Source organism: Acanthopagrus latus, chromosome 16, assembly GCF_904848185.1.
Source record: "Acanthopagrus latus isolate v.2019 chromosome 16, fAcaLat1.1, whole genome shotgun sequence".
Lineage (NCBI taxonomy): Eukaryota > Metazoa > Chordata > Actinopteri > Spariformes > Sparidae > Acanthopagrus > Acanthopagrus latus.
This window is the reverse complement of record NC_051054.1, coordinates 23,718,616-23,790,704: the sequence shown is the minus strand read 5'-3', so window position 1 is coordinate 23,790,704 and position 72,089 is coordinate 23,718,616. Positions and strand designations below refer to the sequence as shown.

General features: G+C 39.8%; 3 protein-coding genes and 1 long non-coding RNA gene across 18 annotated transcripts in view; 2 read left to right on the top strand and 2 right to left on the bottom strand.

Annotated features, from left to right (window-relative positions):
• Positions 1–20,544, top strand: part of ccdc88c (coiled-coil domain containing 88C) — a 69,417-nt gene extending 48,873 nt beyond the window's left edge. For 2 of the 7 annotated variants that reach the window (XM_037125194.1, XM_037125198.1), the window contains 14 exons: positions 551–678; positions 794–935; positions 2,171–2,302; positions 2,503–2,664; positions 2,787–3,064; positions 6,006–6,149; positions 7,073–7,259; positions 7,401–7,546; positions 7,784–7,873; positions 9,333–9,637; positions 13,011–13,136; positions 13,823–13,906; positions 15,218–15,456; positions 16,308–20,544. In XM_037125194.1, coding sequence (XP_036981089.1) covers positions 551–678; positions 794–935; positions 2,171–2,302; positions 2,503–2,664; positions 2,787–3,064; positions 6,006–6,149; positions 7,073–7,259; positions 7,401–7,546; positions 7,784–7,873; positions 9,333–9,637; positions 13,011–13,136; positions 13,823–13,906; positions 15,218–15,456; positions 16,308–17,072 — 2,928 coding nt within the window. In that variant the 3' untranslated portion in view covers positions 17,073–20,544. Of the gene's footprint in view, positions 1–550; positions 679–793; positions 936–2,170; positions 2,303–2,502; positions 2,665–2,786; positions 3,065–6,005; positions 6,150–7,072; positions 7,260–7,400; positions 7,547–7,783; positions 7,874–9,332; positions 9,638–12,973; positions 13,359–13,822; positions 13,907–15,217; positions 15,457–16,307 lie in introns of those variants that run through there. The other 5 variants (XM_037125196.1, XR_005079535.1, XM_037125197.1 and 2 more) reach the window with 5 other exon arrangements.
• A 7,038-nt stretch (positions 20,545–27,582) lies between these two features.
• LOC119034324 (ovarian cancer G-protein coupled receptor 1) lies at positions 27,583–53,948 on the top strand. Of its 8 annotated transcripts, none has more exons than XM_037125202.1 (8): positions 37,995–38,228; positions 40,198–40,422; positions 44,962–45,231; positions 45,954–46,103; positions 46,706–46,839; positions 46,955–47,177; positions 51,249–51,429; positions 51,518–53,948. In XM_037125202.1, the coding sequence occupies exons 3-8, from the start codon at positions 45,133–45,135 to the stop codon at positions 51,919–51,921; spliced, it is 1,191 nt and encodes a 396-aa protein (XP_036981097.1). In that variant the 5' UTR covers positions 37,995–38,228; positions 40,198–40,422; positions 44,962–45,132; the 3' UTR covers positions 51,922–53,948. The 8 variants fall into 8 exon arrangements, with proteins under 8 accessions (XP_036981101.1, XP_036981100.1, XP_036981102.1 ...); XM_037125201.1 differs by lacking the exons at positions 37,995–38,228; positions 40,198–40,422 and adding exons at positions 41,963–42,014; positions 42,488–42,690; XM_037125206.1 differs by lacking the exons at positions 37,995–38,228; positions 40,198–40,422 and adding an exon at positions 27,583–27,607.
• LOC119034323 lies at positions 35,424–37,971 on the bottom strand. The gene is made up of 2 exons (XM_037125200.1): positions 37,384–37,971; positions 35,424–36,954 (listed from the first exon to the last, which is right to left on the bottom strand). Exons 1-2 carry the CDS (start codon positions 37,718–37,720, stop codon positions 35,720–35,722), a joined length of 1,572 nt encoding a protein of 523 aa, XP_036981095.1. The 5' UTR covers positions 37,721–37,971; the 3' UTR covers positions 35,424–35,719.
• LOC119034325 lies at positions 48,660–51,655 on the bottom strand. Of its 2 annotated transcripts, none has more exons than XR_005079536.1 (2): positions 51,538–51,655; positions 48,660–51,401 (listed from the first exon to the last, which is right to left on the bottom strand). It is a non-coding gene; the product is annotated as an uncharacterized LOC119034325 (long non-coding RNA). The 2 variants fall into 2 exon arrangements; XR_005079537.1 differs by having other exon boundaries at positions 48,660–51,398.
• Positions 53,949–72,089: the final 18,141 nt, after the last annotated feature.

Below are 72,089 nucleotides of genomic sequence, written 5' to 3'. Positions count from 1 at the left end.
ATACTCATAAAACGTGAAAAAGTATTGTTTTTAAAGGCTGGGTACCGTGGTTCCTTTCTAGTATCGGTTTACCGTACAACACGACATTCCCGCGACCCTCATGGATAAGCAGTTGATAATGAGATGAGATGTTAATGGACCTCTCCATGTTAGATTAAATGTTAGGTTTAAAAAAATATTAGCACTGCAATGATTGATTAATTGATTAGTCATTTGAAATTTCAAAATGAAATGCCATTTATTTGATCATCAATTGACTGTTTAAGTCATTTTTAAGGAAAAAAGTTAAACAGTTGGTAGTTCCATCTTCATAAATGTAAGGATCTGCAGCGGATCTGAAGAGTCTTTGGGTGTTGCTTTGGGCTTTGGAAAATGTGATGAGCATATAAATATATTGTATGTATGAGTAAACAATAATTCATTTGATAATCACACAGGCTGATCAACAGTACACATGGTTCTAGTTCTGATATTCACTTAATTATCTGTATTGAAATCTCGATTTGTATGTAGAGTTTCATCATTGTGTGTCATGTATCTGTGTGTGCAGGAGCTGGTGTCAGAGAAGCTGAGTGTTCAGCAGCAGAGTGTTGAGTTGGAGAGGGTCAGTGAAGAACTGGAGAAGATTGGACTGAACAGAGAAAAACTCCTGCAGCAAGAATACACACTGGAGGACAAGTAATTTTCTTTAATGTGCTGCTATTGTGGCCCTATTCTCCAACTAATTATCAGATGCAGTATTTCATGTAGAAGTGAATCCCAGTGTAATTGATTACTTCTGTGTGCATGTCAGTAGGTATAGGCTGCTGGAGTCTCGGCTGGAGGAGACTGTCCAACAGATAATGAAGATTAAGGAGGAGAAAATCTCCTGTCTAGAGAAGAAAGTAGAAGACAGCAACGTGCTCACCGCTACTCTACATGCTGAATTAGCTACCGTAAGGAATTGCACAAATTCTTCACAAAATTCATTCCAAAATTCTAAACAAACTCAGTTTCTGTCCTATTGAAGATATATAACAATAAATCTAAGTGGAATTTAGGCTTAAAGTAATATTTGCCTCAGGAATAAAAAGTCATCATCATTTTCTTTTCCTTTAATTAATCAATCAGTTTCAATGCTTTGTTCACCAAGGACTGATGGTCAGCTCCATGAATGGAATGTGGGAAATGGTAACAACAGCTCATAAAGCACTATCCTCGTGTTCAGTAGGCAAGAGATACAAAGTATCCTTGAAGTTATTCTCAGTGATCCCAGGAGGGGATCACTTTGCCTTAACCTAGAGACTATATGTTGACAAAATAAAAAACGTAGGTGAATAAATTATATATGCACAGCTTTATTAGGCGCCGTCGTATCTTTGTACAGTTTTTGTCAAAGGGATAAAACACAATAATGCCCAAGAGCATATTGCAACTACAGTTCTTTGCTTACGTTCAAGTTAGAGTTTAACAGTTCATGTTTCAGTATTAGCAGCAACTACAGAAACATGCAGACTCAACACCTTATGTATCACAATACATTTCATTTTCTTATAAAAGCTAAAAGCTAAATTTCAGTGATGAAATGGACACAGTCCCTCGCTTCTGTACAAAGTTTTAGGTTGACATTTGCAATATTGATTTCTAGTAGTGTAGCAGTACATAAAAGTCACTGTTTGGTTCAGTACCAGTAAATTCCAAGCACATAAAATTAAGTTTCATTTCAATTATTTTCAGCAGACAGTAGTGCAAGCTTGGTGATGTCTTTGGCCCTGCTGTTTGAGAAAATGTTGAATTTGGGTTTTTTGCTGTTGTTGTTTTTGCATCCTCTGTTTGTTGACACAAGTGATTCCGTCAAATTTGGGTTTCTATATTCAATTTGTTTCCACTCACCGGCTGAACAACCCCGAAACACCATCCTGTTCCGAGACATCAATCTCTCTTGCTCGCCTTTGGATCCTCTAGCTCCAGTGGCTCATTTGAACTCTCCATAGTCAGTCACGGTGTCTTTTCTTAGTCTGCTTTTTTGTTTGCAATACTTCCAATAACTGGATTAGAGTGTGGATCAGAACAGATCAGATCACTTATAAACTTGCCCATTGACATTTGCTGACTGTATGCACTGAACAGTGACATCTTTACCCTGATAGTTAGGGACAAATACATTAATAATGTATTTAATCTGTTGTAGGCTTGTCAGAGTGTGTCTACCCTGCGCCAGCAGCAGGAGGAGGGAGGAAACCACAACTCAGGGGGCAATCGTGGCCAAGCCACTGCTGAACTGCTACGAATCAAAGATCATCTCATTAATGTAGAAAAGAATGTAAGATTTTTAATTTCCTGAATTAAAACCTTGTTTTAGTCTCACCATGTTTCTATTTTTAATCATTCAGTAGCCTGTCTATTCATAGTTATGACTTGTTATGTATTTTTTCAGTGTTATACTTATTTTTTGTTGTTTCTTTTATGTGTTTATTTCCTTTTGATTCATTCATTCATATGAATCGTCACTATTCTCCCCAGAATGCCTCTCTGCAGACAGAGAGCAATCTATTGAAGGAGCAGCTTAAACAGCTGGAGAACCAGAACACATCTCTAAACAACCAGATGGTGGCACAGCAGCGACACACCACCACCCTGCAAGAACAGAATTCAGCCTTGCATACACAGACAGCAAAACTACAGGTAAACAATTAATAGGAGTGTTTTTGTAAAACTGGGCTAACACGTGGTGGTGATATAACGTGTACTACACTACTCCAGACCATGTCTTTTTCTTCAGTTCTAATGCATCTCCTTTTTCTTAGGTGGAGAACTCAATGCTCTCCTCCCAGAGTGCATCTCTCATGGCCCAGAACACTGTGCTGCAGGGCCAGGTCACTGCCTTGGAGGCAGAGATAGAGTCCTGGCAGCGGCAGCGTGAGGAGGCATGGAGGGGCAGAGAAAGCATCCTCAGTGACCATGAACGCCTGCTGAGTGTTCATGAGAGGCAAGCGCACGAATATGAGCAGCTCATCAGTCAGCACACTACACTGAAAAGCAAACAGAGGGCATTGGAGAGTGAGCACCGTGCGCTGCAGAGCAAGTAAGTGAATATCATACAAACCTTACTAAAGGTATGGAGATAGAAAGTCTCTCACCATCCTGAGAGTTCTGCATGTAACCCTGTGTGGTCAACACTTGGCCAGAAAATCATCAGTGAGGAAAACATACCAGATAAAGTAAGCCCCTTGGTTCTAAAGGTTATTTGCAGGCGGTGTTACTTAGGTTTAGCTATGAAACAAGTTGTGTGTTGAGCCTGATCACAAGTGTATATTAGTATGAGGGCTAGGTTTAATTATGAAAGGGATTTTAATCTAATCCCATTGTGTTGTGAAAAACTTAAGTGTGTTTTAGCAAATACTCTTGGCCAGAACTGTGGAAAAATGTGGAGCTGTATGACTGCCCACATTCAGCCATAGCTACCTCACTTATGTTGTTAGAAGGAGGGCCATCACCTCTTGTTATGTTATAAAGGGCAGTTTTATATGATGGATGGATAGCTAATCACCCCAAATCATACACTGCCTGGCCAAACAAAGTGACCACCTGGATTTAAGTAGGCAAACAGGTGAGAGCCTCCCATTGGATAATTACTGCATTGACTTATATGTTTTAGCTGGCAACAAGATATTTAACACTAACTGATGTAGTGAGTAGCTTCCAATTTCTTAAACACCCTAGTTGGAAGACATATCTTGTGGTCTTGGAAAAGATATCACTCTGTTTCAGAAGGGTCAAATTACTGGCCTGCATCAAGCAAAGAAAATTAATAAGGAGATTGCTGAAACTACTGAAATTGGGTTAAGGACCAGCCATTATTGAAACGTAGAGGAATAGTGGTAAACCATCATCTTCAAGGAAGAAATGCGGTCAGAAACAAATCTAGATGGATTGTGAGCTGAGATGCCTTACTCATTTGGTGAAGTCAAATCAAGAGTAGAATTTACGGTTATGTTTAATAGTGAAAGAGCGTTTCCTCACACACAAAGACAGCTCAAGGGATTGGGACTAAACAGCTGTGTAGCCTTAAGAAAATCTCTGAGGCTTATTGGGAAAAAAAGGTTTCAGTTTAATGGGGAGCATCAAGATTGGACTCTGGAGCAATGGAACAAGGTCATGCAGTGTGATAAATCAGGATTTACCCTGTTCCAGGGTGATGGGCACATCAAAGATAGAAGAGAAGCGGATGCAGTTATGCACCCTTCATATCCAAGATATTTTTACATTTTTCGGGAAGATATATCAACATATTTAGTATGTTCCAGAGATAAATTAACAATTAACACAAGGATGCAGAATTAAAACCTGGAGAATGTGTTTTCCAGTTAACTTTAAATGTCAATACACAATATTCAGCCTCACTAGATATCAGGAAACCATTATTTGCTATGTAAGGACATAGTGGAGTGTAAAGATATAGTGGAATGACATAATGATATGCCTTGCTGTTGGCGTTCTGAAAGTGAAAAGCTGCTGGATGAATATTTTTTTCTCTAATCTATACTAATGAGAAAGAGAGAGGAGACGTAATGGATTTGCCATTGAACTATATATATACTGAAGTGTGCATTTAAGTATTATATAAACTACCAGTCAAAAGTTTGGAAACACCTTGTCATTCAGTGTTTTTTCTTTATTTTTATTATTTTCTACATTGTAGATCAATAATTAAGACATGAAAACTCTAAAGAATCACATACGGAATAATGTAATGAACAAAAAAGTGTTAAACAAACCAGAATGTGATTATATTTTATATTCTTCAAAGTAGCCACCTTTTGCTTTTATGACAGCTTTGCACACTTCTGGCATTCTCTCAGTCCTCTTCATGAGGTAGTAGTATAGTTTATAGTTTTGATATCGTCAGTATTGATCTACAATGTAGAAAATAATAAAAAATGAAGAAAAACCATTGAATGAAAAGGTGTGTCCATACTTTTGACAGGTAGTGTAAGTGAATTTCACTGTAGCAATCAAATGCTTTAACACATTCACACAATTTTCACTTGCATATGCGGGCAATTACTGGCAGATACACGCCTACATGTAGAGATTTGCTGAGGAGAGAGGCCTTGCAACACTAGCAGGCTGAGGTGGACAAAAGATAGTATATCGAAATTTGAAGTATCGAAATTTGACCTGCTATTTTAGTAATCTACTAACCATATACCCAGATCTCTCCCCTGATGCCGATCCTTAGGATCAGCTCTCTGTAGTGTGAAACAAGTAAGTGTTGTGATTGAGATTGAGATTTTAAATTACATTTTAACTTTATGACCGTCAGTAAACAGCGGACCCTGTCTGACTCGCACTGAGTCACACTCATGCTGTTTTCTGGGGGAAAGTTCAATGAAGTCTAGGTCGAGATGGCTCACAGTCGCAGTTATTTATTTTCAATACAAGTTGCCAGAGACAGTAACTACAACAACACATTAGTGGAAGGTGACAAACAGATGGTGAGGTAAAGTGTTTTGCTCTAAATCACATCATATATTCACCACCATGCAGCTGTGGGAGCTGCCTGGCTCTGCTGGCTTAGACGCAGTTTTTTGGGCAAAGAGTCTGTAGGACAGACAGGATAACAGACACTTTTCATTTGGATGCAGTATTTTTTCCTCACATAAGTTGCCAAAGACACTACCAGTTACCACAAGACTGTTGTTTGGACCTGTAACATTGATTTTTGGGTTAAAGTGTGGGATATCTGTCTTTTATTTGATGAGTGAAGGATCTGTTTAATTACTAGACTGTGATCGCCATCAGACCGACACACCCTGATCCGCACTTCCAGCTTTTCTGCCTCTGCTGCTGCTCTGATACTACATCCATAGGATAATTAAATATATTTATTCCTATCTCATAATATATCAGACTGTAATCCTTTTCCTGCTTGCCCGTCCCTGTGTCCAGGGCCATTCTTTAATTTGAAAAGATACATTTGAGAAATTAGAAATAACCCCTCTCCTCTGCATGTCTGTGTACAGGTACTGTATTTTGGTGCAGCAGAGGGAGACGTGGGAGGAGCAGGAGGTGCGTGGTCAGAAAGAGAAGGAGGAACTGAACCAGCAGATCAGTAATCATCGGCTACTACAGCAAGAGAATCTGCAGCTAAAAACAGAAGTGGAAAGGTACTGTATCTTTATACACATTCCCACTGTCATTGAAAATTGTAAGTTTTAAAAAGACGGATTGTTTTTCATTGCAAACTAACTGATCAAGTCATAGCGAGAGTCTATGATTGTTTGATTACCTCTGTGAAATGTGACATCCATGATATCTTGAAAATGCAGGTGTTACTGTGTGTTAAAGCTTGAAAGGCAAAGAATATTGGTATCAGTATCAGTTTTCCTATTCGAGTTAGGTTTTGTTTTCTTGAGGTATAAACTTTGGAATGATTAGGTTCTACAGCCCAACTGATATATCAGTTGGCTGATATTATTGGCCAATATTGGCTTATCACAGATATATCGATATTGTTCTCGATGTTGCCAGATATGTGCTGATATCTATATGTAATCATTTTAGACTGAAGAGGTAATTGTTAAGCTTTAAAATATCCTGCCTCCGTTACATAACTTTGTCACCAATGGTTGATGTAACACAAGTATGTATCAAGTCTGTTTTTCCATAATAAAAGAGTCTTGGTGCTGTATTAATTCAGTGAAGTGTCAAGACACTCAATCCATGGAAGAATGAACAAAGCATGTATTTATAAACTGTGCCTTTAAATGAGCCATCAGGACTTCGTAAGATTGTCATGTCACAGCTATATAGTCACTGATCTCAGCCACTAGCATGACTGTGGCTGGCAAAACAACAGCAGAGGTAAGGCGGAAACACAGAGGGGGGTGCCTTCAGTGGCCTGTGAGAGCTCAGGAAGGACAGGCACTAAAATGGAGCGTTTAGACAGAGGGTGAATAGCAGTGCTGCAGCAATAAACAGTATAGGAAAATTAATGTGTTTTTTAGGACATTAAGGTTCACGATCACTTGACCCTCCTCTTATTGTTATCCCTTCCCCTGTGTCTGACTTACTCTCTTTTCTCCTGCAGATTGACAGAGAACCAATCACAGCAGTCAGAGCAGAGTGAGGGGCTCAAGCAGCGAATGAATGAACTCAAGAAGTCATTAAGTTCCACCCAGCTGGAAGTGAGTCGATGGATGGCACGGTATGATACGCTAATGGAGCAACACCAAGGCCTGGATCTAACCATGACCAAACTAGACAACCACTGTGAGGTAAATGGGGTATTTCATTTATCTATGGGACAGTAGGGAAAACAAGTCACAAAAATGTCTTGTAGACAAGTATCTCTTTAGCTTACTCTTTGGAGAACTAGTCGAGATCACAGCTCTTTCTGTGTGTGTGTGTGTGTGTAGCTGTTGAGTCGACTGAAAGGGAACCTAGAAGAGGAGAACCACCACCTGCTGAGTCAGATCAACCTGCTGAGTCAGCAGAACCACGCTCTGCTGGAGAGGAGCATGGAAAGCAAAGAGATGTATCACCAGGAACAGAAGCTATACATGTAACTGTATACAACACATCTGCAATACAAACTACACATGTAGCTGCACAATAAACCACCTGTACATATGTAGTACATACCACTGCTAACACATACTATACACAGAGCAGACAGCCACATTAATATGTAATTATCCAGAACTGCTTTACTCACATGATGATACATTGATGATGCAGAGAATTTCCAGTAAGATCAAGGAACAAATTAAAATTATTTTCTGTGTCTTTCTTCATTCAGTGATAAACTGAACGCTCTTCGTCGTCAGAAAGAGAAACTAGAGGAGAAGATCATGGACCAGTACAAGTTCTACGACCCCACACCAAAAAAGTAATGCTTTAATTTAAACACCTTTAAATTCCCTTATTATAGCATATATGGAGTTAGTGTTGCACGGTAAACCGATACTAGAAAGGCACCGCGGTACGCAGCCGTTAAAAACAATACTTTTTCACGTTTTATTAGTATCAGTACTTGATGAACTTTGTGCGACAGCGGGGCAGCGTGTCTGTGTGTGCAGCTTCTCTCTGCCTCCTCACTGCCTGCAGCCAGAGTGGGCGTGGTTTCACAGTGACAGACAGTCACAGAGCAGAGCGAGACAGACGTGTTGGCTCCCTTGGTCATTTCGGATTTAAAGCATCGTTTACAGACGGGCATTGTGGTGTCCGTGGGCTTGCCCTTACTGTCGGCAACATAAGTGAAATATTTCCATATTTCGCTCCGTGCTTCTGCTTTTTCAACATGCCTCGGATGGTCGGCAGGAGCACTCATGTCACATTCAGCTGACAGACATGCGGTCTTGTTGAAAGAGTTCAAAGAGCTGCAGGTTAGTGATAGATAACTTAACGTTAAATATCACCCAGATGAGAGTCAAGTGAACTTTTTTCACCATCAGAGTTGCACGAGGCAGTCAGGGGTAAAGCCAACAGTTTAACAGTCTGATGTGGTTCCACACATCTGTATGCAAACGCAACGTTCACACTGCAGTAACATGAACTTTACCATAACATGTGCTGGTGTTCACAAGTATGCTGATCAACAACACCATTTATAAATTATCTACTTTAAGTTAATCAGTACGAGTAATATCATCATAGCATGTACATTTTTGTCAATAATTTATAATATACATTGTAACTGAAAATGGTCTGATTAGAGCACAGACTTCCACCAGGTCATTTGTGTTGTACTTTAGTGCACTAATGTAGTTTGCCTGCTAATAATCCAGGGTTTGAACTTTATCAATATGAAATGCAAATTGCAAATTTCCCCTTTGTGGGACGAATAAAGCATCGTCTTATTTTATGAATTGCCAGACTTACAGTTAATGTCATTTATGTTCATTATTTTAATGCTAAATGAAATTGTAGTTAATGTGCTTTTAATTTTTTTTCTACTATAAGCACTGAGCTTTTGATGAAAAATCTGGTTATTTAATAATCTCTGAGAGCAAATGTCTTCTTGGATACAGAAGCTATAAAGCTCAGCAGCTTTTACAAAAATATGTATTTTTATTTTGACTTTTGAAGTGTTGAACCCTAACGCTTAATAAAAGAAATAAACCATTTCCATTACTTTTCCATTACTTTTGATGATGTTCTAGTTTTCTGCCGTGGTATCGTTTCAGTATCGGTATCGAGATATTTTAGGCAGGTATCGTACCAAAGTCATAATTTTGGTATTGTGACAACACTATATGGAGTAGCTGTGTATATTTTTGCAGTAATCTGCTCAATGTCTTTCAGATATTGATGTTTGGTAAATTATATAAATGTTGTGTGTTTTCCAGGAAGAGTCAGTGGTCTGGAGCAAAAGCTTTCGTTAAACTGATCAAACCCCGAAAGGAAAGCAGCAGGGAGAGAGGGGGCGAACGAGACAAGGAGGGAGGAAACGATAGAGAACGAGCCAAGAGCGCCCCAGACATCCCACTACCTGCTCCTCCTCCCCTCCTCCACCCTGAAACTCCACCCCCACTTCCAGAGCGGATGGCAAGTGACATGCAGGACAATGACCACACCCATGGTACCCAAAACAGCCACACCAGCAGTCTCAGCTTAGGACCCCAGAGTCCACCCCTCACGCCCATTTGCCGAGGTAAATATGCTCACATCCAAAAATTTCAAAGCCTTATATAGCATTTGTTACCGGGAGATGTTGTTAGATGGGTGGGTTCATGTTCTACTATGAAATGTACATACAGTAACTATTAAATGCATCCAATTTAAACCATAAAGCTGATGGAACATGGTGACTTGGATAAGGTGCACCTCATCTATCTGCTCCTCTAGAGAGTGCAGGTGACCACCACTTAACTGACTGACTAACTGCTTTTCTCACAGTTGTTCTACACCTCTGTATCCCACACTCGATAAACACCCACTGAATCTGTTTCCTGGTGGGATGTCAATGCTAACAAGGCCCTGCTTCTGCAGTAGAAATAGTAAATGTTGATATTTTCTGGTTTCTTTCCCCTTCTATGACAAACAGCTACTCTATTAATCAATAAAATGATCCACAGAGTAAGTGAACATGAAAATAACTAGTAGTTGCAGGCAAAATACAAACAACACAAAAAAAAAAAAATTCAAAAGATAATTACAAATTTCTATCTATCAATTATGTTTACAGAATCTTTTTTTGCGACACAATCAGGACCTGTGTGCCTTTGCAATACTCTTGTGACTAGATGGAAGTGCTATTAAAAGTGACTGTGATAATATGTTGTAATACACAGAAAAATGCTGACACTTATACTCCCTCCTACTAGACATCCAAAAAAAAAAAAAAAAACGGCTTTTCTTGGCTTGTCAGGAATTACTCTACAATCTGAAATTGCAACAGGAATTCCCTTGTTGCTTTGCAGTAACAGAAAATTATTCCTGTGTCAACATATTGAAAACCCAATGAATACATACAAACATTGGGTTTAGATGAACAGTTCGATAATCCAAATACTTTGTGCTAGCTGAAGCTGATCCTTTTGAAGAATGTAAAGTGAGTGAACCTGAGGCAGTTTGTTTCCTGATTGCCAGTCAGATAAATTGCACCCTGTCTTGCCTGAGATTATAACTCAACAACAGAAGCTAACTACTTATCTTATGATAACACGATAAAACCATAAGGCTTAATAACTAGGATCATCCTCACTTGTCCAGTTGGGGCTTCCCTGCCTGGGTTTGACTGGCTGAAGGTTTACACAGTGATAATGTTACTGTGTTGGTGATGTTTCAACTGTTATCATCTTTCACAATAGTATAAAATAAATTGGTACTCAACCATATCTTTAATTGCTTTTTATTTAGGGTCACATATAAAAATGGGTTTGGAAACCACTATACAGTACTGGACACTTACTTTTCATTACTCTGTCATCATAGTAGAACTTTAGTAGAATTTTAATGCATGGCCTACTCTGAGTTTATGTTTTCATTTCCATGGGTTGTCTTTTTTTAATGCTCTACACTGAAATGGGATTCTTCTCTTGGCTGAGCTCAGTTCACTCTTAGTTCTCCTGGCATGTGGAATTTATGCAGCTTATTTAAAGCTGTACTCTGCAATTATTTTTTGTTATATTTGCTAAAATTGTCATTATGATCTGACAGTGGATTTTTTACACAGCTGACCTGTATCTTTTTCTACTGTCTGTGGGTCCACCACTCCCAGATCAACACAACCAATCAGAGCCAAAGGGAGTGTCTGAGAAGTGTCAATCATTCTTGTGCATACACTGCTGGCAGTCCCCCCTCCCTCACACAGCCTGTACTGTGCAGTGCCCTTCCCCCTCGCAGGTGCGATGCCTGCTCTTACCTGGTCAGATACATTCAAACCCAAACTGTATATAATGGCGGAAAAGCAACAGAGCTGAAAATGCCCCACCATTGCCCACGTCAAAGAGAAGAAATAAGAAGACAGACGAAGAAAAGCAGTGTAAATACACAAAATTGGATGGAGCCAGAAAGAAAACTAAGATAAAAATTGAAGCGTTATTTTTAGAAGTGGAGGGAGCTGCAGGATTTGGTGTTTAGCTTTGTCTTAATGGCTAGTGGTTAGCAAAGTGTTGTGGAAATTCTCCTTTGTGAGGTAGAGATTTGCTAAGTCTCCGAAGAAGTTCAGACTTCAGTGTATGAATCAGATCTCTTTTAATAAAACACGTAGCGTGGAGGTAATCCTTCGGTCAGGAACACTTCGTCTTGTTGTTTTTACAGCACATACTGCGGCACTGCAAAACCAGATTGAAGCAGTAACCCTCCGGACATGTATCTGGTGGAATCTCTGAGTTATTTTCTCCCACGATAAGCCTAGAAATGTGCCAAATGAGTCAAATCCTAACTCAGAGGATGAGTCCAAGTCTGAAGACAGAAGTGTGGCGAAAAAAGGCCAGAAAATAATGTTTTTTAATGAAGAATGAGTGCGCAAATTTTGCTGGTTAAGGTCTCAGAGAGACGAAATGCATGAACTCCAGATTTTGCAGTCGATACCCACAGCATGTGGGGAACACAAAATCTGCAGGTCATGCTGGCACTGCATTTAAAACATAACACACTGGTCAAACACAGTGCTAGTCTAAGGGATAAAATATGCCGTGACCTGTACACCAATGAAAATGCAACTCCACTGTTAGTTGCATTTAGAAGGCAAGAGGCTGTTAAACAGTGCACAGAGGAGGAATTAATATCGTGTTTGTTTTAAAAGATATTGTGAAGGTATTAAAAAAGGTATTAAAAGGTGTTAAATTCAGTTTAAGAATTTCTGTATATACTCTGTACAGTGACTCGGCATGAGGCACTCCCCATTGCAATTTAGTTGTATTGGTCAGAAATAGAACAATCTGGGTTTATTTTATTTGTTGTTATTTTAAACGGGCCGTCTTGGTTATCTGGGGTCCTCTGTTACCATGGTTACAAGTCTACGTGTTCACAACAGGCTGCTATTTGGGGAGGGCAGGGCTGCAGTCCAGCAGAGAGGAAGAAGGAGGGACCTGGGAGCTGTGCTCATTCAAATTTTCTGGCTGAGTCCACTTTTTTCTCAAAATTTCAGACTGCAGCTTTAAGGAGACAATATTAAACAAACAAGAAGTCACTCTGCTGAGCCAGATGTGTCAGGACAAACAACTCCAACACAGACCAGAGTTATCCCTTAAGTTTGTCTGTTCATGTACACTGTACTTTATACCAGTTGTCATACTTTGACTGGATTCAGAGTGAGTTGAGCTCAGTCTTGATCAATCTAATGCATGGATTTATACTGAGTTATTTTGTTTTACTCAAATTGATTTTCTTGCATGATATCTTGTTATTTTGCATGCTGTCAGTCACATACTTAATAACTTCCTAACCCACTTTATTCTTTGATTAACTTACTGTCATTGTTTCATTTTCCTTACATTTCTGTGTCCCACCTGTCTCTCTCCATTCTCTCCATTCATCTCAGCGCCTCCCACCCCAAAACGCTTCTGTTTCCTCCGCAGTAAAAGTCAAGAGAAGCTCCTCTCCCCACCTTCCTCCTCCTCCCGTCCCTCCCTGTCTCTCAGCAGAAGACTACGATTCTGGTCATCAGCAGACATCTCAGCTGACGGCATCAGTAGCCAGCCAATGTCAGCCAATGGACTGTTTTAAAATCCCTCTCCTCATCATCATCATCCTTTTAACCATACACATCATCATCCCCATCAGACTCATCTTTGTACCTTCACACAAGACTGCACACATCATATATACTGTACATGCACTTAAAAACTAATGCACTTTGCACATTCCATATGCAAAACACACACAAATGGGTGCGTGTTTTGGTTGTCAGCCAGCCAGTATTACTAGTAAGTGTGTGTATGTGTATGTGTATGTGTATGTGTATGTGTATGTGTGTGTGTGTGTTCCAAGGTTTTGTCTCTACAGCCTGACTTTCATGAATTGTAGGTAATAGTGGATAATATTAACAAGTGTTAGCATATATAGCAGTGTACTTTACTCTACTGTTACACTGTGTTATAAACAAAAATATAAATATTTCAAGTTTTAATTACAAAAGTAAAACAATGAGTAACCACATGGCTACATCCTTTGCGTAAAGTCCAGCCATGAAATTGTTATGAAATTTACAGCCATTTTGTCTGATTATAACAATAATTCATTAGCTTCCAGTGTACCTGAATTGATGAATGCACTCATAATGTCTTGCTTGACGTTTTTGCTACTTTATGTTCTTCACACCACATCGGATGGTCCTGCTGTGGCATACAGCTCCAGAATGTTTCCCTACAGTGTTCTGTTTGGTCTGCAGGTTTGACTGACAGGAACCGGGGTGTTTATTGCACCAGTACTCCAGGGAGCAGCAGTGAGCGTATGAATGGAGAAGATGGACAAGGTAATTCATATATTAATTACTGATGGTAACATTACTTGAAAATTGAGAATCTAGCAGGAAGACTTTTAGGAAGAGATTAAGGTGTAAGCATTTTCACATACCTGCATTTTGAGATGGTGTTTTATAATCTAACAATATTGGCATCCTGTACAGTGCTTATTTTGTAAACCACCTGTGAAAATCAGCATCTGGAATAATTTAATATAGTGCATAACTTTCAACCAGTCTTGAGTGTAGCTATTTGGTCTTTTTCTGTCTTGTGTGGAAATCTGAATTGGAGGAAGGAAAGGAAAGATAAATAATCCATGAGTACCTTGTAAAAGGAAGCAATAGAGACAAAAGGAACCTGGTCTTTGACAAATACTTGTGGTTTTGAGTAATGCTTAAAAATGGCAGATGAAAGGAGACATTACAATTGCATTCCAACAGCAGCCAATGAAGTAGGTCAACATATCAGCACAGATGGGTTGTATTAACACAGGTGAAAGACAACCTGCTTTTCAGTGTATTATGAATTATTACTAGAGAGAGAGAGAGAGAGAGAGAGAGAGAGAGAGAGATAGATATATATAGATATATAGATATAGATATAGATATATATATAGATAGATATAGATATATATAGATATATAGAGATATATAGATATATAGATATATAGATATAGATATAGAGATATAGATATAGAGATATATATAGAGATATAGATATAGAGATAGATATAGAGATATATATAGAGATATAGATATAGAGATATAGATATAGATATAGATATAGATATAGATAGATATAGATAGATATATAGATATATATAGATATATATAGATATAGAGATATAGATATAGATATATAGAGATATAGAGATATAGATATAGATATATAGAGATATAGATATATATAGAGATAGATATAGATATATAGAGATATAGAGATAGATATATATAGAGATAGATATAGAGATATAGATATAGATATATATAGAGAGATAGATATAGAGATATAGATAGATATAGATATATAGATATGGATATAGAGATATATATAGATATAGATAGATATAGATAGATATAGATCTATAGAGATATATAGAGATATATCTATATAGAGAGAGATACAGAGAGAGACAGACGGACAGAGAGAAGAACAACCTACCCAAAGTAAAATGGTTACACACCTTTGCTTTCAGCAGATTATTTTCAAGAGTAATTTAAATGCATTACTTAATAACAGACCCAAGTGACTATCTATTATTAGTGTTATCAGGTGGTTCTCCAGTTTCTGTCAGTAATAACACTAATTTTGGTCCATCTTAGACACATCAGATCGTCAAGGTCGCCCAGCCAGTCTCTCTAGTGATGATGTCATGGGTCTCAGCCAATCACACCAGACTCTGTCACGTAGTTCCACCCTCCCATATGACCACATACCACAAAGGGCCCAACCACAGCGTGGAGTCCGGGTTAGATCTATGACACGGCCATCTTCTCCTGGAAGTGAGATGGTAACGCTGGAAGAGTTTCTACAAGAGAGCAATATAAACTCACCACCTATGGTAATATATGCATATGTTGGAAGTAAGAATTACAAGTTTGTGTGTGTGTGTGTGTTTGTGTTTTCAACTTGTCTTAAAATTTTGATCAGGTGTGTGTGTGTGTGTGTATATATATATATATGTGTGTATGTATGTATATATATATATATATATAATGTTGTATGTTATATATATTTGTATATATATATTGTATTATATATATATATATATATATATATATATATATATATATATATATATATATATATATATATAGTATATAAATAATCATATATATAAAAAACACAATGTCAACAAACAAAACAAACCACCCACCATCACACCCCCTCCTCCGTGCTTCATAGTGGGAACCATGCATGTAGAGACCATCCATTCACCTTTTCTGCTTCGCACAAAGACACGGTGCAGCCAACTTGTTTGGCACAGATGGATAACTGCTTTTGAGTGGTGTGTCCAGCAGCATTAACAGGCAATATGGAAGCATGAGAGAAAGAGTGGTGAAATATTCTGGCTTGATGTTTTGTAGAATTTTGACAATAGGCAGTTTAAATACCATATTCATATGTCCAGGTGTACATTTGCACGTGTAACAACTGATTAAACCAGCACCAACACGAAAGATTACACTTCCACTCACTTGCAATGAATTTACTCAGGACAGTCGTCTTTTCTATTTGCACATGGTACTCACCCAGACTTAGGCCTAGGGAGTTGGCTGGGAAAAGTCTACGGGCAAGAAACTCATTATAAATCCAGAGATGCAGGGCATGAGTGCAAGGGGCTAGTGTTAGCTAAAGCCTTAAAAAAGGCTCCAATGTATCATTTATATTCTTTTGTTTTTCCTTTCACAGGTATCTACAGGAAGCAGAGAGGACTTGATGACAGACTACTTCACAAGAAGTCCAGCCCCCTCAGCTCCACCTGGTAGAGACCAAGTTACTCCTACCAGCTATGTCATACCCACTGTACAGTCATCCAACCAGAGGCCAGGTCAGAGCGTGAAGCCCTCACCCCGCCAGCCTGTGGGTCAGTCTCCAGCCTCACGCCAGCCCGTCATCCAGAGAACCAGCCAGTCACTTAACAGGGCTTTCAGCCTGGCCTCAGCTGATTTGCTGCACTCCAACAGATCAGACAGTTTCCGTGGAAATGAAGGCCAATCAGAGGTGGTTTTTCGTAGACAAGGGGGAGGGGCTAACGGGAGAGAACGGCCTCTCTCTGCTTGCTTGACCAAGCAGCAGGGAGATAGCAGCCAACTAAACTCGCCTATTCACCATTCGTCCTCCCTCAATCTGCAAACAGAGAGATACTCAGAGAAAGAAAGAGAGAGGGGGAATACTGCTATCTCTTGCAACAGCCTTTCTTCATCCTCCTCCTACCAGCACCATGGAGAGGTTGCCATGGTAACACCTGTCAGGGCTATGCCTGCTACACGGCCTTATGAAGCCTCAGAGCACAGGGAGGTGTTAAGAGAGGGGAGGTCAGATGACTCCTCCCACTTAAAGAAAGAAAGTGAGATAACAAGGTGTGGATCTGTTGAACGGCCGAAAAGCACACCGGCTTCCCCTGACCCAAACAACGACCCCCAAACTGTGTGGTATGAGTATGGCTGTGTCTAAACACTGATGGTTAGACACAGCCAGCTAATGGACGTCAATGGGTGTGCCTAAAGACAGAAACTAAATGCTCAAACTGCAGTCTGCTGAATACAAGAGCTTCATGGGTTGTGTCCAAACCCTAAGACACAAGTAATCCATTCCTGAACTGTGCTCTTTGTATTTTGGATAAACAGTGCAAGCCTGGAGATCTACCTTTACATTGGCACACAGCCTAAATTAGAAATCTGTCTAAATGGAAAACAGAGCCACATTTAAAAACGTGTCTGCGTGAAGAAATTGTTTGTCGAGTTTGTATTTTGTGGCTAAAACTTTTGAAGGTAAAAAGCAAACTTGATTCCAGACACCTGCCGCCTGAAGTCTCATTTCACTTCACTAGCACCTCAGCCACTGGATGTATGGAGTCGGATTCTTGTCACCAGAGCATTATCTCTTTCAAGGTGAGGCAAACAGATTTAAGCTCAAGGACTGAGGATCTTTTTAGCATTTAATTTGAACACCACTACACTATATATGAGAATGCTGGAATTAATTGGCCTCTGCTGTTTCATTATCACCACATTGAGGGTTTTGTATTCAGGCAAAGGAGCCACCAATTTCTTGTTACTTTTGTTTAATTGTGGATGTTGTGACCATATGATGATGATCCAGATTTTCCTAAAGTCTTAAGTCTGAGAATCCATGACACTTAAAGCCGACGGGAACTGAGGACAAATGCTATGTGCCTAGTTGTAGGCCATAATACTAAGAATAAGCTCAGTGTATGAGCTGGAACTCCTTGACTGCTGACTAACACACTGTCTGGCCCTGCTGATGTTTGCTGGGAGGCCACCTATTCTGCAAAAACTGTAAGCCAGGAATTAGCCATCACTGGGCAAGTTGATTGAAAGTGAGGGTGATCAGAAGCACCAGAGCAACTGAATGTATCAAATTTCTCCTGCTTTTCTGTCCTACTGCTCTCCTCCGGTATCTACAACAAATACTGGTAACAGAGAGAGTTGAAGCAAATAAAGGAGAAAAAGGTGTAGAGAGTGAGAATAGATGGAGGGATGCTGGGATTAAAGACAGATGTAGGGACAGATATAGTGACCGGAGGACAGAGAAATAAACAAGGCAGGGTTGGAGGGACTCCTCCCAGTTAAATTACAGTCTTTGACCCTCCATCTTTAGACTCTGTCCCAGCATGCAACACTCTTGACACTTTACTGGAAATGTTGCTTAGCCTGAGCCAACACTAGTTTCTTTCTCACACACACACAAGGACGCACGCACGCAAGCATGCACATGCACACACACGCCTAAATGTAAGAATATACATTGAAACGGAGTCATTGTCCTTCAGGGGGTTGATGGTGGCTTCCCTAACAGTTGAGCTGAACACACGCACACACGCACACACACGCACACACACACACACACACACACACTCACTCTACCACAAGGGAAAACCACTGTGTTTTGGAAGGGTGTATTGCTGCAGGCTACGTCGTCAGACAGTTGTAAGCACTGCACAACCGAGACAGAAAGGGAGAGATTCAGACTGAATCCAGACTCACTGAGATCTGGAGAGTTGAAATTTTGCAAGTAATGAATTAGTTTTGGCAATGATTTCAAGTTTTATGACAGAATGCACCAAGGTTTGGTAGATGGTTTTGTTGCTTAGCAGACCCTTTATGTAATGAGACAAAAATATACAAGTGTCAAATTTAGTGCAACATGCATATATTCTGCTCTAGCATACACTCACTTAGGTAATGTCTCTATTTTAATGCTGTCATTATTAGCAAAAATACCCTGGTCCATGGTATTATCACCTTGGATTTGAGCCAGAGACATTACTAAGTCAGATATAACTTCTAACACAGCTCTCTTAATTGAATGTATGCATTACTTTTAAGACTACAAGAACTGAAGGATAAATAAACACAGATGTCAAACACACAACATTGTCTGGAAAATGAATGGAGAAATAGTTCAATCCATCATCAAATCAAATCTGTCAAATTTAAGACATTGATGCAAAAAGACAATATTGGCATAAATCAATCCTAGTCACTGATATACTACACTGTCTGTCTTCTGTAAAATACAATAAAGGCAATGCTACCAAACTTAGGAAATGAAAAATATTCAGTTTTTCACACTGTCACGTCTACCTAAATTACATGCACACAATTTTATTTACACATTTCAAATTCTTAATATTTTCACTCATCTCCCTTTCTGAAACTAAACTCAATAACAGGAAAATTTTGGTATCAGTGATTATAAACACTTGGTGCATTCTATTCAGCCCATTTGGTCAGAGCAAAGAGCAAAGGAGGATGTTACAAGGGTGTATGTCCTGGAGACAATGAACTTAATGAAAAAAGTCTGAACTGCTGTCTGTATATATGAACCTGTCTCTCCTGCACTGTTAATGACTGACAGCAGAGGTATTTCTAAAAGCACAAGAATGATGATGAGGAGGAGGAGAAAGATGTAACACTGGAGTTGTGGAGATGGAGATTTGACTGGAATCCATCACTAACATTTCCGCTCACCTTTTGAATAGAACATCAGTATGCAACAGGCTAAATTATTTTAACTGAAACATTTGTACGTTATGTTAGATTTTATAAAATGGTCAAAGATCACAAGACTAAGAAGACTTTTGAAAATCAGCTGGAACTTTATGTTCAAATGTTTGTTGGTACCAGAAAACCCACAACCCAAATAAATTCCTTTAAACCAGTAAAAACTGACAAAAAAAAATGTTTATTCCATTGTAAAAATGTAGTATTTGTAGATTCTTTTTAAAATCAACAATATCACGCAAGTGAGATGATGTGAAACACTGTAGTTTGATGCTGCAAGTAGTGCTGCGATCTGTCTCTTTTGCGGTTGGTGTGTTGCCTTTGTTGATCTATGCACTTAAAGGCTCCTCTGCATTGTTAGTTCCAAAAGCCCTTCAGGACCTTTCAGTGAGTGGGTGATAATTTCACTGATGTCAGAGGACAAAAATATTGGATTCACTGGAGCTTTTTTCTTTTTATTGGATCAACGCCATCACACACAGTGCTGCAAATGTGTGTCTACGCTGTTCATTTTTGTGTTTCTGCTTTGCTGACTGTGTGCCCATCTGTTCCCATGTCTTACTCTCCCATAATTCACTTCATCACCAAAATAATCACCAAGACTCTGCTCTCTGTCTATGGGTCGCGGCATCATTGTGCAACCAAAAAATGAATACAAAGGACACCAAATAGCTGCAGTGCTATGCAGCATCACAGGAGAGAAGTGAAAGCAGAGGGTGAAGTGGAGCTAACGTCAGGCATTTCCTGCTTTAACTGGAATAAATGCTACTAGAATTCATATCTGACTGCTATGCTGTGATGTGACAACTGCTTAAAGGCTACTAGTGTGATTCCGTAGAACATGAGGTTGATGTTATTATGCTCCAAAGTTTTTTGGTAATAAAGATTTATAAACTAAATCTGTTGCTCCTGCTTTATTGTGTTTGTCTATTAGGTTCTTCATAGATGCCAACCGACAGCTTTAAAAACAGATCAGAAGCTTCTATAGCAGGCCACTAGGTACATAAATATATTTATGATGGCTTCGTTAATATTCACTTGTTCCACCAAACCAGTATTGCTAAAAGTAGCTAAAAGTCATACTTGAGTTTTAGAGTTTGTGTCACGAAATCCCCAGTGAAAGTGAAAGTCAGCCATAACAAAAGTCTTAAGACTGTAACTATCAAAGTTTTGGGTAAAAGTATGATGCCTGTATTTACATGTACTGTGTTTATATGCTTTATACTATCTTATTAATCAATCCTGAACCTAAACTCGATTCTAACTTGTTGGAAAGCCTTACTCTCTCATCAAACCTTGGAAAATAATACAGCTTTGTTTGTTAGAGTGTACCACAGTCCAGGGGCCCGTTGCGCAAAACTAGGATTAAGACATCCAAGATAAGTAACTGAGCTGAGCTCAATGAATCCAAAACAAGAGCGTCCAAGCTTAATTGGTTGCACAGAGACCAAGCCAGGATGAGAAGACACGGATTCATCAAGCCAGTTGAAACTAATCCTGGATAAGTGTGCGCTCATGGCTCCCTCAAATAGACCCTGCCACTAATATAATAATATAATAATAATCATAATAATAATCATAATAATTTATATAGCGCCTTTCAAAGGACAAGAAGAAAAATGAAAAACCTTGCACTGGGGTCCGAAATAAAAAAGAGGACAATTAGAAAATTGGACACAAATGTATTAATCATGTATTAATCATTATTCTCCATTCCCCCCCAGCTCCAAGAAGATGACTCATCTTCAAAAAACAAAATAAAAGGTCAGTTTAAGTCAAATGAGCCAATAGCCTATATGAAGGCCCAAAAAGGTGTGTTCCTTTCTGCTCTGACAATGGCGTGCCCATTCTTGCGAGATGTGGTGGATGAGGAAGCACTTGTGCTCAGGAGAGCCTCCAGGCGAGCGAGGGTCTTCAGGGACCGGTTGGACCCACTGGCCTTCCCTTGATGACCATCTGTATGAAAGGTACAGGTGTTCTGCAGATGGCATCAGGTATCTGTGCAGACTGCTGGGTCCCAGGATTAAACACTGCACAGCACGGAGCCATGCACTGAGTGTGGAGCAAATGGTTTGTGTGCAAGGCCACAGTTTGCCGCTCAATAAGGAGTGTGTGTGTCTGGCTATAAAAGCACTGTCAGATGTCTTCATCTCCTTCCCTGGCCACAGAAGACTCTGTGTGACAAAGACGAGTTCTATAGGATTGCTAGATAAAATAATCTACAAATTACAGGACAACAGTTAACATTCATAGTAGGATACTCATCACTTGGTGTTACAGGTTTCCCCAATGTCACTGGTGCACTTGACTGCTCACACATCAGGATAAAATCCCCCTCAGGTGCCCATGAGTTGGATTTTGTGAATAGGAAATCCTTTCACAGCATTAATGTTCAGGTGAACATAACTTTTTGATATTGTCAATTGATAAACACTGTACATTGCTTGTGATGTGCATTGATTGGTTTGATAGTCCTCATCTTCAGATTTCAAATGGTCTGTAATGCTGACTGTCTGATCAGCAACGTTGTGGTAAAATGGCCTGGCTCAGTCCATGACTCCAGAGTCTTTCAGACCTCTGAAATCTATCAGCACCTATCACAAGCTGAGCCACACAACCTCTATTAATAACCACTTTTTACATCATGGCTGTGTCAAGAATGTCACTCTGTTTATGAGGTTGCCATGATGAGATTTTGTGTTGACAGGTGAATTCTCTGGTGTGTTGCTGGGAGTCAGGGGGTATGCCTGCCAGTCTGTTCTCCTGACACCATTCACAGACCCCCAGGAAGCACAGCAGGCCTACAACCATGCCCATGCCAGGACCAGGGCCAGAGCTGAAATGCCCTTTGGCCTCCTGAAGGCACACTTTCAGTGTCTTCACAAATTAAGGGTCAGCCCTTTGAGGGCATGTGACATTACTGTGGCTTGTGCTGTCCTCCACAATGTGGCCTGCCTGAGGAAGGAGAGGCCCCCCAGAGTGCCACCAGCCATGGACTGGGACAATCCTGCAATCTTCCCTGATGACAGTGGTTGGCTGGTGAGGGACCAGTATGTGTTAAAGTATTTTAGTTAATACGCATGCTTTAAATTTCAGTTAAATATGTCCTGCAGTGGCAGAGGAATTTTTTTAAATACAATTTAAATTGATTTGGCCTCTTATGATGTTTTTGCAGGGAGGCTACCGCATCCATTCATTTGTCTGTTCATTTGATGTGTATGGATTTGTCCTGCATTTATTTCAGTATGTAGACATGCAGGCTGTATTATATACAGACCTTTGAATGTGTATTTATCCTTCTGTTGTATAATATGCTTTGATTCTGTGCTTTCCATCTTGTAGAGTCACTGTGTGACTTCAGTTTTGAAAGGAGCTGATGGTTTACCTGTTTTGCCTTATCCTTATTCAATAAAGGAACATAATGTTACACTCTGATGTGTATTTTTATCTATATGGGATGTGTATTTTATACAACGGAGTATTAGGGCCACACTGAGGAAGAAAAAAAAAGGCATGCATTGATGAGACTGGTTCTTTCTGTGGAAAAGATGCATTTTCTTGCATATTCTTTTGAAAGTCCTGATACTTATGACAATGTGATGCTGATGTGCCAAAAGATTAAGTATCTTCTTATTTGTGAAACCTATACTGAAGTACAATTCCATGAAATGCTCCACAGCCCTCATTTTAACAACGCTCCTCCTCTAAAACAACGGGTTACAATATCATGACTTTATTCTCGTAAATGTATGACTTTATTCCGAAGGTCTGGGATTTTTATTTTTTCTCTGTGGCCCTAATATTCCGTCATTTTATATATAGCCTTATAGTCTATGGGAAACTGGAAATTATCTGATGATAGCAACATCATCTAAAATCATAATCTATCCAAAATGATTGAAATTAATGATCACAAACGTTTAAATAACGACAGTGGGTCTAGTTCTATGTGATCACAGTGTGTAGTGGGCAGTGGAATAACTATTGGTTTCCGTTTGTGGTGACTGCTGACTGAGATAAGGGATGAGATTAAATGGATCCTGGAACTTAGCCTGGTCTGGAGCAGGCTAGCTCCACAAAATAAATCTCCATGGTAACTTATACCTTAACATATCCTACTGCCCCCTATCCCGCTTTTGTGCAACCGTATCACGGATAAGTTGAGCCAGGATAACCAAGATATCCAGGCTTAATCCCTTATCCTAGTTTTGTGCAATGGGCCCCTGGTCAGTGATTTTAATAGTCACATGGACATTGATAATGATATCCTTGGTACTGCATTTACCCCCATTAGATTCAGTTGGCTTCAGCCATTGTGTACATCAACTAACTCACTGTTTTAATCACACTTGACCTCTGTTGACCCTTCTATTAATATTATGGGCTTCTTCAATGATAAAATTCTCCTTGTTAGCCACAAAATCCATCACCTTCTGACCTCAGATGGTATCAAACTAGCCTCTAACACAGAACCCTCAGAAACATACCAGATATATATTTAGAATTTTCTACCACTGACTTTCACCAGCTAACTTCAGTGATTTCTTCATCTAAGCCACCAATGTTTCTGTTAGATTCCCAACTAAAAATGTTAAATTATTATATTTCTTTAAGTACCTTTAATAAGCACTACTATACTTGACATGATCTATAATATCTATAATCTATGCCTATTAACAGGGTAACATGATTTCTACCACAGTCTTTTAATGTAGCTGTAATTAAACCACTTCTTAAAACACTTGATCCAGACGTTTTGGCCATCTAGACTCATATATAACCTCCTCATTTCTCTAAGGTTCTTGAGAAAACAGTTGCCATTCAGCTGTGTGACTTTCGATTTAATAATTCATATGAGAATTTCCAATCTGGTTTTGGAGTACATCATAGCACCAAAACAGCATTGCAAGTTGCAAACAATCTCTTAATTGCATCTTTTTTTTAAAAAATCTTTTGATAATATTCCCATTCCCCATCACATCCTATTACAAAAACTGAAACATTTAATTGGTATTAAAGGAACTGTATTGAGCTGGTTCAAGTCATATTCATCATACTGATCTAAGTTTGTACTATGAATCCTCACCGCATACCAAAGTTAGTCATGGGTTCCACAAGGTTCTGTGCTCTGACCAATACTGTTCACTTCATATGTATTTCCTTTAGGGAATATCATTAGAGAACAGGCCATTAACTGTCATTGTTATTCAGACACACAATTATACTTATCCCTTAAGCCAGATGACACTGATCAATATGCTAAACATGAGGCATGTATTATTGACATACATGTATTATTGACATACATCTTAGAGACACATTACTCTGGTGCCACTGTAAGAGTCTAGAAGTTATCTTTGATCAGGATCTGTCCTTTCATTCCTGCAAATTTCAAGGACTGCCTTCTTCCACTTTTTGAACATTGCAAAAATCAGGAACATCCTGCCCCAAAAGATGCAGAGAGTTTGTCCACACTTTTGTTACCTCAAGGCTGGATGATTGTAATTCCCTTTTATCAGGCTGCCCAATACATCTGGAAAGACTCTTCAGCTGATCCAGAATGCTGCTACACGTGTTCTGACAAGAATTCATATACTTCTCTCATATTAGCCGCTGCACTGGCATCCTGTAAAATCAGAAATTGAATTTAAAATCCTCCTCCCCACATACAAAACCCTTAATGATCAGGCACCGGCATATCTTAAAGACCTGATAGTACCCTAGTATTCAACTCGAAAGCTGCGCTCTCAGGATGCAGGGTTACTTGTGGTTCCTAGAGTCTCCAAAAAGTATAATGGGAGACAGAGCATTCATCCATCAAGCTCCTTTCCTATGGAACCATATTAGAATGATGGTTTAGGAGGCAGACACCCTCTCAGTGATTAAGAGTAGACTTAAAACGTTCCCTTTTGAGAAAGCCTATAGTTGGGGCCTGCACAGGCTCCTCTAGCTATGCTGCCATATGTCCAGACTGCTGGGGGATTTTCTATGATGCACTGAGCTTCTCTGTTTTTCTCTCTGTACACAATTGTGTCTCAATAATACATGTTACTGACTTGGCTTCTTCCCTGGAATGTCTCATCCCTCTCCCTCTCTCCCTCTATCTCTCTTTCCCTCCCTCTTTCTTTCTCACTTAACCAAACTTGTTGAGGCAGATAACCGCCCACCATTGACTCTGGTCCTGCTTGAGGTTTCAGCCTGTTAAAAGGCAGTTTTTTCTTGCCACTGCCAAGTGCTTGTTCATGGGGGAAATGTTTGGTCCCTTTTAAAACATTTATCAGGGAGTCTGGTTTAGTCCTGATCAATTTGCAAAAGTGTCATGTGATTACTTTTGTTTTGCAAATTGGTGCTATACATATAAAAGATTGATTGATTGATTGATTGATTGATTGATTGATTGATTGATTGATGATCTGTCTATGTTTTGGTAGATATGGAAATCTTTAGGTCCAGTTCCTTTCTTATTTTAATTGATAGCTATTTAAGGTGGTTTTCCAGGCTTTGGAAAATTGTGATTGTGATGGTTTAGTGTTTAATTGTGAAATACATCTACTCAAACAATCACAAATTGCATGCATTTTCTTCATATGTTACAAAGTATGTATTGGATAGTTATTCCTAAGCATTGAAATTGGTGTTGGCCTTAGAAATTTAGTATCAGTTGCAAACTGGTAACAAGCTGTCAGGTGCCTGCACTTCTCTCATCCTCATCTCTGTCACAGCCTCCACACCGTCCACTTTCATCCCCACCACAGAGCTGGCTTTCCTCACCAGTTTGGTCAGCTAGATGGCACCACTGCTCCCGATGCAACCTTCCCAGCACACTGCTGCAAAGAATACCACACTGGCTACCACAGAGTGAACATTTGTAGCAGCCTAATACACATATTGAAAGACCTGAGCCTCCCCAGAAAGAACAGCCTGTTCTGTCCCTTCCTGTAGAGGGCCTCAGTGTTGTCTGACCAGTCCAGTTTATTGTTCAGATGCACCCCGAGGAACCTGTAAGTGTCCACCATCTCCACCCTCTCCCAGTTCATGTAAACAGGTGTTAGAGAACTTCTGCAGGTGGCATGTCCAGGAGAGTGTGAACAGAAAGAGTTGCACAGTTCTCTGGGGTGTGCCAGTGTTGCTTGTCACCACATCTGACAGGCAGTGTCGAGTGGATTTTTGTTAACTCTACTAAGTTAGTTGCAGTCTTTCTACATTCCCACAGTTAAGTTATGTTTTTGATATATTACTTTGTTTTATTCAAAAGAATCATAATGAGATAAATGAAAGTACATTTAGAGAAAACTATACTACATATGACCCTTAGTTCTGCCCACAGAATAGGTTAAGACCATATCATCACTTAGCACAAGTAGTCCACTTTATAATACACACAAATATTCCCTCAAGTACAATGTGTCTAAACTGCTTAAAAGTTACAACTTTGAAATTGGGTGCATGCTTAAAGGGACATTGTACTGTATATTGCAGTGTTTAACATAAAAACAGATTATGAATTTCTGCATTAGTGTGTCATAACTCAGTTATATAGTATTTGTATTTGCCTAGCATCTATTTGCTTTGTTATCTGAGGAGTTTTGAATTCTGAAATATTTTGGAGCTGCGGACCCAAAAACAAAACTACGGTATATATATATATATATATATATATATATATATATATATATATATATATATATATATATATATATATATATATATATATATACGTGTGTGTGTGTATGTATATATGTGTGTGCGTTTTGAACTTTTTGAACTTTATGCTTTGATTTACATTTTGACACATATAGCATTTGCAGTGTGTATATTGTGTAGGCAGAGAGCGATTGCTTAAGGAGTTAAAGAGTCGACTCGCATGTGTAAGCGAGGGTAAGAGATAGAGAGAGCGCGAGAGAGCACGCAGGAGGACGCTGGTGGTCAGCTCGGTGCAGACCTACACACTGGACGGATTCGGTAAGAAAGAAACGTCTTTATTTCGTTTGAATTGGTAAACAACTGCTTCTTGAACTTCCCACAGTGGAATGTCTCGGTGTGTTTGCCTAAGCGGACCAATCAAAACGTTTTGTTACTTTTATCAGTGACACTTATTATTATTCATAAGTGACATGTCAGCGGATCCCTTCCGAGTGTGGATTACCCTGGAGCTGATGAAACATCACAGCGAGCGTTTCTTTACTTCGAAGAGAGATAGAATGACGGAAATGATGACAGATTTGGAAATGGTTAGAATACCTATACAAGCTATTCACTCCTGTGTTATTTATGTATTTATTTTTACTTATCTTAACCATAATGTCATGTCAGCTTCTGTTGGGGGGGGGACAAACAGTGTTGGAATTAGCAACACACAAACGTTTCCCATCACTGACTGGGTAAATTCAGTGTGAAGCTGTAGGAGACAGAACAGCTGCTTGTTGAGTACATTTGAATGTCACTATTTTATTTGTACTGGTTTGATGTACTGGGAGCTTGGTGTTACATGGATACAGGGTTACCATGTGTGGAAAAGTTGGGATACTGCATGTAGGAGAGAGTGGGGTAATGTGTGCCAGTTTTTACTTTAAGTGCCTTTAAAGCCAGGTTAATAATAATAATAATAATAATAATAATAATAATAATAATAATAAATAGGTTTTGTGGCACAACTTGCCCCCGGTGTGGGGTGAATTGTGCCATTAGAGAGAATACACCAGGGTAAATTGTGCCATTGATAATTGAAGTAAAACAAACCATTTTAATCTCACAAACGATTATGCTATATGCAGTGGGGCAAAAAAAGTATTTAGTCAGCCACCAATTGTGCAAGTTCTCCCACTTAAAAAGATGAGAGAGGCCTGTCATTTTCATCATAGGTACACTTCAACTATGAGAGACAGAATAGGGGGAAAGAATCCAGGAAATCACATTGTAGGATTTTTAATGAATTAATTGGTAAATTCCTTGGTAAAATAAGTATTTGGTCACCTACAAACAAGCAAGATTTCTGGCTCTCACAGACCTGTAACTTCTTCTTTAAGAAGCTCCTCTGTCCTCTAGTGTTACCTATATTAATGGCACCTGTTCGAGCTCTTTATCAGTATAAAAGACACCTGTCCACAACCTCAAACAGTCACAAAAAAAATCCCAGAACCACAGGGGGGACCTAGTGAATGACCTGCGGAGAGCTGGGTAAAAAGTACCAAAGTAACAAAGGCTACCATCAGTAACACACTACGCCGCCACGGACTCAAATGGTGCAGTGCCAGACGTGTACCCCTGCTGAAGCCAGTACACGTCCAGGCCCATCTGAAGTATGCTAGAGAGCATTTGGATGATCCAGAAGAGGACTGGGAGAGTGTCATATGGTCAGATGAAACCAAAATAGAACTTTTAGGTAAAAACTCAACTTGTCGTGTTTGGAGGAGAAAGAATGCTGAGTTGCATCCGAAGAACACCATACCCACTGTGAAGCATGGGGGTGGAAACATCATGCTTTGGGGCTGTTTTTCTGCAAAGGGACCAGGACGACTGATCTGTGTAAAGGAAAGAATGAATGGGGCCATGTATCGAGAGATTTTGAGTGAAAACCTCCTTCCATCAGCAAGGGCATTGAAGATGAGACGTGGCTGGGTCTTTCAGCATGACAATGATCCCAAACACACAGCCAGGGCAACAAAGGAGTGGCTTCGTAAGAAGCATTTCAAGGTCCTGGAGTGGCCTAGCCAGTCTCCAGATCTCAACCCCATAGAAAATCTGTGGAGGGAGTTGAAAGTCCGTGTTGCCCAACGACAGCCCCAAAACATCACTGCTCTAGAGGAGATCTGCATGGAGGAATGGGCCAAAATACCAGCAACAGTGTGTGAAAATCTTGTGAAGTCGTTTGACCTCTGTCATTGCCAACAAAGGGTATATAACAAAGTATTGAGATGAACTTTTGTTATTGACCAAATACTTATTTTCCACCATAATTTGCAAATTCTTTAAAAATCAGACAATGTGTTTTGCTGGATTTTATTATTATTTTTTTTCTCATTTTGTCTCTCATAGTTGAAGTGTACCTATGATGAAAATGACAGACCTCTCTCATCTTTTTAAGTGGGAGAACTTGCACAATCGGTGGCTGACTAAATACTTTTTTGCCCCACTGTAAAAGCATGCCATATGGTAGCATGCTTTAAAGGCGCTGAACAAATCAGGTCCTAGAAAAGGTTAAAAGTTTATCAGCACATTGCAGTTCACATTCAGATTTAGGCTAAGTTGAAGCTATCGGCTCCAAATAACTATCCAGTAGCCTATACTTGATCTAACTTTCTTTTTTTTGTCTCTGGTCCAGCTGGCAGGCATGTCATTGTTAATTTTTAGTGCAAACTCAAAAGCCAGTTCACGGCATTTCATGACACCTAAGCAATGAAACATTGCTGCTGGTGTCATAATATGGTCAGCTAGCTCTTCCTCCATGTTCTCAGTGAAGACTTCTTTCATAGCTTTGCTTTGTTACTTCTCCTATCTTTTTCTTATCCATATATCATCTCGTTTCCAACCTGACGTATGGTCTTCCCCTGTTGCACTTCTTTCACTGCTCTTTCCAGCTCCTCAAGAGGAGTTTAAACCCTGTCTGTCTTCCATTTGTATTTGCGTGGCATGATGGATTTTGGTCTAAAATTAAGAATGTCACATAGTTTTACTGATCAAATATAAGAATACAATGTACAATAACAATAAAATACAATAAAGTAATATATAGTAAATAATCATAACTTGGGTTAAGTTGTGCCACTGGCACAACTTACCCCAGGCCCTTTGGCACAAATCACCCCTAGCCCACCATTTTGAAAAAAATGCATCCTCCAGCTGTTTTGAGCTAGCATCATGTTAACTGTATAGACTCATGGTGTAGCTTACTAAAGCACTACAACATGTGTGAACACAGCAATCAAAAAACCTCGATCATAGAAATTTTACTTTGGAGGGAAAAAAAATGTTTTTTGAACTTAAATGTGCTTACCTGCCATGTGTCTCCCTTCTTTGCAGGATGAGTGAAATGGATGTGTCTTAAAAATTATGTGGTCACATGACCAATTTCTTCTATGGTTTTCTAGATAACAGGGGTGGCACTACTTGCCCCTTGGCACAAATTACACCACTGTCCCCTACCTCATTTCTCCATATTGTGGTCCATCAAATGCAGGTTCTTGCAGTTATAAGAGTTACAAGAATATTATGAATTCGCTATTAGAAATAAGAACGATAAAGCTTCATCACTTTATTCATCTTAATATTGCAGTGTTTCAGTGTGAAGCTGTGCTAATGAGGAAGAGTGCACTTCAGACACCCATGTCTGACTGCAGGCTAGGGATGACTGCAGGTTCACCTCATTGGTGGACCACTTTCCACCTCGCAGGCTAACTGACTGACTGATGTGTGGCTGAAGAGCAACATACTTTTTCAGCTTATAATTACTGTAACTAACTGACTGACTGACTGATCAAATACATGGATGACATTAGAGGTTCACTTTACCCAGAGAAGAAGTTTATACTCCCTTGGTGTCCAGCCATGCAGTTTGATTGGATGTCATTCTGAGATGTTTACATGTTTTGTGCTGTTAACTGCAATCATCTCAAAATGTGAAGGTGACAGTGAAGCAAAATGAAATTCGACTTGTAAACCATTGAATCAAATGAAAAAAAATCAAATGAACCTCATTAGACTGAAGATCTGATGTGATTCATTAAAAGGTAGATCTCAATCAGGGCTGTTTCTGTCTTTTTGGGGGCCCTGTGCAAGATGCTGTTCAGGGGCCCCTATTTTGTCAAACTGTGATGGATAGATTCCTAACCTTTTTAGGTGATCCACAAAGATGCAACAGTCTATTACATTTTAAGAGGAAAACAGGCCAGACTCGTGAAAACCTCTCTCAATTTGAAATCAAACATCTTAAGTTGACCTACCCAAGCAAGTTGAACTGAAAATGATAATACAAGGTAAACAATGGTGATCCTAGATGTCAATAGATGAAACTCATGCAGTGTTCCTCAAAAATGCTTCTTTTAAATTGTTAAACATTTTGAAACTCGTCATCGTGGGTGCTGAAGGTGGCTGTGCTGCTTCCTGATCTGTGGCTCTAAAATATTTCAGAATTCCTCCTGCAAAGACAAAACTCCTCAGGTTACCTAGCAAAATAGATCTTATATAATTGAAGAATGTTACACTAATGCAGAAATTTGTAATCTGCTTTTATTTTAAACTTTGCAATATACAGCACAGTGTCCCTTTAAAATATGCACCCACTTCTAAAGTTGTTACTTTTGTACTTGTTAGAGTAATAAGCACAGATAAACTGATGAGCACTATATGATACTGAAGGAATATTTTTGTGTATATTCAACAGGGTATTCCAAGTGGACTACTTTTGCCTAATTGATGATACTAGTGCATTGCCTGTAGGAAGTATGTATTCCTATAGACAGGTGGGAGGTTGAATAGCTTTTTCATGGATGGCCAAATGAGGCTGTGTCTGAAGTGGGACGTTGGGGATATTTAGGTTTGTTGTGAAATCCAATATTCCAGGGTGTAATTGGCCGTTTTCGAACTATTTTTGATTTTGCCATTATATTTCGCCTCAGAAACTATTTACCTTGCCTTGCTTGGTGTCATTATTTCAGCACAACCTCACATGTGTGACTGTACAGTTATTTTTTTCATTTTGACGTACTGTATTAACACAATGGACCTAAAATCACACAAAAAAAGAAAAAAATCTGAGTAGGAAAAAGTTAGATTTTTAATGTTTTTATAGAGCCATTTTTATTACTTATAATGCAAATATAAATTGTTGTTTGCTAAATGTGTGCAAAACATGTTTGAAATTTACAAAGTTATATGTAACTATTTACTTTTAAATGCAGGCAATGTCTCAGGCTCAGGCCTTCCTAAGTTCCTTCTTGCCTGCTCCACATTCAGCAGTCTCCTCATTGTTTTGGGATTATTAAGTTTTTAGTGCATAACAAAAAGTAACTGCTCACATTTGTATATCACATTATTAAAAAAATGTGTAAACTCTCCTTGCATTAGCTGGGCATCGTCACAAAGTTGAAAACGTGTCTTTCTGAACTTACAAATGTGATATGTGAGACAGCCAAGCTTTAACCCGTAGTGCATTATTTTTGTAGTCATTATTACTTCCTCTCCATAAGTAAGGCCTCATTTACAATACCTGGTGCAAGTGGCGATTTTACCTGTAAGCAAAGAAAATCCAAGTTTGCAGGCTGTATACATTAATTTGAATTGAAGCTCATGTACTATAATTCAAACACGTTACGCATTTTATATCCTTTTTAGATGCATCATTCAATTATTCCACGTGGTGGAAAGCCTGCAGTGGAATGCTGCACAACATGCTGCAGTCAGTTCCACTGCCCCCTTTGTGATCTGTTTTCCAGTTGTACTGCAATTGTGCTTAAAAAATATCCCATTCACAAGTTAAGGTCAGACCTGCTGTCTGCAATTTGAAAATAGTGTCTAGATAATGCATGATTGGATTGGAAAATTAACATTTGTTGAGCCCTCTAATATGTCTAGGTGGACATATTAAAGGAGGTCACTGATGGGATCTTTTCTTTTTCTTAAGCTAACTAAAGATTTGGCATTAGCTCCCCCTCCACCCCACACAATGAATGCAAACCTTACATTTATCCTGTGAGCGTTCATCTAGTTTTTCTTTTTATCCTTTCTCTGAACCAGATCATTAGGCTCGTTTTGATGCCATGCCGTAAATGACTGATGCCGGCAGCTCAGCGCAACTCGCCTCGTCGCGGCTCTCCTTGCTTAGTAGTACTAGTCGTCATAGCAGCGCGGCACAGTAGACACCAGATCTGACCAATCAGTAGAGAGCAGATCTGACCAATCAGTGGGTCAAGTGCCCGGTACTACTCACACCTTTTCCGTTGGGTCACTGCTCAGATATTGAAACTGGACTTGCAACTTAAGGGGCCCCCCTAGTGGTGCGGGAGCCCTATGCACCCGCATAGTCCACATATAGCAAGAAACTTCTCTGATCTCAATCTCCTAACCCACTTTCCCCCTCCTAAAGTGGTAGTTTTAAATCCAGTGCTGCCTTGTGTGACGTCAGTCAGTTGTATGTTTTGCCATGCTTCCATAATAACACCGCATGGATTTGCACTTTTTGTTCATCGTCAGCTGTTATTGGTCTTTTCTTTGTTTGTTAGGGCAAGACTGTTAACAGTAACATTAACAGTGTATTCCTAACTCTAGCAGAGACTAGGACATGTCGCGTGGAACCGACTTCTCTCCAACTCCAACTGCTCTTTCTGGCCAGCTGACCAATGCTGGGTGAAGGTGTCATTAACTGTGCTCCACTTGTGATATTTTCTGGGGAAGTCACCACTGAGACCCAGTGTACATCTTTGGTATTACAGCAAATGCAAGGGCTCTCATCAGTGGGCCATAGGCTCAGTCATCGTTGTGTTAGCTCATTCAGTGATAGATAATGATTTAACAGATATTTCTTGACTTGAAAATCTTTGAGATTAATACTTCAAAGCTGGGGCTGGTAATTCTGTTCAGAAGCATTTTTAATATATTTGTATGAAATCTATTAACATCCAGACAGCAATGAAAATATAAAATGCTTTGGGGAAAATATCCATATTATGTGGCAGCGACAGGGCTGTAATAACTTCATCCAATCCATTTTAGCAGCCAGAAGATATTGTGTGGACAGCCTACCTGTCCATCAACCTGTCCTTACCTTCCCATCCCGCACTGACTCCGCCCATCACTCGCTGCGTGTGACCAGAGTCCATCCATCCATCGCATTGCTGGAACGGAATGAGCTCATTGTTTAAGGACAAGAATAGCAGGGAAAGTACAGACACACTTTTCATTACTAGCCGTACCTACCTACAGCAGTTTGCACTTCCAAACAGAGGGCGAAAAGAACAGAACTCGAGAAGACTACAAACAAAAAGAAGTTGGATAGCTCAAGAGATGAAACGAGAGTCGATATTGGAGTGGCTGTTCAACGGTGGCGACAACTGATGGAGAAGAAGGCCTGAAAATGGACGCCATGATAGCTGTTTCTTTGTTGACAGGTAATGAAATGTATTATTACTCTGCATTATGTAGTCAGTGTAGTTAATGTTAGCTCCTCATGTCTCTGTTACATGTATTAGCTCAGCACTAACATCATTAGCATCGTCAGCTTGTAGCTAATGCTAGCTATCTATCTATGATGGATTGACTGATGCATGAACTGTATTTACATGTAATGTCACCGTCTGCACTCAGGCCGCCATAAACATGTACTGTGGATATAATCCATATAACAGTGTTCACGCATGCACTGCTACCCTGGGAGCTGTATATGAGAGCCGGACTAATTCTTATGTGCCACACGTGTGAAAGGCCAAGTCCACTTTTCAGATGTCATGGGGAGATTGCATATAGCTGTCAATATGGTTTGCATCGTAGTTGTATGCGGATGTCATTAGATGTTATTTATGTGACATTCATTGTGACTTTGAACTAGACGTTGTACAAATATAATATGCTGTTGTTTTTTTGTGTGTCCTTTAGTTATGGGAGGGAGGTATCAACTCATAGGGCCCTATAAAATCCGTTTTATTTTTTCCCAAATTCCGTTTTTTCCGTTTAAATTTTTTAAAATTCCGTTTTTTCCATTATAGTTTTTTAGAATACCTTTTTTTTACCTTTTACTACCAAAAACTGTGTATTTTTAATGTCAATGACTAAATGTACACAAATAAAATAGAAATTAACTTAATAAATTTATTGTTGTGACAGACAACACATTTCCACAATACAGTACCAATACAATACAGTACTTTAAAGTGCATCAAAAACAAGCAGCAAGTAATAAACTGAGGAGACAAAAAACACATTTCCTCAATAAAGTACAATACGGTACATTAAAGTGCATCAAAAACTAGCACCAAGTAATTAAACTTTAGTTGAGTTATCAAACAACAACATAACATAACTTCTTCAAACGTAACTTAAACAAGCTATTTAAGCTGTAGGACTAGTTAGTCCACATAAATTACTTCAAGTGTTCCACCTATCAGCGACATCACCATTGAAATACATGATCGCCAGCCTCTTAGTGTTGAGTTCAGTGAGTGTCTCTCTTTTGTCTGTGAGAAGAGTTTTGTATTTACTGAAGCTCCGCTCACAATCAACTGAGCTGACTGGGAAGTAGATGAAGGGCATAGCCATCTCTGCAACTCTTGGGAATCTTGCACTCAGGCCTTTCCAGTAGTTTGCAAGGTCCATATCAGTTGGCAGGGGCTTCTTGGAAACACATTGCTGATAGGCCATCCACTGCTCACTGAGCTCTGCTGATGGGTTAGCCATGGGCTTCATTGTTGAGTAGGCTTCGATCTGTTTTTCCATAGCTGGAGCCTGTCTGGGATCAAAGACCCTGGTCAGCCTGTACACATCTCTGGCTGGATGTGTGTCCCAGTGCTTTGAGAACTCTGTGAAAGCCAAATGAAAGGCATCATGGAGATTATCCAGCACGTTCCTCTTCTCTTGAACCCCCAGTTCCCTCAGGTGCTCATCAGTCTTGGGCCCATAACCACATGTTTTTGCTGTTCCATTAATAAGGTAGGAGCCAAGATCCTCCATGACATTGTATGCAGACACTGCTGTGGGTCTGTGGGTTCCTTCCAGGATGGTCAGGGATGTCATCAGTTTGGAGCAGGCTTCTGAGATGAAGTTTAGCTTGAGAGTGAGTGTCTGCACCTTCTCCTCTGTTTCCAACTGGCTGAGGACGTTCCTGACTGCCATACCTGTTGATTCTTCTGCCAACAAAAACTGTCTGTACAGGTGAACATGCTCTGCATGATATCTGACAGCCTCAAACCAGCTATTCCATCTGGAACACACTGCCTCAGGAGGAACCTTGGCCTGCACACACTCCTTGTTAATGAGGAAGGCCACCCATCTTCGCTTTCTGGTAGGCTTCTTGAAGAAGACAGATCTCATCCATGTCACTAGTGAGGTAGCATCAGAGAAGTATTTGTAATGCTGCCAGGTCTCACCCACCAGATTGATGATATGGCAGAGGCAGGTAACATGGACACTGTTTGGCATCACTCCTTTCAGGACTTCCCTGTATGCTTTCAGACAGTAGGCTGCATTATCTGTGACCACTGCCCAGGCATCATTCAGATCCAGACTGTTGCTATGGAGGGAGGCTAGTATGGCTTGGGAAACTGTTGAGTAGTTGCATCTATCCATGAAGACAAGATCCACAAGAAAGTATTGGTTTTCAACTCCTGTAATAAAAGAACAAACATTAGCTTGCATATGTAGTTCTAAAAGTCTGTTTCATTTATTGACGTAAATTAAAAATAATAATAATAAATATTATATGGCTGTGCTGATATGATTTTGATGTGATTATTTTATTTTGAAAATGTTAATAAAAAATATCAGATAAAAAAAGAAGATAAAATAGGGAAAGGAAATGGACAATATTTCCACTTCTATTACAATTTCACATCTTGATTTACATCAAGCAGTTGTATTCTGATTCTGATGCATTACCTATTAATCATCCTTAAAAAAAACCTATATTCAGTTATCCTATTACATTGTTATACATGTAACAATAAAAGTTAAAAATTCTAGCACATAATTCACTTAACAAACTGATATGAGTGATGACCGTAATACTACAGGCTGTTAAATTCACATTAACTTACCAATGACTATGTTAAGGACGCTGCAGTCTCTTGCATCAGTGGTCTCATCCACAACAACGGAGTACTTTTTCCCACGGATCTTTTGGAGCACAGAGGAGATATGTTGTTCAAACACTCGGGGGAGGTGAATTTGGCGAAGGCTGCTGACATTTTCAGGTAGTGCTCCTCCCTGTTTGCAGTGCTTTAATAGAAACGGACGCAGTTTTGTCATCTTTTCCATAGCCACAAAGTCTTCAACAAACTCTTTTCTTGAGTCTGATGACTTGAATATAGACGCAGTAATGCATGTCTGTAGGGGTCTTGCCGGCATTACTGTACTTCTCCTTATTTCGCACATGACTTTTTGACATTATGTGGTCACTGCATGTATTTTTTCGTGTCCAGTCAATGGAGTGTTGACAGAATCTGCACAATAACAGTTCACCTGACACATGAAAGTCGTTTGGGAACCGCTCGGCTCTGTACTGCGGGGTTAGCGTGGAGTTTTTTCGCAGATGCAGACGGAGCCGCTGGCAGCCGCTTCGCCATGCCTGCATTGTTTTGAAAGGGGAGGGGCTCAGTTTGTGCAAGGGGCTTGTTGTGTCACTCAGATGTGCTTCCCTCCATGCAGTTTTCCCCAGACGTACGTTCCTCCTCCAGATGAAAACGTCAGTGGAGTCAAATTATGTCAAATTCCGCGATATTCCGCGTTGAAAAGTAGATTCCGTTTTAATCGGCCGATTCCGCGATTCCGTCCGTGATTCCGTGATCGCGGAAATTATAGGGCCCTAAACTCAGTTCCATCAGTTCACGACAGAGCCATGCCGAGATGTTTCCATTGATTCTGCAGAGTCTCTGTCTGACAGGTGAGTGTAACTTAATGCTGATAGCAACATGGATCATACCACTGTTATTTATGTAATATGTACCTTTGATAGAACATTTCACATATACATACATTGTGTTCACAGTTACTAGGCAAGTCAGTATTTTGACCATATTATATTATTATGCATATTTTCCAACTCAAGCTGTATAAACTGGAATGCTTATTTGATTTAAGCCTATCAGGTGATGTGTATTTGTGTAATGAGGGAGGGTGTGGCCTAAGGAGATCAACACCCTATATCAAGGTGTGCATAATTATTAGGCAGCTTCTATTCCTCAGGGAAAATGGGCAAAAAAACATTTTTTTAAATGACTCTGAAAAGTCAAAAATTGTCAAAAAAAAATCTTTCAGAGGGATGCAGCACTCTTGAAATTGCTATGTTATTGGGGTGTGGTCACAGAACCATCAAAGTTTTGTTGCAAATACTTAACAGGATCGCAAGAAACGTGTTGAGAAAAAAAGAAGCAAATTAACTGCCGAAGATTTGAGAAGAATCAAAGGTGAAGCTTCTAGGAACTTATTATCCTCCAGTGCTGTCATATTGCAGAACTGCAACCTAGCTTGAGTGCCCAGAAGGACAATGTGTTCAGTGCTCAGAGACTTGGCAAAGGTCAGGAAGGCTGAAATCCTACCACCACTGAACAAGACACTTATGTCGAAACATCAAGACTGGGACAAGAAATATTTGAAGCGTTTTTTCAAAGATTTAATGGACTGATGAGATGAGAGTTCCATCCTGAGCTCCACTTGGACTCAGATGCCAGCAAGGTGGAGGTTCAGTACTGGTATGGGCTGGTGTTATTAAAGATGAGCTAGTGGGACCTTTTCAGGTTGAAAATTGACTCAAACGCAACTCCCAAACCTACTGCCACTTTTTAGAAGACACTTTCTTTAAGAAGTGGTACAGGAAAAAGTCTGCATCTTTCAAGAAGACCAGATTTTTATGCAGGTCTGTGCTCCATCACATGCATTGAAGTACTCCACTGCCTGGCTAGCCAGTAAAGGCCTGAAAGATTCAAGAGTAATGACAGGCCCCAGTCCCCACCTGACCTAAACCCTACTGAGAACTTGTGGTCCCTTCTCTATGAATGGAAGGCTTGTGACTGTTATTGGACAGAAGGGCTGCTATACTGGTCACTTTTTTTTATTTTTTTATTTTTTAAATGTTGAGTTGTTTATTATTTGCACTTTAACAGAAAAAAATGAGTAAGTGAGATGAGAAACTTTTAGTTTTTCAGTTAGTTGCATAATAATTCTGCACACTAATAGTTGCCAAATAATCATGCACACAGAGGTTTTCTCCTAAGAAAGCCAAAACCTCACTTTCACTTTCTTGAATATTCAGGTTTAAGGGTTATTAGGATTTTTGGATTGACCAAGAGCACTGTATAGTTGTTCATTAATAAAATTAATCCTCAAACATACAACTTGCCTGATAATTGTGCAAACAGTGTATGTCCTTCTTTAATATCATGTTGGTTTGCTTCATGTGCATGAATGTGCTTTTAGCAGGGATACAATACAAAAAAGAATGGCACAATTTCATTTTCTGCACCAGGAAAATTCTTCAAATACTGGTCCTAACAGTCAAATGTTAGCCTACTGCTTGAGACTATTTACATATTAAGACATTTTTTAACAAAATAAACTTTGCATTTCAATTCATGATCTGTTAGCTGACCACAGTAGAATTGTGGGAAACGCTGACCATAATTGTTGCACACAAAACACCTTCCACTCCCTTCAGATACTCGCTTGTCACATAAGCTTCCCATTACCTATATAACCCTAGACCCTTTATTTTTTACATAACAGTCATGTTTGTCTTTGAGAGAGAATGTGGCCCGTAAACACATTGAAATGTACCTTTTATGTCCTGTGAATATATTTAGCTCTGAAAAGCTGTATTTACTGTCAGATATGTAATTGTGCCATTGTTTCTACAGGACAATCAATGTCAAATCAGCGACAGCACCAACATCCTTGTCTGCCAACACTGACCTGTAGTTAATCTCCAGAGGGAGGAGTAGAGGAGAGGACCTGGTTGGCAGGCAGGCAAGGCTGGCAAGTACTGGAAATATACAAATACTGGAGAGCGGCACTGTGTAGTCACCATATGGGACATAATAATCTAGCACCAAAGTTGTGGAGAGACCAGGGAGATAAAGCCGGTATGCTACCAGCTGATCTGTGCCACTCTGCTGCTGTGGCTGCCATGCCCACAGAGCGACACACACACACACACACACACACACACACACACACACACACACACACACACACACACACACACACACACACACACACAGGGAGGAGCAGGTGAGGGAGAAAGGAAGGGAGAAAGGCAGACCGCAGAAGAAAAAGAAAAACAACCAGGCAGTGTCTAAATGATGAAAGGTACACTATTTTTGTAGTGTTATTTACTTGCATGTCTTCCAAAAAATTCAATAAACAAGAGTGTTGCCTAGTTCAGTTGTTATTATTGTCATCATGTAAAGTGTAAGAACTGTAATGGGTTGGTTGTTTATGCATATCATTTTCAAGACTTTATTCAGACATGTTTGAGATAATGCAATACAATGACTAGTCCCAGCAGCTGATCTGATTGCTCTAAATGTCGTCCTCAAATTCTGGCCTGTAAAGCAGTAGATGAGCTACACGATTAGATATTTTTAGGGAACATACACTGCCCTCAGCAGAGTGTCAATATATACACTTTGAATGCTGAAAACTTTAGAGATTCCTGGACAAAACTATATGTCCTAGTGTTTATATGACATGTTTTTTCATCTTCTTATCTATTCATGCTTTTGACTTGAAGTACCAGCTCTTTATCTTTCTTCACATTTTTGTACTTGCTGTGTTTATTGTTATGCACCAAAACAAAAATTCAAATGGTGAAAAACTGCTTGGCAATAAATGTGATTGTGATTAGAGTGCTTGTGTGTGCACGTTACATGCCGTTTGTACAATCACAAATTGTTGAAAGTGGTGTTTATCGGAAAAACACACCACTAATGACTTTAGATACCTGCCCATGTGCAGTCCTTCAAGTGTGAAGATCTTCCCCTGTATGCCATCTTTTCTGAGAACATTTGCTCCTTGACCTGTTACATGGCCCTGAGAAATTTGGTGCCCCAGGCAAGATCTTAGCTGGCGCCCCCTTGCATTGCAGTCAATTTCACAATCAATGTTTATACACTCACACAGAAACTGCATGTGGCATCTCCTGGCACCCGGCATTGGCAGGTAGTGGCACTGCAGTGGCAGTCTGCGGCAACCTGTGGCATGTCCGTGGCATCTCTACTTGTTTACACATTTTAATGTACAAAGTGTCATGATTCCTGTTTGTCTTGTGTTCTGGTATCTGTTTTTTTTGTTTCTTGTATTTGATTTATGTCTTTGTATCATGTCCTGTGTCATGTTTTGTTTTTCCATGCCCTCATGTGTCCTTTAAGTTTCCCTGTTTATTTCCCTTGTTGAATTTCCATGCCCTCTTGTGTCTCTTGTCCTTTAAGTTTCTCCTATGTTCTCCCCTCTGGCTCCCTCTGTCTGTTGTCTTGTTCCCTCCTGGTCTGTGCCTCTGTGCTCCTCCCCCTCATTATCTCACCTGGCTTCCTTCCTCCTCTCTCTCCTCACCTGTTCCTCGTCTTGTAATCAGTGTCTGTGTACTTAGTCTGTGCGTTTCCCTTCACTCCTCGTCCGTCATTGTTTGTATTCTGTCATTGGTTGTCCATGCTCCTGTCCATGCTCTTCCTGTCTGGTATGTTTTGGTTTTGAGATTTCCATGTTTAATTTGTACTTTGCCTTTTTCTTTGCACTTTGTTGAACTGTTTTATTTTGCTACTTTGTTTTGCTGTTGCGTTGCTACTTTGGTTTTTGTCCTTGATTAATTTTTCGATGCTCCTTGGGTTTTTGTTGCCATCAGCTTTAAATTAAATCTCGCCTTTTGTTCCCCTTCACCCTTGCCCCCATGTGTAACTGCATTTGGGTCCACCTCCCCTTTCCATAGTTTTTCCCTTTTTAAATCCCTAAGCTGACACAGTTTTGACCAATTTGTCTTTGTTTTGCACTTCTAAATATTATCTTTATTATCCTATAATATTATCTCTATTCATATCTTTTCCGTAGCGTAAATGTGAATGTACAATTCTTATTCTTATATTTAATATTAATATATCTTTTTTTTATATTTTCCCTGTGTTCATATTATTCTTGCGTTTCTGAACTGCCGAGCGGGTGCCAGGAGATGCCATGGACATGCCAGTGGTTGCCGCAGACTGCTGCTGCAGTGCCTACTACCTGCCAGTGTCACTGGGAGGATCTCGCTGTCGCTCAGACACAGAGTGGCAACAATAGAAGTTCGAAACGCTGGCTGATCATGTGGTCCATGTAGCCTCCAAAACAGGGGTCACCAACATGGTGCCTGCTAGCACCAGGTAGCCCCCGAGGACCACATGAGTAGCACTCAGCCCTGTTCTAAAAATGAAAATTGAATATTGATATTGTCTGTTTCCCACCTTGTTAAGTCATTGTTGATTAATTATTGAGAGAAATCATTAACATGATCAGTGATGTCACATAGATGAGTGTCAATCATTAATAATCATATATTACTAAAGGCAAACTGAGGAAAAAAAAAAATTATTTCAGAAGAGTGTATGAAACTGGTAGCCCATCGTATGACTCAGTACCCATGAAGTAGCTCTCAGTTTCGAAAAGGCTGGTGACACCTGCTCCAAAAGTTCCGGGAAATGCGTAGCGGGCAATAGAAAACAGGAAAACCACGATAATCGGATAATAATTCTAATCGTAAATCCATGGCAAATTTGATTTTAATTCATTGCAAATAAATGGAATTCTATCACTATTTAACTATTCTCATCAATGTATATGCGCTTTTGTTAATTGCTGTGAACTCCATTAACATTAAACCTGTACTGCAATAAAATCTTTTTTTAAATTATTTATTTATTTTTTTTATACTTTAGGGAGGCAGACTAACAATAAATGGAATTCTATCACTATTTGTTAACTATTCTTGGTTATCCCAAACTTGCGCTGCAGATGCATAATAAATCACAGTCTTGTTTTTCCCAATGCACTTCATACCACAATGAATTCCTTAAAAACAGTATCTAAAGAAGTCAAACAGATCAGCATGTCAAGCTGTTTGTGTCCTTTCCGCTATGTTGTCATGAATACAGTCTTCACTGTGCTGCATGGGGACGCTCCAGTCGCTGGTAGATAGGCGTATGGCTTCACCAAACACAGGAGAAAAGCAGGGGTGGCTAAAGTCAGAAGGAGCAATTTAACCACCTACAAAGATTTGAACAACAACAGAATATGTGAGGTAATATTCAAACAATGCATTTGCACTTTCACACACTTTCAAATACCACACCACTGGGAAGTTTAAGATTGTTTAAATTAAAAACAGAGAGCAGAGAACAAGAAAAACAATGCAAAAACCAAGGGAAGTTAAGTAACAAATTGCCACTCCTCCCAAGAAGAAGCCTGTGATGTCATTTACTACATCGAGGAACTGTTTAAGACTGGTTCCTCCCTCACGGAGCTTCCAAATGCAGCAGGCTTTCATCATGCTGTGGAGTAAAAGAAAAGATCATCAGGAGATTTATTAGGTTGAAGCAAAAAACAAAACAAAACGACAGCAGACACGGCAAAACAAAACTTAAAAGATGGCCATCTTGGAAGCAAGAGCCAAACAGTTCAACATCAAGCAACCCCAGAACAGCTGAAAAAGTTTCAGGACAAAGCCAGCATTGCTGCCCCCTGCACCTAGTTGTATCCGGCAAAAATCACCGTTCTACCAACTACTAGAACCTGGCTACCATCATTAACAAGAGACATGTAATATCCTTGTCATCATCACTCCTGAGCTATAACATCTGTGGTCCTTTACTCTTCAGTTCTCCTGATGTGCAGCATGCAGCACCAATGCTGTATGATTACTTAAAAGATATACAAATTTTGAATACATAGATGCAGTTTCTGTGTGAATCCATGAAAACTGATTGTGAAACTGACTGCGATGCAAGGGGGCGCCGACTAAGATCTGGCCTAACGCACCAAATATCTCAGGGCTGGCACTGGACACGGGTGAGCGGAGCGCGGGGCAGGTTTTGCGATTGTCATTTTTAAGGTGTCATGTGCAAATAAATAAATAAATAAATAAACAAATAAATAAATAAATAAAAATAATAAAAGAATCATTATTAGCCACACATCTACAAAAATATGCCTGCATTTCAAAATGATAAGCATTTATATTTCCTATTAGCTTATCCAGGCGTGCTTGCGCCCTCCCAGAACTCCCATTCCCCACGCTGGCTTACTTACATTTTTAAAAATTGCATCCCTCTAATTTTCCTTTGAGTGCGGGTCGGGCGTTGGTATAAATTTACAGCAGATCGGCTCGGGTGCGGAGTGTAATTTGTGCTACTGTTGGAAAACGGGTCAGATGCGGTTTTAAGTGTGGCGGGTACGGGCGGATGCAAGTTTGCAAAATAAGTCCCGTACAGGACTCTGAGGCAGGTTGATTTGATTGGGCTGCTTTTTGTCAGTCAAATACCAACACTGGCTCTGCATCTAGCCATTGTGTCAACGCATCACAGTAACAGCTAAATCTCATATGCAGTAGGCCTAGACCGTTTATCTCTAACAAGCAACATTATTTTTGTGTTTCACAGTTAAGCTGGACCAACCAACCAAGATGACAAACACTGAACAATTTGGGAGAGCTGCAACCAACAAGAAGATCTGTTTGTGATTTGTGTGTTGTTACATGCATGTGTAAACATGTCTGAAAGCACACGTGTGTGCATGTTAAACACGAAGTAGCGTGAGGCCAGTGGGGTGGGATGGCGTTCACCATGTCTGAGGGAGACGTGATGAACTGCACCATCAGCCATGAAATCCACCAGTACCTCTTCTCCTCTGTGTACATCCTCGTATTATTGGTAAGTATGTGTACATGTCAAATACTTTATGAAGGTGCAGATTTAATGGAATGAGATATTTGATTGTTTCCAAATGTAGGTCAGTGTGACCGATTAAGCAGTCATATCTCAACGTCTAAAAAGCCTGGTTCCTCCTTGATAATATATTTCAGCACACATCCTCATAGGGCAAGTTCAGCTAATGTGTGCTATTTGCAGCATGACTCACTGTTTTATGTTGCATCATCGGGGGTCATGTTTGTGGTACTGCTTTTTTGCATGCATTTTGCAGATTGTTACATCAGATTGTCTATTCTTTTAAGTTGTGAGGAGTGGTGGTCTGGGAGGCAGATAGGCATGAGTCCTACTTTCCATGCAGAAGACAAGAGCTTGTGTTCTGTCAGAGACATGTGATTAACGTTTACTATTTCAGTATGCGTAACCACAATCATTCCCTAACCTCAATCAAGAGTTTTTGTACCCTAACCCAATACTGCCATATTTTATTTGCCCAAACTATGATCTTTACCTTCAGTCAAACTTGGCATGTTTTATTTTCCTCACCATAACCATACCAAAGCTGCCATGTCCAGATGTATTGGATGCCTGAAACTTTAAATGTAGGACCTGGATTGTCTTGTCTAGGTTTGTCTGAGCAAGTCGTGATTTAGTAATCAAGTCATAAAAAGGAAGGCAGTGTATTGTCAGAGAATTAAAATCACAGTAAATAATCTTGATTCCAGATTGGTGTACCCTCCAACTTGTACTCTTTGTACCACGCTGCTGCGCAGCTGAAGCAGAAGAATGAGCTGGGTGTTTATTTAATGAACCTCACTGTGTCTGACCTGTTATATCTGGCATCATTTCCACTGTGGCTACAGTACATCTTTCAGGTAAACTACCCATCAGTCATTCATTCTATTTATGTGATTTGCTTAATTCCTTCATTCCTTTTAGGGATTATGTCATTTTGGCTCAAGTGCCTCTTTTTAGAATAACAAATTAGGAATTCTTTGTATTGTTAAAAGACAGAAAAAAAAACTAATTATGTCAGAATACAGTTCTTTATAGTTGCACTTCCCTGCTTTATTTAAGCATGATTAAGTGTAGCTTAAAATAGTTTGCACTTAAAGCTTTAGCAACTTACTATGTTTTGTGTGGTTGTGTTATGATTTTGGCATCAATCTTTAATGAAATGTCGTAACAACATAACATAACAACTTGAATGAAAGTGTTTTTTGTTACATTGCCTAATGAAGCTAGAAGTTCATGTTGTCTTATTGTTGCTGCTCACATCACATTTTTAATTAAAATGCCACTGATATGTTAATGTAAAAACCATCAAAAAATGTAAGATGTTTAAGTAAATGTAGGCTATATAAGGTTAGGTCTTTAACCTGTTTTACGTTACGTTATAGTCAGGTTGTCCACATGTCATCTACCTAACGTATTGTACATCTATCTAGAGTCTAGTTTTATGTGGTCGTTGTTTCAGGATGATGACTGGCGTCACAGAGAATGGTTGTGTCAGTTGTGTGGGTTCCTGCTCTATGAGAACATCTACATTAGCATTGGTTTCCTGTGTTGTATCAGTCTGGATCGCTACCTGGCTGTGGTCCATCCTTTAAGGTAATTTGGATTCACCATACAGGTACCGTCAACTTTTCACCACTGCTCCTAAGTATTTATACAGTTTTACCAATTTGTGTTGAACGCCAATCTCTCTCTCTCTCTTTGTCTCCAGGTTCACCTCTCTCCGCTCTATGAATGCTGCGTGGCTCGTTAGTGGCATCATCTGGCTGAAAGAGATCGCTGTGGGCGTAGTTTTCTTCCGCCACAAAGAACTGAGCCAAGACTGGAAGAACCAATCAGTGTGCTTCGAGCACTACCCCATGAAGCCGTGGGAGTATCCAATCAACTACTACCGCTTCACTATTGGCTTCATGTTCCCACTGGCCATTCTATCGGTGCGTTAACTGTTAAAGAAATCTATCATTGATCACATTTTACTGAAAATATTTTGATAGAGCAGCATTTAAATTATTATTTTATTTTTTACCACATTTGAGTTGATTTTTTTAATATAATTTTAACAAATGTTTTTATGCATCTAATAATCTGTGTCTGAAATGTCTGCGTTAATAATGCTGTTGCAGCTAGCAGAAACTGAATTTGATTTAAACTGAGTTCTGTTCTTTATTGTTCACCTTAATCATCAAATCCACTTTAAAGTGAAACTCTCGCCAAAATGCAACCTAGGCTTTTTTTGTGAATGTATATGAGTCAAGCCTTCGTGTAAAAGCATAATTACGGCGAAAGAGGCACATTCAGATTTACCACATTTTCGTTTTCGGGTCAAGCTCATTTTCTCAGTGCAAAGGGCACTTTAATGATAGAATAGAATTACTTTTTTGATCCCAGACAGGGAAATTATTTAGCATCAAAATTTGATAGCATCACAATTTTTAAAACACCAAGGAGGCTGGACACAACATGAAACTTTGCTCGTAAGTATCACCAGGGTCTCTACACATGAACACGAGCATTGAGAACGTTGTCTGTGTACACAGAGTTTACAAAAAAGAGAGCTCTTGGACAACTCGTATTAGCAGATGTTTCCTCTGCTCGCCGCTGTCCTGCCAGTGAAAAGTATCGATCTGCGAATGTAATGTAACATGGAGGACAGTTAAGGTGGACCGCTCCTAAAGCTTAGTTCCATATAAATGCACGGATAATTCGTTGTTTTGTCTTAAGCAACAAACAATATTGACCTTGAAGTTAAAAAAAGGAGCCTCATATAAGAAACATTACTAAAATAAAAAGCCGGAAAAGTCACGCAAGATATGGCAAGGATAGTAACAGTAGTGTTCCATCTTAACTCTCCTCAAAGTTACATTGCATTCTGAGATCGATACTTCTCGGCTGCCATGACGACTGGGAGCGGAACAAGCTACTGCTAAGGTGAGTTGTTCAAAAACCATCTTCTTAGCAAACTCTGTACACAAACAATGTTCTCAATGCTTGTATTCATGTGTAGAGACCCTGGTGATACTACGAGCAAAGTTTCATGTTGTATCGAGCCTTCTTAGTGTTTTAAAAATAGTGATTTTGATGCTATCGTAAAAGTGCCCTTGCACTGAGAAATTGAGCTTGACCTTAAAAAGAAAATACTGTTAATCTTAAAAGTGCCTCTTTTGTAGTAATTATGCTTTTACACTCATGCAACACCAAGCATACCTTTAACCTGACAAGTGGTCTAATCAGCCCGAGTCATTCATTCATAGCGTGTGGGTATGCAGGGACATTAAGCAATAGTTTCAGTTTTAGGCCTCTATTCATGCTTCATGTTCTCAAGCACTGATACCTGGGCTGTAAAATAAAACTCAGCAAGTTGTTTTTTGGTAACAGATGGAATCATTAGCCCTGAAAATGAATAACAGCACTATATCTCCATAGAGAATTGCTGACTTTTAATAAATCAGGCTTCCAGTAAATGTATGTTTTTAAGTTTTTCACAAGTCGAAATAACGATCTAAGAGTTTTTCTGTGCACTCAAAGGTTTATTTCTCTAGACTTTTGAGCCCATATTTGTTAAAATCAGTGTTAGTGACTACACCCGACTGGTGTGACATATCAAGATGCTGATTAAACAGCATGGTTATTGCACAGGTATACCTCATTCTGGTCTCAATTAAAGGCCACTGTTGGCATCAGATGTCCAGTGGCTGGTGTATAACAATCCTACAGGGAAAAAGTTTGATGTAGAGGTCCTGGGCTGGTCAGCACAATGCATCAAAACATGAGACATCTGTAGTAAAGTAACAATACTAAAATAAAAATCCGGCAAGGCGTCAGGCAGATGGATTATCTATCTAAAAAGAGTGAAATTATTCATACACACGTTAATTAACAGATATAAACAGAGTTAAAGAGCATCACAGTGTACGTAAGAGTTTGGGGTTTTTGTATATAAAAACTTTTATATTCTTAGTTGCCGTTTATTTTCTTTGATTGTTCTGTATGATTTAAAGCCAGCTGACAAAATATAATTAATGCTGAATGGTAGGTTTAATAAGCCAAGGCCTGAGCCTACACCTTTTCAGTCCTGTTTTGTTCGTTTGATTTGTTTTTGTGAAGCTAGAAAGCATTAAGTTAATTTGTCTCTCTTCCAGTGTAGTTGTAGTTTTATAAAATGGAAAATGACCAAACTAAACTAAACTAAACTAAACTAAACTAAACGAAAAAAAGAAATAAGCCTTTAGTGTGCACAGAAAAAGGCTCACAGTCTTATAGGTAACACCCCACTGAAAGGCATGCATGTTTTTCCTGCTTGTGTTGTCACTCTAACCTCTCTAGGTCACTTGTCTTTAAAGCAATTGACCCTCAAGAGTTTCGGGAAATCGTGAGAATGAGTTACAAGTACGTAAGATGCTTCTCGCCTTCATTCACCTTAAGTGAATGTAGCCTTGGCCAGGAGGACTTGATGTCATCAGGCAGTACCCATCGTTCACTGGGTGAACGACCCTTATCCGCAACACCCTACCGATGCTCCATAACCAGCAAGAGGCTCTTTCTGCTGCCTCCCCCATCCTGCGAGCTGCTGCCTTTCTCTCCATTCCTGACATTGCAATGGCTGTGAGCATTCACAGAGCACCACACTGACTGAGCAGGGAATCCTCTACAGCCGACCCCGGCCAGGAACAGCCATGCCTGCTATCCCTTCCCCCTGCAGTCATGCAGAAGAAGGTCTTGGTACTTGGCACTCTTCCTTTCAAAGGCCTGTTCACACCCCTCCTCCCATGGGACTGTAAGTTCAGTGAGGATGATATTTTTTTGCCTCTTCTGACCACAGTACCATATCCGGCCTCAGGGTTGTCTGGACAATCTGGGGGAGCTTCCGTCTTCCTCCCAGGTTGACCTTCATTTCCTATGATTGGGCCTTTGGTAGCTTTTTCCCCTCCCTTATAAACTGAATTGATGTTGTTTTTCAGTGGTTTTTCAGTTGGCGTTTCTTTTTTCTCTCCTGCTCTAAGGTGTTAGCAAGTGTCATGAGCACCTTCTCATGGCGCACCTGTACCTTCCTTTAGTGAGTGCTGTTTTATACCTGGACAAGATGTGTGCCATGGTGATTTCCTCAACCACGGATGACAGAGGAAGTAGGAGCTGCCCTGATCTTATGTAGAGGCCTACTAAAGTGAAGCTTGGAGGGATTCCCAACCACTTTTGGAGGTACTTATTGATCTTCCTCTCCACTCCTTCAAAGCATGTCATCGGGACTTCATACACAGTCAGCAGCCACATGAGTCTTAGCAATAGTTCGCGATCCTGTTCTGGCCTTCTTCACCACCCCAAGATTGGACTTCCCCCCCAGGAGGGTTCACTGCTGTTGAGCTCTTTTTCCGTGGGCCTTTGTGCTGTTGATACTTGGGTTGGCATCCAGGGCCTGGATTCTGGAGGTGTCATTGTGGGTCTCCCTCAAGAACGCCTCCATATCTTTTCTGGGGCTGGTCAGCCTTCCTGATTTTGCTTCACCCAGCAGTGTTCTGGTGAATTGGAAGGGGTCTTTGGTGAACTGGGATCTTTTGTTCTCCCTATCCTTCCTCTTCTTCCGAGTGCTTTCTGCTCTTCGGAGAGTACAGAGGCGCTCCTGGAGTCAGATCCTTGATGCCTTTCCTTTCATCAACAGGGGCTCTTTTGAACAGCTTGGTGAGAGTCTTGATTTCTTCCCTCAGACGATGAGTTTCCCTTTCTCTTCTACTTGGCTGGTATGCAGACTTGATGTTGACTTTCTTCTCCTCAATTCTAAAATGCTCCCTTGCCAGGTTGTAGGTTATTGTTGTGAGAGTATTGACTTTCTGCTCAGCTGTCCCTGCTAGTGTGGCTTCTAGCACTTTGTCGAGATCTTGGTCTAGTTGGTACCACACTTTGTTTTCGCTCAATTTGGGCCACCATTTAATTCATAATCTAATTGCCAGTGGTTGTGGCCACATCAACGATCATTTGTTTGTTGTCATTATATTGTCATTATGTCTGTTCAGATCAGCTACCTGTGTATCCTTCGTGCCGTTGGTCGGAGTGCTGGGACACAGCCAGATCAAAAGACGAGGATCAGGCAGTTAGTAAGCAGCACTATCCTCATCTTCCTTGTCTGCTTCTCCCCCTACCACATCTTCCTGTTAGCACGCACCCTGCTGGAGCGGGAATGCAAGTTCATCACAGGTACACTTTCTTTTCTACAAACGAGTCCACTAACTCAGGCTGAAAAATTATGTGTCTTAACCATGATGCCTCTATTTTTGTTTTCTAGTAATATTTAACTACTACCACCTGTCATTGTTGCTGACCAGCCTGAACTGCGTTGCTGACCCAGCTCTCTATTGCTTTGTAAGCGAAAGTGCCCGCCATGGACTGCAGAGAGCCATTTTCAAGCCTGTTGCCAGAATACTGTGCTGTTGCTGTCGTCGCGGCAACGCCAGCCCGAGCAACCCAACTACCGATTCCCATGAGGTCGCCACCGATAATAAATATGGCCATCAAACCGTAACCCTGCTCACACACACAGTCACACGTAACTACATAAAAACAGACACTCTCAGGAAAAACTCCAATTTAGTCTCACTAACTGATGACAAAACAGTCATACCTTTATCTGTACAAAATAAGGACAGTCTGACAAATGTGTGGACAGTGATGAAAGACTCAGCTGTATGATAGCCCTGAAAGAGTATGGCAGCGAGGACGGAGGAGACTGACAATAACAACGGATTGCCTAGTGGGATAGGGGACAAAACTGGAAGACTAAGCAGAACTAAGCAAAGAGGAAAATCACAACTAACATGACAGTGAGGCTCAGTGTAGGCATTGACCTAGTGAAAGTTGGCTGCCCGACACAGCTTTGTTTACATCATTATCGTGCAATGGCATTGGATGACAACATTTCCTCTCTCTCTCAAGTATTTACACTGAGGTCTGAAAAGAGAAAATGGAAATCGAACAATCCAGTGTGCCTAACTCCAAGACTCTTTGGTGCTGTATTTTTTGCAAAAAAACGCAACTATTCCCATGACGTTACTTGTTCATAATGAGTAGTTAATGAAGTTACACTACAGGCAACAGTGCAAATGAGCTGATTAAAAAAAAAAAAAAAAGATGAGGTCCTGCCAGTTTTAACATGTTGCTACTGCCACTCAGAACAAATGTATCATTAAGTGGTAAATTATACCCAAACACATCATATGTTTTATTTCCAGCTGTCACGTAATTTGGAGAATATTAAAAATGAGTTATTGAGGGTATTCATTAACTCATATTCGACCCTATTGGGTGGGAAACATGAAAAGTAACAGAACAAAACATTCCATATCAGAACAAGCTGAATAAAATCTTTACTTGAAGTGTTGCTGATACTACAATTATAAGGGCCCATTCTGTGTGTTTGTTTGCAAATTGTTTTGATCACTGCATGAACACCATGTGCAAAATTACAGCCCTGATTGCTAGAAAACTTGGGAGCATTCCACAACTTTCATGGTCTTTCATTGTCCGTATCTGAACTTGTTGAAGCATGCTGCTAGCTTGAAATTATTAAGCAGATATTCACTAAAATCAATTAAGTTGATGTGGTAAAACATTAAATATTGTCTTTGAAGCCTAATGTTAAAAAAGATATATTACAAAATTTTCACATGCTGTTTTTTATTGTGTCAGTTTACCAACGTTTTTGGAATCAGAGTTTAGTTGGTTGAATACTATCTTTCATTAGCTATTTTCCCCTATGCCTCCTGGCTGTGCTTGGTTTGACACAGTGGGGCAGGTGTTTTCATTTCCACCCCAACTAGGCTACCTGCTTGAACGTGTGCTGGTACAAAACTGCTCTGCTAATTCAGTTAGAAACATGTTTAATTTTCTATAACTTCTTCATAATAAAACTCTACCATTATTTGGTCATTTAAAAGCTTTAATATGAAGCAGCATTACAGGAAATGTTTGCGTAACCAAACATGACTCCCAAAACAGCTGAAAGCAAACACACGACAGCGATTCACTTACAAGCTGCACAAGTACTTAGAGCTGAGCACACCTCACTTCATCACTTGATCCAAGTCCAATACTTTGACACACACAGCAGCCCACTTCTTGCAACAACTGTAGCAACTAGATCACAAAAATAATTATTTCATTTAAATATGAGAATTTATGACAGCACACACCTCACAGAGGGAGAGATGATTATTTTCCTCTAGAAGATGTAATAAGCTGTACTTTTTGTCAAATTAGACAAAAACAAATAATATGTTTTTTTTAGACAATATTATTCACAAATATATGCAGAGGGATTTGTATCCATAAAGCTGGATACCTATCTGTACCAGAGTAATTTGTATCCGCAAAGCTGGATCCGTATCTGTGCCTGTAATTTGCAACTTGTATATCATCATTTGTTAATCAACTTAGTATTTTTCAGTGGAAATATATTTGTGAATTTCCATGTATTTGTGTGGATACTTTTGAGACTCTTCTACTGTGCTGCTTCACACAAAATCCAGAAAATGCAGGGCGCAGATGACTCGTAAAATGTCACTTGACTCGTGTTTTGTAAAACACAATTCACAAATAAATGCAGAGTGATTTATATCTGTAAATCTGAATCCATGTCTGAGCCAAACAAATTTGTATCTGTAAATCTGGATCTGTGTCAACTTTGTACTTTTCAGTGTAAATATATTTGTGAATCTCCATCTTTTGCTGTGGATCTTTTTGAGACTGTTTTCCGCAGTTTTGTGTCACACAATCACAACTTGTGTGTGTCTTTCAGTAGATGGCGCTAATGCATCATTTATAGACGCCCTTATACTAAACAGAAAAAGAAGAAGACCAAGCCAAGTGCTGCCACTGGTTACCTGCTTGATGAAGGGGCAGCAGCAGTTTGGCTAGCCAACTAGCTGCATCCATGCTGCTACATTCACACTTTATTGATTATGAAAAGTCACTCAGAGCCTAACGTAACGTTAGATCAGAGATGACAAGCTAACCTCCTTACTTTAGTCATGTCTGTGTCAGAAAACTTCCTTCAGATGAAAGGCATTTGTGGTGGCAGTTAGTGGTAGTGGTCTGCCTGCTATAACATTTGAGGCTATATGTATATAATTAACTGTATATTGTTTTATGTTATTTTCCATTTTTCGACATTGCAGTGTACACCTCCAGCAAGAAACCGTGTCAAAAAGTCACAAATAATGCTCAGACCAGCACCAAACTTCAACAGTACAAATAGGGTCTCAGCACATAATTCAAGGCATCAAAACTCCGCCAGCTTAGCCAGATTGCTCCTGACAAGATAACGCAACTCATTACTGTCCTGCAATAGATTCCTGTTACGGGGAAGTCCCTGCTCGACCATTACCGAGTGCAGTAGAGTTCCACAGCTCATGGATGAAAATGTATGATTATTACTCCATGGAAATGCAATCAAAGTTCATAAGTGTCTTACCTGCCATTTATTATTGAGAGCAGACAGGGAAAAGAACGGAATTAAGCATTTCTAACCACACTCGGCAATCGACTCTCAGGGACTTCCCCAGAACAGGAAGCTGTGGCAGGACAGTAGTGAGTTGTGCTCACTTCACAATAGCAATCCGGCTATGCTAGCAGAGCTTTGATGCCTTGTGCTGAGACACTATTGGTACTGTTGCTGAAGTTTGGTGCTGTTCGGAGCATTATTTGTGACTTTTGACGGCAGTTTCTTGCTGGAGGCGTATACTGCAATGTAAAGGACATCAACATAGTGCATGTTGTTTTTTATGTACTGTACTTTTAGGTACTTTATATTGACACTTCCTTTTAAACTGATGTATTTTATTTTGAGAGACTTTGTGTGGTGTATTTTATTTTGAAAGGGCTGTAAATGGAAAAAGGGAACTAATTGACTGCAACAAATTTGATAGAGAAAGGTCAAGGAGCATCATGGACATTCACGGATAAAAGGAAATTAACTATGGTGTTGAAAGTTAACTTCATGAGTGATTTATTAGCCCGGTTGAAAGTGGCAACAAGCTCTTACGTTGGTGTTGTTGTTGGTCGGATTGTAAAGACAAGGTCACAAGGAATTACAGAAAGGAATAAAACACTTCAGACCATCAGTAAAGGTTCCTTAATTTTTAACTGGAGCTACAGTTATTTCTGAGGTTGCTAAAACAACATAAATTAGCAGTCTGCTAACTTGATCTCTCAAGGGGGGGGGGGGGGTCTCACTCGGCGTCACGGTGTGTTAGGCCATGGATTAAATTTACACCGGAATATCCCTTTGACTGTAATAACCTTGGGGCATGACAATCTTATCAGTAGGCTACACTTTTCATCATGGGAAAACATCCAACGGGTCTTTCTGACAATGCCTGGAGGCTGAGACACTTAAGCATATCATTACATATATATAACAAAAGGAAGTAAATTAGAATGTGGAGACCGTATTCAAGAGAAGAAATTAGCTAGCTCATCATATCATAACAATTGTTCATTTTGTGATAAAAGCACTAAATTTGGTGCACATACATCTTAATATATTCAGAAGAAATCTGGATATTGGGCCATTGCAGATTGGCATTCTGATTACCATGACAACCATTTTCCATACAAGTTACATACAAGTTAAAGTGAAAAACAGTTTTTATTACAATGAAAGGCAATAATAAATAAAACTATGCAACAAGTGGTGAGATTGTCTCTATATGTTATAGGCCTTCTTCTGCCGATTTACAGGCTGAAACTAAGATCTGCTAAACCTGTGGTCGAGACTGTGAGGAGATGAGGAGATGGACCAACAAGGCAAAGCTGGAGTCACAGGCCTGCTTTGACTGCACTGATTGGAGTGTTTTTGAGGCTGTTGCAGCAGACCTGGACGAACATACTGATACTGTGACATCGTACATCAGTTTTTCTGAAGATTGCATGTGTGTGCCAACTAAAACCTTGTATACAACAACAATAAACCCTGGTTTACTGCAAATCCCAGGGAGCTTTATCAGGCCAAGGAGAAGGCCTACAGAAGTGGGGACAGGATCCTGTACAACCAGGCCAGAAACACACTGACTAAGGAGATCAGAGTAACAAAGAAGTGCTAGACTGTACGATGGAGTATTAGGGCCATACTAAGTGGAGAAAAAAAAAAGAAATTGCAAGAACAAAGTCATAATATTACAAGAAAAAAGTAATAATATTACCAGAATAAAGTCATAATGTTATGAGAATAAAATTGTAACAATACGAGAAAAAAGTTGTAATGTTACGAGAATAAAGTCGGAATAATACGAGAATAATGTAATAATAACACAAGAAAAAAAAAGTTGTTTTAACGGGAAAAAGCTTCGATAGCATTATCAAAACGTGAGCAGTACTTTCTTTGAAATTGTCTTTTTGCACAATTGTTTCAAAGTCCTGATACTTATGATAATTTGATGCTGATGTGCCAATAGATTAAGTATTTCCTTATTTGTGAAACCGATACCAAAGTATAACTTCACAAGATGCTCAACATTCCTCATTTTAATGCACTCTTGTAAGAGTTCTAATAAAATGACTACTTTATTTTCGTCATGTTACGACTTTTTCTTGTAGACCTAATATGATGACTTTGTTCTTGTAGACCTAATGTTATAACTTTATTCTCGTAATATTATGACTTTATTCTTGTAATTTAAAATATATATATATGCCAAGATTGTAAACAATTCATTGAATACTTTTGAGTAGATTATGGCCTTGTTCAGCACTAGGTGATATTAAGAACAACTTGACATTAAGAACAACTTATATGATGATTTTAATTAGTGATTTTTTTGTTTACTTCCAGGTTGTGCTATTTGCAGCATGACAAAATCAACTGGCGTCCTCACAGAAAGTGAGTCTGAAGAGTGGGCTTCCTTTAAGATTCAGTCCTCAGGCTCAAACGAAAACAGAGAAACAGCCCTGGCCTCCTTGAGGAACAAGATTCAACGACATCAGACATCCAGGGCAGACGAAATAGCTCACTGAAAAGGGTGGACAGGATTTACTTGGGAATATGGTGAGAGCTGTGTCTGAAACTGTGTTTTCTGAGACAGATGCTGTTTTCAGAACAGCATACTATCTTGCTAAGATGAACCGACCCTTCACTGACCATGACACTCTCATCGAGCTTAAGGAAAAAAATGGTGTAAACGTGGGCACTAGTCTACACTCAAGGTACAGTTCCATGAAAATCGTGGAACACATAGCAAAAGAGATGCTGATGACGCTACATCTCTCAGCCACAAATCTGCCATGATTGTCAATGTGAAAGCCTCTGTAGATGGAGCTACTCCTGAGTTTGTGTTTCTGGAGCTGTTGAGCTGGAAAGCTAAAGGGCAGAGGGCATAGAGGAAGCTCTGTTGAACTGTTTGGACACTGCAGGCTTCAGTGAAGAATGGCTTCAACAGAACTGGGTCTCATTTGTTTCTGAGGGAGCCAGTGTCATATTGGGCAAGAACTCTGGTGTGGTAACCAGGCTGACTGCAAGGTACCCTAACCTCTTCACATTGCACTGCATGAACCACCGTTTGGAACTGGCAGTATCTGATGCTGTGGATGAGGTTCAATCAATCAACCACTTCAAAGCATTCATGGAGAAGATCCACAATCTCTACATTCAGTCCAATAAAAATTCATGGGAACTTCTGGAGGCAGCACAAGACGTGGGCTTGCAATTCCTGAAAATTGGCAGAGTTTTAAATACATGATGGGTGGCCAGCAACTTCCATGCTGTAAAAGCGTTGTGGAGGTCATATGAAGCACTCAATAGACACTTTGAAAATGCTGCGGGAGATCAGACAAGAAACTGCAAAGAGAGACAAACCTACAGAGGCTTGGCACATCGTATGCAAAGCAAAGAATTTCTGTGTGACACTGGACTCGTGTACAATGCACTGTCTGAACTTGCAAAGCTGTCTCAGCAACTCCAAGCCCATTCAATCACACTTTTAAGAGCAGAACAGCTTCTGAAGCGCACCATCTGATTGCTGGCATCATTCAAAGACTCTCCAGGAGAGAAATCGGAGGAGGCATTGAAAGCACAGGCTTCGGGACATTTTGGATCAGTTTCACTGGAGTCAAATGCGAAGCTCAACCCAATCAATGCAAAGCAGTTCCTACAAAGTCTGATCAATAACTTGGAGAAGCGCCTCTCATTTGAAGGTGAAACACTTTGTGATCTGAGCATTCTGGACACAAGCAACTGGTCATCAACTTCTGGCATATGGTATGATGAGTCACAAGTTAAATGACTGTGCAGGCAGTTCAGTCTTTGTGAAGACCACAGTGATCCCATGTATTAAGCAGCACATCTCTTCCCTGAGAGGACTTTTTGAAAAATACTTCCTGATCAACAGTGCTCAGTATGACTGGGTTATGGATCAATTCAATGCAGCAGGTTGGTATTTTGACATTTTTTTGAATAATATACTCATATATTATACATGCATTTTATTTATGTTGTATGCTACTTACTAACTTGAGTGGAATGTTGTCAAACAGATTTTTTTGTGTTTATTATGCAATGGCAAATAAAGTAAGCCTATTTATTTATATTCTGCAAATCTGCAGTACCTGCTGATTTTAGGTGTGTTGAGGAGGACCAGTTCTTTGAAATGACATCTGACTCCACCCTGAGGCTGAGGTTTACAGCTCAGACTCTGTGAATTCTGGTTTGGAGTGGAGAGGGAGAATCCACCCACTGGGCAGAGAGCTGTGTGTATTCTTCTTCCCTTGGCAACATCATATCCCTGTGAGATGGGCTTTTCAGCTGTTGCTTCACTGAAAACAAAGTACAGATCTTAAGTGAACATTGAGCATGACTTGAGAGTGGCAGTATCAAGCCTGCAACCCCGCTATGTAAAGATGTGCAATGCAAAACATGCTCAACACTTCACTTCACTTGTTCACTTGCTCACCTGTCTTGCCAAATGCATTTATTATTAATTATTAGGGTCCGAGCAGGTCACAGACCTGCGAGGTCCCTATTGTAATTGAAAGAGAAAGAATTATTCTTCTGCGGTTCAACTGCTGTTTTGAAAGCCTGAACAGACCCCAAAACTCACCAGATTTGGAATATACATCACATAATTTGATGTCATTGGCCGTGGGCGTGACCTGCAGGCTCTGTAGTGCCCCCTATTGTTCTTGCCTGCCTTCCACATGCGCATAGATGAACAAAATTCGTTATGCAGATTCATCATGAGCAGACGCACAAAAAAGTCTGAGGGACCGATACCGTCACTCCAACAGGAAGTCGGCCATTTTGATGTGTGGTGGCATTTTTCCCAAATTCATGCCTACTTTGAAAACTATCTTGTCCTAGATCTTAAACACCACAGTCTTCACACTCACTCAGTATCATCTTCATGCCTTGAAGATGAAAAGTTATGGAAATCTTTCGGCTACGTCATACCTGGTGGGCGTGATGGTGGAAACCATTTTTTCCTTCACCGTAAAGCATCAAGTCTTTATAGCTTCAACATACAATTTCCCATCTACACCAAAATGCACATACATGTAGACAGTGTCGCCCCGAATACGTCTCAGCATCAATACTAAGTCGGCCATTTTGATTATGGCCGCCATTATTTCCAATCCTCACACTGTAATGACATCCTCCAACAGATTTAACACAACAGACTTCACAGTCAGTCAGTATCATCCTCAGACCTTGAAGATGAAAACCTGTTAAAAGCTTTCGCCTTCATCATACCTGCTGGCCATGGTGGTGTGGTCAATTTAAATCCTTCGCCATAAAGCATCAAGTCCTCGTAACTTCAACATACAATTCCCCTTCTACACCAAATCTCTCAGGAATGTAGGGGGAGTTGCCCTGAATATATCTGTGCATCAAAACTGTGTCATCATCATAGCACCACCCACTGGACACAGGAAGTCAGGCAAAAACATCATAATGTAATGCCCCGCCTCCTGCTTGCAGATACAGGAACGACATTGGGTGTGCATATTTGTCATGAGCAGACGCACAAAAAACCCTCTTGGACCCATACTGTCAGTCCAACAGGAAGTCATCCACTTTGATGTGAAACGCCATTTTATGCCTCCTTTGAAAACTATCTTGTCCTAGAGATTAAACACCACAGTCTTCTCATTAACTCAGTATCATCTTCATGCCTAGAAGTTCAAAAGTTATAGAAATCTTTCTGCTAGGTCATACCTGGTGGCCGTGATGGTGGAAACGATTTTTTTCCTTCCTTCACCATGAGGCATCAAGGCTTTATAAGTTCAACATACAATTTCCCATCTTCACCAGATTATTCAGGAATGTAGAGGGAGTTACCCTGAATATATCTGTGCATCAAAACTGTGTTATACCCATAGCGCCACCCACTGGACACAGGAAGTCAGACAAACATCATCCGATTGACATGACATTTCCTGCTTGTTTTCTCCCCAGCATCACATGCAAGTAACAGGTGAGCGCGCAATCCGATGGCGCCGCAGCCTGATACACCTGCCGGCTGTGGTGGTGCCGTCCATTTAAATCCTTAGCTATGAAGCATCAAGTCCTCGTAACTTCACCATACAATGTCCTGCGCCAAATCTCTCAGGACTGTAGAGGGAGGCACCCTGCATATATCTGTGCGTCAAAACTGTGTCATATCCATAGCGCCACCCACTGGACACAGGAAGTCAGACAAACATCGTCCGATTGATATGACGTTTACTGCTTGTTTTCTCCCCATCGTGACATGCAAGTGACGGGTGAGCTTGCAGTCCGACGGTGTCGCAGCCCTATGTGCACGAAGGGCGAGGACCCCGTTCATCACTGCTTGCAGCTTTAATTTTCTTCATTTTTGAACTTGACACAAGTTATGACACAGCTGCACTTTTATTTTCTCTATTTTTGAATTTGATACAAGTTATGACACAGCTACATTTTTATTTTCTCTATTTTTGAACTTGATGCAAGTTATGACAGCAGTTGAACTTGCTGTTATCTTATGTTATTGAGTTAGAATTTAGATACAACATGATGTTTAAATGATGTTACTTCAATACATTTGAAAATGTGAAGCTTGGCGTGTTTCATTAGCATTGTGTTGGGGCGATGGGGGCAGGTGGGGCCCCCTTGTCCAAAGAGGAGGATGACCGAAAAATTTTGAGAACCACTGTCTTGAGGAAACATCTTGCTACAAGCACTCTTCACTGAGAGACATCTTTAGGTTAACCAGCCAACAAGCTACTAACTAATCAACCAGCCAACTGTTGTTATACTAATGATTAGCTTACTAACTTTGCTTTGTAACAAGGTTCAAGGGTCATTTATTTGTCATTTTGACAACACGGGGTTGCAAAACTAAAAGAAGTTTGCAGCCCCTTCCATGTGACACACATATAACATATATACTCATAATTACATTTGGAATATGATAGAAAAATTGAAAATAACATACAACAATATATAGAGTTAATTATATACATATAGCCTCAGGAAACATTGGCAGGTCAGACTGTGATGCCACTAATTGCCACCACAAAGGCCTTTCATCTGAAGGAAGTTTTCTGACACAGACATGACTAAAGTAAGGAGGTTAGCTTGTCATCTCTGATCCAAGCACTCAGCTCTGACACCGGCTCGGCAGCTCGCAGCTCTGCCCTCTCCGGAGGTGCTCAGCTGCAGTCTGCTCGTCATGTCCGCTAATGTTACGTTAGGCTCTGAGTGACTTTTCATAATCAATGAAGTGGGACTATAGCAGCATGGAAGCAGCTAGTTGGCTAGCCAAACTGCTGCTGCCCCTTCATCAAGCAGGTAACCAGTGGCAGCACTTGGTTTGGTCTTCTTCTTCTTCTTCTTCTTCTTCTTCGTCTTCTTCTTCTTCTTCTTCTTCTTCTTCTTCTTCTTCTTCTTCTTCTTCTTCTGTTTAGTATAACAGCATCTATCAATGTTGCATTAGCACTTTAGCACTGTGAATTGTGTGACTCGAAACGGCGCGGAAAAACAGACTCAAAAAGATCCACAGAAAAAGATGGAGATTCACAAATATATTTCCACTGAAAAATACTAAGCTGATATGCAAATGATGATATACAAGTTATATGGCACAGATATAGATTCAGAGTTACAGATACAAATCTGTTTGGCTCAGACACGGATTCAGATTTACAGATACAAATCACTCTGCATTTATTTGTGAATTGTGTTTTACAAAACACGAGTCAAGTGACATTTTACGAGTCACCTGAGCCCTGCATTTGTGGATTTTTTGTGAAACAGCACGGTAGAAGAGTCTCAAAAGTATCCACACAAATATGTGGAAATTCACAAATATATTTCAACTTAAAAATACTAAGTTGATGAACAAATGATGATATACAAGTTGCAAATTAGAGGCACAGATACGGATCCAGCTTTATGGATACAACTTACTTTGGCATAGATATGGATCCAGCTTTATGGATACAAATCCGTCTGCATTTATTTGTGAATAATATTGAGACTGTTCTAGCTCCATACTTACATGTGACCTTATGGGAGCTCAGCTCCCATTGACTACCATGTAACTTGAACCGAGGATAAGAGTGCTTATGAATGTAACTTTTGTCTATTTGTCTATCAACTCTTACTTTAAACTCGGAAGATAAGTTGTTTTGTTTGTTTGAGTTACCATTTAATGCTCAGCATTTTTAAAAATACTTGTCATTTTAAAATGTGTTCTCTTTTGTAAGCAAATGGCTTTGAGTGACTGGTATGCATCTGTCAAGTTCTGCTTCTGTGCAAGAGAATAAATATCAAGGAAAAGAATATTATTTACACATTGCTATTTGCATGCAAGGGAATGGAACCTTATTGTTATGGTCATAGATTTATATAGTTAAGAATCTGTAAGTATGTATTACTGGACAATAACATTGTCCCACTTGTATTGTCATGGATAACATATTGTCACAACATTTGTTTAAGAGTACATCGAGGTCAGAACCCTAACAGACTTGTTTCACTATCAAGACATGTTCAAAATCTAAGTTTCTATGGAAGTATAACATTACTTTAAATGTTATAAAAGTATTAAATTAGTGTCAAAATTTGTAAGGTTGTGTGAACAAGGTTTTGATCACAATCTGAAAAAAATTAAGTGTGACTTCATGGTGGAATATATATTACCGAGATATAATGGTCAAAGTATCTTGTCATAGATAATGTTCAAATCATATATCTTTACAGTGAAGAATGTGATAAAGACCTTTATAAAAAAAAAAAAAAAAAGTTTTGTACTGTTAATAAAAAGGCATGCTTCTAATTTTTTGGTGTGTGTGTGTGTCTCTGTGTGGTTTCAGTCTGACCTCAGCTTTTCCCTCTGGCGTTTTATTCGCAGATAGTGATGGTCCTGAGAGAATAAAACATAAGTATTTGGGGTTATCCCAAGACTTTATCAAGCACACAAGCACATTTTGGCAGCTAAAGATCCACATATATTCCTCAGAGGTTAGTGGAGAACAGTGTAATAAAAGCATATGCAATCACACGCATTTCCTAGGACCAGCGGTGCTAGGAACTTATTGTAATAGTAAGGACTTTTATTTTTATTTTTCTCCAGCTAAAAGTGGTGCTGTAGGCTAAACCTTGCAAGCGAGGGTGGTGCAATTTGGTCCATCATTCATTTCACTCAGAAGCTTTTTCTTGCCAAATTCAGCTTTTCAGAGCGCTAGAAGCTTGTTTTGGCAGTTAGAGAAGATTAAGCTGTATATAAGCCAAAAATGCTTTCTCAGTTAAGATTCGGCTCAATATGTCTGACATTTACTTAATCATAGTGTTGAAACGTGGTTTCAGTTGTGCTTTCATTAATTTCAGTCAGAAGACTGTTCTTGCCATGTTGAGCTTTTCAGAGCGCTAGAAGCCTGTTTTTCCCCCCATGATACAATAAGCTGTTTTTCAGTCAAAAATGCTTTCTCAATTGAGATTCTACTCAAAATGTGTTATCTTTTCCTAGTTATAGTATTGATTCATTCATGATTCATTAGTTTCAGTCAGACACCTTTTTTGTTGCCATTTTGAGCTTTTCAAGGCGCTAGAACCCTGTTTTTGCCCCCATGATACAATAAGCTCTATTAGTCAAAAATGCTTTCTCAAGTGAGATTCTATTCAAAATCCCTGAACTTTAAGTAAATGTAGAGTATTGAAACATGGTTTCAGTTGTTCTATCATTTGTTTCAGTCAAATGTCTGTTCTTGCCATACTGAGCTCTTCAGAGAGCTAGAAGGTTGTTTTTTCCCCATGATGCAATAAACTGTATGTCAGTCAAAAATGCTTTCTCAGGTGAGATTCTATTCAAAATGTGTGAACTTTACCTAATTATTGTATTGAAACATAGTTTCAGTGGCTCTAACATTCGTTTCATAAGGAGCCCTATCAGGGAAACCGAAAATAAAACAAACAAATGCAAACATGGAGCACACAGAGAGAGAAGTTTGGAGCGCACACACCATCAGGCCATCGAAAAACATCAACGTCCCCAGCGGTCGGCCCAATGTGATGTATGCATTACCTGAACTCTACGGAACAAGAGACTTTCTGTCTCCAGTTGATGATGAACATATCCAACTGTGCAAAGATGAATGTGTCTTTCACCGGACGAATTTTTATTTTTATTTTTATAGCCCAAAATCACATTGCTTCAATGGGCTTTACAATCTGTACAGTGAACAACATCCTCTGTCCTTAGACCCTCGATTCAAGTGAGGAAAAACTTCACATGTTGAAAAAAAAAAAAACCTTTAACAGGGTAAAAACAAAAAAAAAAACAAAAAAAAAAAACAATGGAAGAAACCTCAGGAAGAGCCACAGAGGAGGGATCCCTCTTCCAGGACGTGATCGCTGGTTCAAATCCCGACTCCGGGCAGGGCGGAGCTGCATGTCGAAGTGTCCTTGAACGAGATACTGAACCCCACATTGCTCATCAGTGAGGGCCCTGCAATGAGCTGGCGACTTGTCCCTCGCCCTGAGACAAGGCTGGGATTGGCTCCAGCAGACCCCTTGGAAAACATGACAGTACTCATACATTGTACTGTAGAGCTGTGAAAGACCGTGTGAACAGAAGCGTGTAACAATGTAGTACAATTGTGAACGACTGTTTGAAGGATGAGGTAGGTGGCTGGATCATGATTTAGGAGTTCGACTATCTACTGTGGGGTGTCGATAAGTACACGGTAGGCAGGTATACGTTCAATAATGTTTATTCAGGTTCCCAAAAATTAGGTATGGTTGATTCTTCACGAACGCATACAGGCTCTTACTCTGTCAGGTGGCGTGTCAACCTCCTATGGAGAACATGTGGGATTAAGTCCCTCTATAGGTGACCAAACTATGCCTGAGTGAAAAGGGAAACATAACCAATTAAAGGGACAGTACCACTGGTAGCCTCCAGTGGGCGGCGAGCACAGGACAATTACAAAGATGAAGATAAGGAAATTGGTAAGTACGAAGATGGATAACATTGAAAAACAGTTCAGTAGCAACGTTGACAGCACGTATGGTTCTCTTGAAAAAATGATGAAAGTCAAACTGAAGAAGTCGGTTAAGGAAATAAGAGAAAATATCGACCTGGAAATAGGTATCCTAAAGTCGTGAGTGGATTCACTTGAAGAAAAAATACAGACAACTAGCTCCAAGCCCTCTGATAAATTTGACCCTTATGTGTCGATTGTGATACTGGGTCTGGCTTACGAAGAGGGGGAAATGGAAAAGTAAGAGAGCTACTGGAGAGTGGTTTGGAGTGTGAACCTGCGCCAGAAATTGCTGCAGAGCTGAGAATGCGAGCAAGAGAACCCTGTCCAGGTGTGGTAAAAGTTGCCTTTGATAATGTGGAGGACAAGGTGGCGGTGCTTAGGTGTAAACAGAGGCTGAAGACCAATACCCAGTTCAAAAAAGTTTATCTGAGAGCCGCAAAGTCTCACACAGATTGGATTCTTGAGTCCAACTTTAAAATGCTTCTCCAGGTGATACCAGCTGGAAAAGATTTTTACATCGCGGGGAACGAGCACCTGATGAAACAGACAGGTTCCCCGGCAGCAGGTGGGAGAGGCCGAAGAGGAGCTGCCCAGTCCCTTGTTTGTTCCTGGTTCACTGGAATATTAATGGCTGTGCTCATTTGAACTGTACACTCAGGATTTCATTACTGCAGTCTCTAAACCCTGATATTATTTCATAAAATGAAACACATTTACGACGGGATGATAAGATTGACTTTGATGGTTACTCCTGGTTTGGTCACAACAGGATGTTGCATAAAAGAGCATACAACTAGTGGACAAGTCTATGGACGACATAACTGGAGTACGTTTGGAGCATCGGGAGCTGCAGTATAATTTAGTCATCTTTTCCTGCTATCTACCACCAGAGGGAGGGACTCATTTACTTTTTTTTACTCATCTGCTGGCCCAGGTTTACCCCTTGGAAGCGGATGTAATTCAATTATGCAGAGACTTTAATAGTTGTATTTCAAATAAAGATGACTGTATTGGGGATACTGATAATGTCACACCTCGAGTGGCCAGAGACCTAAGCATGAACAGTCAGGGGGAATCACTCCTTAAATTTCTCAAGGATTGTAAATGCTGTGTCCTACATGGCAGAATAAATCCTGATACTGACAATTTAACATCTATATCATCAAGAGGTAGAGCAGTGGTGGACTATATAATAACCCCTCATGACTGTTTGGACACTTGTATTGATTTAAAAGTGATAACTTCATCTGAGATTTTGAGCAACAATCCTGTTTGTATTGACCTTCACTGCATGAAAAGTGGGATTTTCGTCAGTATGCGGCACTGTAGATGTAAGTAGATTCAATTTGCAGGCAACACCGAAAACTGTTGGAAATTGATGTGGGCCTTGCTTAACAGCTGCCCCCCCCATGACCCCCCTCCCCCTGATTCTAGGGGAGGCTTTAACATGTGAATGAAAATGCTGTGAGCTATACAAATGCAAATCAGGGTAGTTTACCCCAGGTGACCTTTTCCTAAAAGGTGTTAACTTCATTTTACGAAAATCTCTGGTATAAATAGATGAGGCTCAGTATAGCCTAATTATAGACCCTTTAATTTTAGCTTGAATTTATTTATTTAATGAAAGTATGCTGGATTAATTTCTGTGTATGTCATTAGCAATGGCCAATGTTATGTAAAAAAGGTTATTTATTCTTTTTTTTCTCTCTCTCCTGGGAACAAGTTAAAGATAAAATGCCAGTTGGTAAGAAGTTAAAATTTGCATGAAATATTTTGAGATAACTAAGATATAAGACTAAGATAAGACTAAGATTAAAATGTATAAGTATTTCTATAATTTCATGGGTTCTGAATGTTTTAAAAGAAGTTGAAAAGTAATTCTTACTGCGTGTGAGAGTTCTTGACCTTTAAGAGTCTTACACTTCCGGGTAGACCTTAGCGTGAGTGACGACATATACATACAATATTATGTCTAGGAGTGACGAGGAAGAAGGAGCGGAGAGGTAATGGCGTCGAGCAGCTGACAATCAACTGTGTGTGTCGTGTTTTATCACTAACGGAGTTTGAACTGTTGTTGGACGTTGTGCTGTGAGTGTGTGAATTGGACTCTCCATCGCAGTCTAAGTGTTTGTGTTTCATTGGACACGACGCAAGTTCGGCCAAGCTAGCTAGCAGGAGCTAGCCACAGACGTCTGCAAAAACAGACACTTCGCAGTGCTGAAGTATTTTGGGCTTCTTTTGTGGGCAGATTATGCTTTGTACATGCTGTGTGTTTGTGCTAATAAAGCTCTTTCTTTGAATAAACAACACCTTCCTGGCAAATGTTCCTTGCCTCAATAAATTAATTCATGTCCTTGATGATATCATAAATATATATAAATAAATATGTCTAAATGCCAAATAAATAAAACATAAATAAAATTTTTTATATATATATATATATATATATATATATATATATATATATATATATATATATATATATATATATATATACATACATATACATATATATACATATATATATATATATATATATATATATATATATATATATATATATATATATATATATATATATATACATACATATACATATATATATATATATATATATATATATATATATATATATATATATATATATATACATATATATATATATATATATATATATAGACACATACATATATACATATACATATATATATATATATAATATTTTATCTTATTTTATCTATTAGCTATTAGAAAGCAACTTAAAGATCACTAAAGGCAGACTCAGGCTAACTTTGACAAGAGAGTCACATGTTATAAAAGACAGTTTACAAGAGGACAAGCATTACACAGCTAGACTGATTGCAAAGTAACAATCGACAACAATTTTGGAAAGAAATTAATAAATTAGGTCCTAAGTGTTGACAGAGTTTTCTTACACAGTGTTTAAGGCACCACACTGCACGTTAACATAAATCCTCGGTTGCCACAACAAAACAAAACTCATTTAAAAGGGCACAATAAATTAATGAGAGCACATCTCTCAACACCCCTACTTGCTCACATTTAAGGAGGAATCTATTCTTCATTACTCACTGTACAATTCATAAGAAAAAAAAAACATTTCAAACCTTGCCAGTTTCAGTTTAGTAGCAGGCTTGGTTAGCGTATCTGCAACCATATCGTTTGCTGGACAGTATTCCAAGCTGATCTTGTCTCCCTCTATCAGAGACCTAATGAAGTGGTATTTAATATCCACATGCTTACACCGTTGTCGATGAATGGGATTTCTGGCCAAGGCTATAGCGCCTTGATTGTCTTCATAGACATTACATTTGTACTTCTGACCATCAAACCATTCTAACAACTGTTGTAAGTATATGCATGCTATCGCATTAGCTGCCTCACAGGTGGATAATGCGACTGTAGGCTGTCGTTTAGTTTTCCATGCGACCAATGGGCCACTGCTGTTCAAGCTAACACAGTACCCTGTCATATTTTTTCGATCACTAGCATCAGCAGCCCAATTAGCATCACTGTAAACATGTATTAGGTTATCTTCTCTGTATTTTCTAAAACAGAGTTCTTTGTTTTGGGTCCCTTTTAAATATCTTAAAATACTGAGGAAGTTTGCTCACTACAAAGCTTAAATCTGGCCTTGTACAGGTTGCCAGATAAATTAAGCTACCAACCGCTTCCCTGTATTTTGTGACATCTCTCATTTCTTCAGCATCATCACTGTAGTCAAGTTTTTGTTCACAGGGAGTAGCTCTCGGTTTACAGTCTAGCCTATGAAACCTTTCCAGTATTTTCTGTACATATTTGCATTGTGACATCATAACACAATCACTACTTTGCTCGAAGTCAATACCCAGAAAAAGAGTTAGCTTCCCAAGATCTTTCATTCTAATCTTGGACTTCAGCATTTCCTTAACACATCTCAATACATCATCATCACTGGCAGCAATAATCAAATCATCTACTCCTATGATTATGTGTACTTTATCTTTGTCAGTAATTTTGCTATAGACACATGATCAGCTTGGTTTTGCACAAACTACATCTCACACAAATAGTCCTGACTGTTTCAGTCCGTACAGAGATTTCTTCAGTTTACAGACTAGTTTACCATTTCCCTTCGATTGAAATTCATAACCTTCAGGCTGTTCAATATCGATTTCATCTTCGAATGGGGCACGTAGATAGGCAGTCTTTACATCCATCTGGTGTACAATCAGATTGTTCTGTGCTGCTTTCTGTGCAAGCACCCTAATGCTGGTCATGCTGGCAGTAGGAGAGAAAGTCTCATCATAGTTCACACCTTTCTTTTGGTTATACCCTTTGGCAACATATCTTGCCTTGTATTTATCCGTTCCATCACCGTTCTTTTTCACTGCATAGACCCATTTACCCCCCACTACATCTTTGCCCTCAGGTAGATTGGTCAGGGTAAAAGGTGCATTCTCCTCTAATAACTCAATCTCCTCATCCATAGCATTAACCCATTTTTTAGCATTCACTGAAGTTACAGCTTCTTTGTACGTCTGAGGCACATTACACATAAGTCTGTAACAGTAGTCAACATTGGTCATGTCTTCTTCAAAACCACAAACATAGTCACTATAATAATCTGGCTTTCTCCTCTCTCTGTCAGGGTAGCGCTCCTATAAGTTCTTCTCTCTGTTCTTCCATTTTTACTGTGCTGGTGTCACACACCACTGTGTCTTTTTCTGCGTCCACTTCTTGGCTTTCTGCCATCTGGAAGCCAAAAGGTTGGCTTCCAGATGGTGGTTTACAGATTTTCTTTTACTTTGGGCCACAAGGTCATCATCCTCAGCATCCAGCATTCCTTTATTCATTCTAGACGCAAACTCCACAAGTCTGTGTTTTTGTATTTTCCTGTTACTTGGGTAGTACACCATATAGGCAGGACTATTCTTATCATAGCCTACAAAAATGCCTCTCTCACACCTTGAGTCTTACTTACCCTTTGGACGCTTGTAAGCATAACACACTTCTCTAAACTTCTGCATTCTGGCAATATTGGGCTGTCTGCCAATTAACATGTAAAATGGGGTCTGTTTAGTGTGGTTGTTAAAGCACCTATTCCTCACCACTGCAGCTGTCTTGACAGCGTAGGTCCACAACTTTTTGGCAGTTCACTCTCTATCAGCATACACTGGGCCGTCTCAAACAGGGTTCCCCAATTTCGCTCGGCAGTACCGTTTTGGTGTGGAGAATACGGAGCTGAGGTCTCATGTCTAATACCACTCCTGTTCATTATTGCCTGAAACTCTCTGCCTGTGTACTCTGTCCCATTGTCAGATCTCATGCATTTTATTTTGCCATAGGGAGCCACATCAGCTATAAACCTTTCAGTGCCTCGGACAGTGTCGCTTTTATTTCTCAAAAAACATACAAACACAGCACTGGAATAATCATCTGTCATACCTATGTCCGCTATGAGACACTGTGTGCACCATGTCAAGTGGGGCCTTAGCCTATCTGGCCCCCTGTTCTGAGTTTGAACAAACTTCCCTTGAGTGCAGACTTCACAACATCATGGGATAGGGTTTTTACCCTTTTCCTTAATGTCCATCCCATCAACAACATTTCTCAGTTTCTTTATATCAGCAAAATTACAATGTTCTAGGATTTCATGCCAACTTTGCAAATCAAGACTTTTTCTTACAGTGATCATCACAGTCATTTTCTGATGTGTACGGATAGTAAAGGTTGTTATGTACATATATGGGGAATTTGGTGCCGTCTTTATGGAGCACAACATTCTTCCTCTCACTGAAAGTCACCGTGGCTCCATTTGAGGTTGCAGCTTTCACAGAAAATATATCCTGGGGATATGTTGGGATGTACAGGGCGCTCCTCAGCGTTGTCCGGAAAAGCCGTCCCCTGCTGTCAAGTAGCCACACCTCCACGTCACCTCTGTTCTTGGCCACTCCGGTGCATCTGGAGCCATCTGCCAGCTCCACACAATGCGTCCCAGCCTGGAAAGTGCTGTCAAACTCCTTAAACTTGGAGATGTCAGTAATTATGTAGGACGTTGCACCTGCATCGACCATCAGACCCGTCTCCCTAACGTCTGGCACTCGCACCTCCGGAACACGTATTGTCTCTCCCCCGTCTTCCGTCTGCAGCTTGCATTGTTGTGTGTGCTACTTTTGCAGTGGTTGCACCACTGTTTGCGTGGACAGGCTCTGGCTATGTGGCCTCTGGTGCCGCATTTGTAACACACAATGTCCGTATCTCCACTGTCCTTTAGTCCCTCTGGCGCGTACTTTGTGCCAAAATGTACTTTCGCCTTCATGACATTATCTTCACATGCTGTAGGCGCATACTTTCAACATCTT

Excerpts from the sequence above, each read along its gene's own strand:
- LOC119034323 (XM_037125200.1), bottom strand. The coding sequence starts at position 37,720 with ATGTGCGAAATAAGGAGAAGTACAGTAATGCCGGCAAGACCCCTACAG. Across the intron at positions 36,955-37,383 it reads CGTCCTTAACATAGTCATTG|GAGTTGAAAACCAATACTTT; the intron begins GTAAGTTAATGT and ends CTTTTATTACAG.
- LOC119034324 (XM_037125206.1), top strand. The coding sequence starts at position 45,133 with ATGGCGTTCACCATGTCTGAGGGAGACGTGATGAACTGCACCATCAGC. Across the intron at positions 46,840-46,954 it reads GCTGTGGTCCATCCTTTAAG|GTTCACCTCTCTCCGCTCTA; the intron begins GTAATTTGGATT and ends CTTTGTCTCCAG. Across the intron at positions 47,178-51,248 it reads TCCCACTGGCCATTCTATCG|ATCAGCTACCTGTGTATCCT; the intron begins GTGCGTTAACTG and ends ATGTCTGTTCAG.